The 72,089-nt window shown below is 32.6% G+C and overlaps 5 protein-coding genes across 10 annotated transcripts in view; 2 read left to right on the top strand and 3 right to left on the bottom strand.

The window, feature by feature from the left end:
* LOC146939377 (uncharacterized) overlaps positions 1-3,524 on the top strand; it is a 4,379-nt gene extending 855 nt beyond the window's left edge. For 2 of the 5 annotated variants that reach the window (XM_085757465.1, XM_085757468.1), the window contains exons 3-11: positions 69-331; positions 421-517; positions 605-732; positions 1,351-1,471; positions 1,571-1,747; positions 1,840-2,031; positions 2,311-2,787; positions 2,900-3,088; positions 3,229-3,524. In XM_085757465.1, coding sequence (XP_085613591.1) covers positions 69-331; positions 421-468 — 311 coding nt within the window. In that variant the 3' untranslated portion in view covers positions 469-517; positions 605-732; positions 1,351-1,471; ... (3 more) ...; positions 2,900-3,088; positions 3,229-3,524. Of the gene's footprint in view, positions 1-68; positions 332-420; positions 518-604; positions 733-892; positions 958-1,350; positions 1,472-1,570; positions 1,748-1,839; positions 2,032-2,310; positions 3,089-3,228 lie in introns of those variants that run through there. The other 3 variants (XM_085757463.1, XM_085757467.1, XM_085757466.1) reach the window with 2 other exon arrangements.
* Positions 3,525-14,719: 11,195 nt separating this feature from the next.
* On the bottom strand, positions 14,720-28,226 carry LOC146939376 (putative LRR receptor-like serine/threonine-protein kinase At1g06840). Its single transcript, XM_085757462.1, has 20 exons — positions 27,943-28,226; positions 26,252-26,402; positions 22,007-22,078; positions 21,753-21,824; positions 21,229-21,372; positions 21,012-21,083; positions 20,733-20,804; positions 20,275-20,349; positions 19,953-20,021; positions 19,756-19,824; positions 19,538-19,609; positions 19,353-19,439; positions 18,490-18,558; positions 17,627-18,111; positions 17,336-17,494; positions 16,571-16,854; positions 16,389-16,440; positions 15,883-16,133; positions 15,502-15,636; positions 14,720-15,169 (listed from the first exon to the last, which is right to left on the bottom strand). Exons 1-20 carry the CDS (start codon positions 28,055-28,057, stop codon positions 14,879-14,881), a joined length of 2,796 nt encoding a protein of 931 aa, XP_085613588.1. The 5' UTR covers positions 28,058-28,226; the 3' UTR covers positions 14,720-14,878.
* An 11,166-nt stretch (positions 28,227-39,392) lies between these two features.
* LOC146939375 (uncharacterized) lies at positions 39,393-39,776 on the bottom strand. The gene has a single exon (XM_085749769.1). The coding sequence runs from the start codon at positions 39,774-39,776 to the stop codon at positions 39,393-39,395; it is 384 nt and encodes a 127-aa protein (XP_085605895.1).
* A 2,553-nt stretch (positions 39,777-42,329) lies between these two features.
* LOC146939374 (putative LRR receptor-like serine/threonine-protein kinase At1g06840) lies at positions 42,330-51,560 on the bottom strand. Of its 2 annotated transcripts, XM_085757461.1 has the most exons (20): positions 51,375-51,560; positions 51,017-51,167; positions 50,079-50,150; positions 49,705-49,776; positions 49,235-49,378; positions 49,019-49,090; positions 48,835-48,906; positions 47,018-47,092; positions 46,696-46,764; positions 46,500-46,568; positions 46,335-46,406; positions 46,153-46,239; positions 45,835-45,903; positions 45,225-45,709; positions 44,985-45,143; positions 44,461-44,744; positions 44,279-44,330; positions 43,767-44,017; positions 43,181-43,315; positions 42,330-42,867 (listed from the first exon to the last, which is right to left on the bottom strand). In XM_085757461.1, the coding sequence occupies exons 1-20, from the start codon at positions 51,487-51,489 to the stop codon at positions 42,601-42,603; spliced, it is 2,772 nt and encodes a 923-aa protein (XP_085613587.1). In that variant the 5' UTR covers positions 51,490-51,560; the 3' UTR covers positions 42,330-42,600. The 2 variants fall into 2 exon arrangements, with proteins under 2 accessions (XP_085613587.1, XP_085613586.1); XM_085757460.1 differs by having other exon boundaries at positions 44,985-45,709.
* Positions 51,561-63,544: 11,984 nt separating this feature from the next.
* LOC146939373 (root phototropism protein 2-like) lies at positions 63,545-65,932 on the top strand. The gene is made up of 4 exons (XM_085757459.1): positions 63,545-63,690; positions 63,789-63,858; positions 64,077-65,180; positions 65,269-65,932. Exons 1-4 carry the CDS (start codon positions 63,638-63,640, stop codon positions 65,746-65,748), a joined length of 1,707 nt encoding a protein of 568 aa, XP_085613585.1. The 5' UTR covers positions 63,545-63,637; the 3' UTR covers positions 65,749-65,932.
* The last annotated feature ends 6,157 nt before the right edge of the window (positions 65,933-72,089 follow it).

Raw genomic sequence — 72,089 nt, 5'->3', positions numbered from 1 at the left:
TTCAGTTTTGTAGATTAGTTCATATTTGTCAAACTGATGTCTTTTTTTTTTTTTTTTTGATTGAGTAGTGTGGTATGATTCATGCAACTATCAGGAAAAACCTCCTGCCAATCTTCAAGGATCAAATAGAAGAGGGTTCGACTTATGTTTGGAGAAATTTATGGTTGCTCAGAATGACCCTACATTCAAAACAACTGCTCATAAGTATGAGTTGAACTTCATGGGAGGAACAAATGTTTTTAAGGTCAATGCTACTGAAATCCCAGAACGACTTTTCAAGTTTTTTCCTTTCTTGGATATCTTGCTACTCACAAGGAGGATCATTTGCTGGGTAAATTTTTTGTATAGCATTCAATGGTTTTAACTTTGATGCACTTTTAGAAAACTCATATTTGTGTTATAAATATTTTGAAACTTCAGATGTTATTGATCATGTGGTTGAAAAAGACACTATCAAAGAAACTGTGAAGGATGGCAAGAGTAACAAGGTCTTGGATGCGAATTTGGTAGATTTAGAGTAAGTTGAATGAAAGTGACGATGAAATGATATTCAGTTTATTATGAATTTTAATCACGTTGATAATTATATTTATGGGGTGTGTAGGGGAAATAGAATTCATTGTACCATGTGGGATGATTATGCCGTGAAAATGCAGCATTGCTTGGATCCGCATGACTCCTCGCTTCCTATGGTTGTTATATTTCAGCTATGCAAGCTTAAGAAGTATTACGGTAAGCCTAATTTGTTGGGTACTATTTCTACTTTTAATTGGTGATAGTGATAGGGTTAGATAATCATTTTTAACGAGTATAAAGCTTTAAGATAATGTTGTAAAGTAATACCTAGCATAATAGTCTAATGAATTCTGGAAAATCAGTTATTAAATTTTAGGTGTCATGGGTATTTCTTATGCATTTTAATGCACGAAAATGATGGGGAATGCTAACATACCTGAAATTTCTGATTACATAGAGGTATGACACATGTGTTTTAAATGTGTAGTTAGTCTCGATATCTTCACTGTTATAAGATGAAGTATTGATTAGATTATTAATGCCATGAAATATGGCAGGATGAATGGTGCAAATGTTGAGCTCACACAAGCTGTTAGTTAGATGACAGGTCCAACTGGAGTATCATTGGCTGATGATTTACTTAAAACTCAGAGGATGACCATTGAGCGTTTGATTGATTCGTCCGAAGTGAACCATGCTATATTTAATTAAAAACAAATTTAAATATGAATTATCTGATTATTGAGATTGAATCTAAATATGAATTATCTGATTATTAATCGAGTTTTATGGATTGAAGTGGAGGTTTTAATCCAGAGTCATTTGTCGTTTCAGGTATAAACTTCATGTTGAAGTGATAGACAACACAGGGTCAACAACATTTGTCAAGTTTGATCGTGTTGTGTCTCAAGTTGTGGGAAGATGGTCACAATCCTTCCTTGATGCCATAAGTGAGGTTAGATTCATGAAACTCAACAGATATGACCTTCAAAATAGCTGTATAATTTTTCTCAAACTATACTTTTTACTTGACAATATGTTATATTTTGTGTAGACAAACACTTCTGCTGAATGTCCTCCTGAGCTCAAAATGTTTGTTGACAAGCGAATGTTGTTCAAAGTTGAAGTGAGCGATGCCAACCTCTATCGTAATAGGCGCAACTATATAGTAAAAAAAATGACCATGGATGACAGTATCATTGAGAGGTTTATATAACTACATGGGACAAGTGTAAAGTTCAACTAACTTTATTTTCTTTTGAACTGTCTGTCAACCAATTCTATATGTCTGAGCTATATTTTTTTTCTTACTTACATATATAGCTTGCTAATGATGAGGAAGATGTTGCATATGTTGTCAGCATACTATATATGCATCCATTCAGAGTTCCTGATGCTCCTTCATCCCTTGCTGTTGCGGGTTCATGGCGCACCAAAATAACATCCAAGCTATGCTTTCATATCAAATGTTGATAGGTGGAATTGATCACTAACTTCATGGTTCATATAGTAGAGGTAAAGAACTAACTTTAAAAAATAGTACTAACGTACTATGTGATTTTTTATATTGAAGGGGATTCTAACTAAATATTTTATATTTTTACATTTGAAGAGTCTATTGAAATCCCTTCATGTGCTTCCAAGTAGAAACCAACATCTAAATATTCTCAAGGATATTAGTGGAATAATAAAGCCTTCAGAGTATCAATACATTTACTGTTCCATTCATTGATTTCTCTATGTACGTTTGGAACAAATATAACTTATTTCAATTTGCTTTTTTTTCTCCTTCAGAATAACGTTGCTTTTGGGACCTCCGAGTTCTGGAAAAATGACACTTCTATTGGCTTTGGCCGGGAAACTTGATCAAAAATTGGAGGTTAGAACATTAATAAGAAGATAAACCCAACTCTTATCTATATTTTCTATTTTATCAAAATCATGGCATTTAATTGGTATACATGGTGGGACTGTTCACCTTTCAACTGACTTCAAATGAACCTGTTGAGTTGGAGCATTAAAAACTGCAGTTATTCATATTTAGTTGGTGCGATCCACTATCCCAATTGGTGGAACAATCAATGCATACATTCTATTGTGCTGTGCTTTTCAATTCACTGATATATTGGTTATCCTAATCACTTAATTTCTTGCATTATTAATCAAAAATAAGAGGGTGAAACACGGTTGCTCATGTCATAATAAGCTCAGGCTCTGTTTTTGATCATTGTTGATCAGAAATGGAATCTACTAAAAGGCGCAGAACCAACGGTATGTAATTTTGATTCATAATTTTAAATAACATGAAGGTAGCGTAGTGATTTTCGTTACTATAAAAGTGACAAGTTGTGTCGCAGTCCTTGATCAATGTTCTTTAATGCAGTTGACACTCCATCAACACATAGAGACAATAGAACTTTTCCATCAGATAAAGCAGGCCTCAAACCGATTGCTCCTGGAAAATACAATATAAGGCATGTGGGAAATGAAGGTAGTGGTCTCAGAATTCAAAACATATGCCCAGAGGACGTCGCACCGGCGATTTCCAATCAATACACTTACGATAATGAAGGTGCTCACATGTACTGAATTATTGCACTGAAGTATAGACTTATAATGAAAAAATATACAAACCCTTTAATGTCCTGTTTTTCTAAAATATTGTCTCACTATTTTGTTAAATTTTGTAAATTTGTCATTTTTTTCCTATAGGAGATGACAAAAATGGAGATTGCATTGATAACACAACCAATGTCGTATACAAGGAGGTGTTTCATAATGTATAAGCTTCTACATGCAAGGAACCAGTTCGTAACTCCACCAACCTTGAACCGTCATTTTAAATTTTTTGGATTCGTAACTCCACCAACCTTGAACCGTCATTTTAAATTTTTTGGATTTGTCATGATGTACTGTATTTTGATTTCTTACTATATGATGCTGGGCTTGGGACTATACTTTTTAAATTAAAGGCTATAAATGCCCGTGCGTTAGCACGGGTAGGAGAACTAGTATATATAAATGTTAAACAGTGCTGATTAACCCTAATCCCGCCACTGTTTAACCTAATCCCGCCTTTTTTGAGGGTTTAAAAAATCTTTATGAAAAAACTCTTTGCAAGGATTCGAACCCACAACATACATTATGGTTCCATGTAAGCACTCCAACCACTAAACCAATAATTGTTTTTGTGATATAATTTTGATTCCACTACCTCATATCCAATACCAAACACCCTCATTAAAAAACAAATTAATCCCTTTTTCTTTCTTTACAGAATTGAACATTGAACGGTTCTGAACCCTTATTCCTTTTATCTCAACCTAGAAGGCAGCGGTTTCCATCCATTTATTCCCTTTTTTCCTTCGATTTATCCTAAAAATTCTGACTGTGATGCATATTTCGTACATACTAACTTATTACTTGTATGATCACTAAAATAATTTTGATATAAATCCTATTTTATTCATTTTGATTTTGTGGATTGTGATTGTGTCAGTTTTGATGAAAGTTGATGCTTGAAATCCTATTATGATTGTATTGATTATATTGATTGTGATTGTGTCAATTTCCTTGGTTGTCAATGCTTTAAATAATAAGACGCTTAAGGCTTTAAGTAATAAAACACTCATGCTTTAAATTGTAATGGTTACTATTGACACTTTCAAATCCAAATCATCCTACTATATGGAGACACTGGAATGGTGTCGTACTAGGACTGCTGCCATGGTTAATGATGAATGTTTCTATGTAGTTTACAAAGAAGTATTTTCGAATGTTTAATAGTTACTTATCTACTCTTTTTAGATTGAATGTAACTTGATTTGTGATATTGAAAATGATTTTAATTTGAATTATTCAATAACATAATTGTAGTATTTATTGAAATCTAATACAAAATACATTTATCTAATTTGATGTTTATATTGTCAAAAAAAATTGAAACAAACAAGAAATACCCGTGCATCGCACGGGTCAGGGTCTAGTTACATTTAAATTTTCTCCATTATTCCTTACCCTAGACAGTCCTTATTTCTTCATTTAAAAATAATGTCGCATAATTTAATTTCTCATTATTTTTTTTTTTGAGAGAATAATTTCTCATTATTATTATATTATAAAATAAATCATCATAATTTCATTGAGATATGATTTATCCAAGCACAAATCTTTGATCTTTCGGAGGATGCTGCTCTAAATCATTTTTTTTAAGGGTCTTGACAACAAGTGTTTGAGGAGGACGTTATAAAGATTCTAAAATAAAAAATAATATTTAAAAAAATTAAATATTTTAATTTTCAAAGATTGATCACACATATTTTTCATAAAAAATTACCATTTTAAACCTTTAATAAGTGCCTTGAAGACACTCGTTTGCATTTTCTTTCTTTTAAAATTTCCTAAGAAATGTGTTAATATTGGTGCTTTGTCTTAGTCTATGGAGAAAGCCAAGTCAATTAGGTTACCTATAGCAAGAAGGGAAGCAAATCTCAAGGTTAAAAAAAATACTTGTATTGTAAGCAACCAAAAAATAATGGTCATTGCATACTAAGTAAAATGGGTTTCGTTTTTTATGATGTAACTTTTGGAGGAAAGTATACAGGTTATTTCAAACATGTGCGATTACCGAATCAAAAGTAAAAAAGTCAACTTCAATTTTTTTAAAGGATTCAACTTGTAGAGGTTAAACTTTATATATAATATAATATCGGACAATTAGATGACTAATTAAATCAAAGCTTGTTTCTAGAAGCCTTTTTGTTCTTAAGTTTGGACTGATTATGGCCTTTTTTTTTCCGATAAGTCAAGCAAACATTTTAAAGTTAAATAAGTTTTTAGTTCTTATAAATATAACAAATTTTGTTTTTAGTCTTCATAAAAAAGTGACATGTTTTGATCTCTATAAAAAAAATTAGCAGATAGTTTTAGTTCGTGTCAAATTAAAATTTGTTTAATTTTACTTAAACTTTTAAATCTTTAAATGATTTTTTTTTTTAATGTTGAGAACATTATAAGAAACTCTTATAGAATATATCATAATTTTTTAACATGTAATGAATGAAATATGAATTTTTTTAAACATCAAAATTTTAAGATAAAAGTAATAAATATTAATCTTTAAATGATTTTTTTTTTTAATGTTGAGAACATTATAAGAAACTCTTATAGAATATATCATAATTTTTTAACATGTAATGAATGAAATATGAATTTTTTTAAACATCAAAATTTTAAGATAAAAGTAATAAATATTTTGACACAAAAATCAAATTTTAAACTCATTTTTTGTGGAAGAACTTTTTATAACTTATAAACAACCCTGTAAAAAATCGTTCAAAAATTTAAAAGGATTAAAAATAAAACTAAAACTAAATCCTGAAAATTTTTATAGAGACCAAAACATGTCACTTTTTTTATAAGGATTAAAAGTAAAATTGACTATATTTATAGTGATAAAAAAAAAGCTTATTTAATCCAACATTTTATTATATAGCTTTCAACATTGGCGTTACAAATGAGCAAACTGTTCACGATTGAAAACCATGACTGAAACATCCAACACTTGAATCAAATCTAACATTAATGCATAATAGATACATGATACCAATACCTCTTGTCAAGTCATTCAGAGATAGGGACTCACAACACAACAATGCACACAAAATAATCTGCAATTCAATTAGTGTTCATATGGATAAAAATCACATTTTTCAGCATCATCCTTGTGTTATTTAGATTGAAATTTAAAATATATATTATATATCAAAGATTAATTACATATGAATCGAAGTATGTTTTTGCTCCTCACACAAATAAACTAGGACACATTAGTCCATGAACCATCATTCATAATTGAATCATCTCTTCATGATTACGTGAAATGATAAATGCACTCTGTGGCATCAACGGTGTTAACTAATAGAAGGAAATCTCTCACAAAATAAGAAGATATCAATTTAGCCCTCACAAGTAGTTTTAGAGCTAGGTGTCCAGACTAATCCGACCCGAATAACCCACTATGCATGAGGAGAAGTTTCCCTTGCTCACTTGTACCTTGAGCTTAACATTAGATCCCATCATAAGACCAAACACTTGACCGAATACTTGACTTTATTGCAAATATAAATAATAATGGATTGCTTGTTTATTCACCTATGTTTGCGGTGCGGTTTGGTTCGGTTTTGAGCAAAAAAGTCATCCAAACCGCGAGATAAAAAAGCATGCGGTTTGGTTTGGTTCGGTTGATTTTTAAAAAGTCATTCAAACCAAACCAAACCAAACCAATGCGGTTTGGATTGGTTCGGTTTGTGCGGTTTATCGCGACATAAAAAAAATATTACATTAACTCTAATATTGCCAACTTGTTACAAAATAAACATAGGACATTTTATTTTGATGTTTATATGATAAAATATTAGGTAAAACTTATATCAAAATAGGTAAAATTAAGAAGAAACATAAGCATGAAACAAATTATTGGGAAGTAAAGAAAACAAATTCATCACCAGAAATGAATTGAAAGAGATGGAAAGGAATTATAATCAAACCTGATGGTGCAACGATGGAAAAATCGAATCAAAAGAGATTATTCTTGAGCTATGTAATTAGGCTAGTACATATTTAAGTAATATTCATTATTCTTGCGGTTTGGTTTGGTTTGGTTTGGTTTCTGAGATGCAAACCGCAAACCGAACCGAACCGCGCGGTTCAGTGCAAAAGTCATCCGAATTCATCCGAACCAAGTGCGGTTTTTTGCGGTTTCGGTTTGGATTGGTTTGATTTGCGGTTTTTCTATTGGGTTGGTTCGGTTTTGAACACCCCTATTGTATACGCATATTTATATGTTGTTGACTTTTCAGGTTTGGGTATTTCAATTTTCAGCACTTCAAAGGAATCGGGGCCCATGATTACTGGGGTGGATATCTGGACGATCGACATCCATGTGTCATGATGTATGTACCGCTAAAGGGTCATTCTACACTAGATCTTACAAGACACTGCATTTGGATCTGGGAGTGTTCACTTGAACCTGTATCGTGATCATCATCAAATATGCATGTTCGAGCCAATCAGTCTTTACTCTAGTTGGCTCAGATACGGACCTCATAAGGTGCGATATCTGTCGGAGCGGGTGATGCGCCAGTTTGGTTATATCCAGACCATCCTCAAGCATCCACGTGTTAGTGCAAGTCCCTAGATAACCTTAGGGGAGATCAGTCACCGCTACGTGTGGTATCTTGATCATGCGCTGACAGATCAAGACTTAAGTCTGCCTGATGTAACTGGTATTGAGGCAGAAACTGATTACGTAAGATGGTTTTATTCCATTTCACATCCACACATCATAACTCCGCCGAAAGTTGTTCATATCCCGAGGCCACTTGAGCACGACGTCATTGATGGGATTGTTGTTTAGCAGGAGGGAGACCATCAATATCTAGACACAATGAGACGGTTATGGCGTATCAGAGACCATGTCTTATATGTCCCGGGGAGTGGTGTGGTGGAGAGTGGAGTGTTGAATGGGAGAGTTTGGAGGCAATTCTGCAAGAGGTTCATGCATGGTGTTTATTGTGGTAGGCCTGTTAGGGGTCCAAGGGCTACCTAGTAGTTTAATGGTATTTTGTATACATTTGAACAAATGTGATGTTTTTAATCTTCTGACTGAATTTGTGTTTAAGGATAATCAGTAACCTATGGGTAATTTATGTTTAATATGTAGAATCTATGTTTAATTTGTGTTAATTCTTACCGTTTCCATTAAATTATTTTCTTATAATTTTAATGAATATTGCATGTTTAAATCAATCTGATATGGAGTTTTATGAAAACATTCAGCCAAAAAAACATTGATGATATCTCTATGCTGATACAGTTTGGATTATATAATCTGAACTGTTTATTAAAAATTTGGGTTATATACTTCGAAATATGTGTATTTGTACGCTACATTTTTCCTTCTAACGTAATGTTCTGGGGTGTTTGATACGTTTCGGGTTATATAAGCCGAAGTATTGTAAGAGTTTTTGGGTTCTATTTTCCGAAATGCAAGTTTTACTGAGACATGTGCAACATGGTGCTTTGTCTTCCTATAGTTTTATTCAATTCAGAATATAAAAGCTGAAACACCGTTCGGATTATATAATCCAAACGAATGGTATTTTTGAAGAAAAAAAATAGGGCACGTGAGAAAACCACAAAATAAAAAAAATAAAAAAGTAATAGCAAGAAAATCAGCCTTCAAACCCAGCAGGCTGCAGGTTAAACCGGTTTAGACTTCAACCATATACACAACTCTTCTTACAAGTGAATAAGCTAATAATAACATCAAGTCTCTAAATTAAGATATAATAACTCATCCTCCCACATTAAAAAGTTATAACTAAGGTATATTCTTCTGAACCAACAAACAACAAATGTTAGTGAGAATTGTATATTATGAGAACTTTTATTTGGTCTCTTAAAAGATATTAATGTTCCCTTCACACAAAAAATATTCAAGTTAGTCCCTCAAAATAAGAAAAATCCACTTTAGTCCCTGTGCAATAAAAGTCAAGAGAAAATACCTGGCTGGTTTGGATGAACATTAGTGATACCAAATCCTTAACCCTTCAAAACATTAGAATCCCATAATCAACCAAAGAAATGTCTAATATGATCATCCTGAATTATTACATGATATTAGGTCAATAATATAACCAATGAGAACATTTAGAGGTCGTTATCATTATATGGATTAGCATAGATAAACAATCACTTATAAAAATATTTTCTATTTTTCATATAAGCTAATAATTAGGTGTCTTATTTAAGAGGAATTATGTGTCGTTATATACACAATTAACTCCCGATGACGTATCCACAAGTCCTAGCTCAACTGACAAAAAATGCCGAAATTGTTAGGTCGGATGCAATGATCGGGGTTCGAACCTCAGTACCTCCACTTATGTGTGAGTTTATAATGGCTTTACCATTTCGCCTATCTACCAAAAAAAAAAAAAAACTCTCGATGATGTAATATATGGATATATCTCCCCTTAAATGGTTTTTATTGTGTAAAAAATAAAAAATTCCTTCTCATATATTTTTTTAATAAGACAAAATGGAATAAGATTAACATGAATCTTTCAGCAAGATGTGCTAGAAGGATTACAATAAGATACAATCAATCAAAGAAAGAATTGAAACAACAACAAAACAGCGAGCAAGAGAAACTAAATTACAAACATCAAACTGCTGATGCACCCTCTAAAATTGGTACTCAAAATCATTTCCTTTGGATGATTAACCTACTCATCATACTTTTTTAAGTTCTATATCCTTAATGGAACAACTCTTAGTCATTAGTTATTTCATTATCGAACTCCGAATTATCATGACCCTCTTCCTTTAAAAAGTGCAATGTTAACGCCAAAAAAATCCTCAAGCTCAACATAAATAAATCACACTATAACATTTGACATTTATTAGTTAATTTATAATCTGTTTTTTAGGCAAATTTATGATATTGTTAATTAGATTCTCTTTATAATATCATCTTCGGGTGAAAGATTTCTGTTTTGTCAAACATGTGCGATAACTGAGACAGTGAAACCTCACCAAATGCCACTCATAGCCAATCTTGAGTAGTCTTTGTCTACCAAAAGTCAGAAGTTCCACTTCGTATGTATATAATTGGTCACGACTTTGTAGACTCAATTGACTTTTAATCCATGTATTTTTTTTTTTAATTTTTTTTTCTATTTTAGACATTAAAAAATATTGTCCTTTTCAATTCCTCAAACGTACTCCGATCACTATTATAAACAAAAGTTCACTTTTTAAATTCATTCAATAAATAATGTATGTAGTCTATATATAGACCACATACATCAATTATGTAATAAATAAAATAAAATAATGTCATATTCTAGATACTAAAATCAATTTCAACGTATTGTGATTAGTCCCAATTAACATTAACTGATCGAGCTAATACTACCAACAACGGATTGATCCAAGTAGTAAGAGACTTAGAGCCCTTAAGCATGTGGTCAAAGGTAAGAGATATGTTGCAAAGAAAATAAAAGAATGGAATAGAATTAAAGGTATAATAGATACATCGGGTATTCGTAAAAATGTATCATGATATAGTTATCTGCTTAATATAGACATAGATAATATTCAGTAAAAAAAGATAAATTACCTACAAAATTTGTTAGTTAATGCAGACTCTAATGCTAACTCACAACTGAAACTTTTTGGCGGTCAAAACTTGTTGAAAACTTTTAGACGGATTTAAAACAAAATTTGAGATATTTATAAGACCAAAAACTTATTTTACCTTAAAAAATATGGTAACTTCAGTTGAAGTTATTTGAAAAAAGTATCAATTCGTTTTAAAATAATATTTGTTCGTTGCGGGCAATTGGTGGGCCTGGAGGAACCGTACTCAACCTGCCTTGGCCACGAAACCATATTCGTCTACCGTCTCACCTTGCCTGCACGATCTATGGTTGTCACGATTCACAATTGTTTGCACAATCCTCAAATGGAACTCTTAATCTTTCCTGCACTGTCATCAATGTCGACGGAAGTTGCCTTGGCAATCCAATTTCGGATGGCTACGGTGGTATCATTTGTCATTCATCATGACTTAACTCTTGCAAAGGCTATGACATCCACGACTCGGTCTGCTATATTGATTCTTCACTATGTATCAATCTCATTGAGTCTTCTCCAAACAAGGTTCGTAAGCATTAGGCATGGCAATGAGGCGGGGTGGGGACGGGTTTTACATTCCCCATCCCCATACCCGATTCTCATATACTTACCTGTTATGTTACCCTACCCATATCCAACGGGGATGAGAAATTGAACCCCATCCCCGTCCCTGACGGGTTCGGGTATCCCCACCCCATCCCCGTCCCCGCATTGATTTTTTTTTTTTAATAAAAAATAGAAGTTTTTTTTGCAACCCCTGGAGAAATGTTGTAATGCATTATCCAGCAATATGTTCACTTTAATATTTGTTAGACCGATTGATTTAGTTGCTCCTTTAAATATCAATGATAGTTTTTATAACATGACAATTATCAAATAAAATAACATGGCATATCAACATAAAGTAGTTTTTTGCATTCGGGACGGGTTTAGGTATGGGTTCGGGGTGGGTACATATATGCCTGTTACCCGTCCCATACCCGTGTTTTGAAATAGGAGAAAACTCAAACCCATACCCAAATCCAGTCAAAACAGGGAAAATCCGTCAAATTAGGTTTGATTCGGGTAGGTAATCACGGATATGGGTTCTGTTGTCATGCCTAGTAAGCATGTTGTGTTGATTTTAGACATTAAAGATATGTTGCGAGAAGATAGTCACTTTATAATCATCCACATTCTTCAATAAGGTAATCAATGTGATGATTTCTTGTACAAGCTTAATGCTTCTTTTGATATTAACCACTTGGTTTACACTTCTCCTCCGTCGGGCCTTCATAATATGCTTGCAATCCTTTTCTTTAATTTTCTTTATTTTATTCTTAGCCTTGTAACAAAAAACAAAAGTATACTCAATTCGAACTTTAATTTTGACGGTTTAATGAATCAAATTTAATATTAGGTCATACTAAAAAATACATTATAAAGGCACTCATTAAATAATCTTTGATATTTCATTTCAATCAAGCCTACTTAAATATAGGAACAAATTAATTCAGTCAAGCTTCTTCCCAATCAAGTATACAGCCGATATTTGAATTATAACCAGATGAATGTGAATGGAGGAGGATACCTAATTGGCATGATACACTAAAAGCCAAAAAGTAGTTGATATGGTTTGAATTTTTTATCGCAAATTCTAGATTACTACTATTTAGTACTTATTTTTTTTAAAAGAATATTTAGAGCCCGTTTGTTATAATTTTTTTAATAAAAAATCACTTTTTTAAACAAATAATCACTTTTAAGAGTTTTGCATCTGTTTGTTATAGATTTTTAAAAAAATCAGAATCTAAAAAAATTCAAAAACAGCTTCAAATGAGAAGCTGTTAAGAGCAACTTCTAAAAAAATAGATTTTTTTTAGAGGAGAGAGAAAATATGATTTAAAAGATTGAACTAATTTTGTAACATAAAAATCCCTTTTATATAGTTGTATCCAAACAAACTAGATTATTTGTTTAAAAAAAGTGATTTTTGTTACGGTAAACAAACGTAAAATAGATTCTGATTTTTCACAAAATCTCTAAAATATAATCTCTAAATTATTTTATGTCAAAATCACTTTTATTTTAATTCGTAACAAACGGGCCCTTAGTACCTAATTTTAGATTACTTCTATTTAGTACTTATTTTTTTTTTTAAAAGAGTATTTAGTACCTAAATCATATCTTAATTGTTGCCATCGCATGCCAACTTGATTCAATAATATAATATCACAATAAGCCACCTTATAATAAACTGGCTGATCCTAAAGACTTGATGGTTTCTCTATATTAACATCAAATCCAATTTAGAACATGGACAGGTATTCTTTATCCTATGTCCCACTGCACAGGCATTTAATAAATATTGCAAAAATGTTTGAGTAAAATTTGTTACATGCTTGCGATTGGTTATTGGTCACAAATCAAAATTAAATTGGGATTTAATTTCAAACTAAGATGCAGCCATATAAGATTGTACAAGCAAATGTATCCAATTAATTTCTTTCATGTACTTGAACATTTTTTGTAGGGATTCGTATACTTAAACATAGTGGTCCCTCTCAACCGTGCCATAAAAATGATATGGGTATTGTGTTGTTAATTAATTAATCACTTGTAGAATTCTTTCACGGGTTGCTTTCCCACGATCTCATGATTAGCCTGGAAAAATCTGTTAATGATGTGATATTTATTGTTTCAAATACTAAAATGAAGAAAAGTCTCCATACCTCCACAATGTTCATAAAATTCAAGTTTTACACCCTCTATATTTTTCACAGTAAACATTTGAGACAAAAACTATATTATGATGATTTCAAAAATTTGAAATTCTATATTGTTTTTTTTATAAAGTTAGAAGATAAATGAATTTTCACATTTATTTAAGAAAAGTTAGTGTGGTTCATACGCGACGCTAAATCAGAAACTAGTTCCAACAATGAGTACCAGCAAACAATATTATGATGCTTTTACGTGTAGCATTGGTCATGGTTGACACTAACTTTATTATGATGTTATGAATTTTTAAAATGTGAAAAATCCAAAATTTTTGATTATTTGAAATTCCAAAATTTTTAGAGAAAATTAAATTCTTGTTAAAATAGTTGAATGATTTTTTTTTTCTCGTAACTTTAATGAGTTTGTTCCACAAGTCTTGCCTCAACTAGCAAAAATGTTGGAATTGTTAGGCTGAATGACATAACTGGCGTTCCAACTCCGACCCTTTCACTTGTGTTTGTGAATTCAATGGCTATTTTCCATTTCGTCTATCTAAAAAAAAAAACAGTTTGAAAGAGTATAGGAACTATGCGTGGGGGTACCAATAAAGTTTTAGATATCAAAATGTTTTGGGAATGGGCCTTGTTGTCATCTTCATCCTCAACAAAGCCCATCGCCAAGTCCCATGGAAGAAACTCTTGAGAAATTCTGTTTAGGCCCCCATATTGCTAATCGGAAGAACATTGTTTGAGTAGGTTTTTAGCGTAAAAATTGTGTTATTATTGGAAGATAGCTTGTGATAGATGGGGGTGTCTGCAGCAATTTGGGGGGCGGGTAGAGCCTCACTCAAACTTTTCAACCATAACACATATGTAAATGTACACATAGAAAATCTCCCGATATTATGTCATTTTAGAGTGCACTTTCAGACTATAATTTTGTAGAAAAGCAATTCAAAAAACGTGAAATTTTTAGCAACGAGAATGGGTGAAAAGTAGCGTCCAATCTCACGGGGTGTTAATTTGGTTTGGGATTTCAATGTGAATGGATTATAGTGTGTAAAATTGACTCGTAGGTCCACTATTCATAGTCATTCAAAATTTGTAGTTAAGTTTAATCGACAACAAGCAAATGAAGTTGCCATTGTTCATACCTTAACTAAGGCGACCATGTCCAGGGCCAAAAACCATGTATTGGACATATTAGCATCTTGTATTGATCCGTTGGTTATTCATGAATTACTTACTTATAAAATGATGTCGAGTTGGATAAATTATTTATCCGAACCCTTTTCATAAGATTTATACCAACTAACCAAATCATTTAGTCATTTGCAATCATGTATCAAATGTACAAAGTTATATTTATTCAACCATTATAAACATGCAATCTTCCAAACATATATTTTGGAAATCTCTCAAAGAAACTAATGTATTTACATATGATCTCGCCATTTCATTTACAGAGTAGTATGTATGGTTGAGGATGAAGAATTTGTACTGCTTACAAAGCTGACTGTTTTGCTACCACTGCTTGTAGATGTATCTCTCATGGTATCTGAATCTAACATCACAGAACAAATATTTTCAAGTTCTCTAACCACTTCCGCCATTTTAGGACGCGGCTCTGGCTTATCTTCACAACACGTTAGGGCCAGATTTAAAAACTTCTTTGCATGCTCAAATGGATAAGACCCCATGCTTTCATCAACAAACGAAGATATCTCACCTGTTTCATATGCAACATTAACCTGAAAAGGATTTAGAGAAGTGTTAGAAACAAACACTATATTATTAACCTGAATTCCCTAAAATGAAAAGAAGCATGCTATCAAGGAATCTCGACCACTGAATAAAGATTAAACAAGTCATATCTGATTACACCAAATTAGCTCTATAAAACAACTCAAAATATAAGACATATGATATCTATCCTATGGTCGAGATATGTGACTGCCTAACTGCACAATTGCAGAGAATCCAATCCCGCTATTATTTTGACATTTCAAGAGATAAGAAGTCAATACTATTTACATGAGAAAAAGAATGTTGAGGGAAACTAAGTCTAGTGGTAAGCAAATACCTCTCTAACAATATTTTTTCCATGCGTGATAGGATGCATCCCAGTCAAAAGTTCCAGAAACACAACACCGAGACTATACACATCACTCTTGTCGGTCAATGTGTGAGTTAAGAAGTATTCTGGATCAAGGTAACCCTGCATGTTTCAAACAGTGTGAGTTAAGAAGTAATACACATCTATTATCTATCTGATCAAATCTTATTTGAGCCTCTTTTCACCTTTCACTCCATTTCCCATCTAACGTTACATTTTAGAGGACGTTAGGGAACTATTGTTGGTTAATTCTAACCATGTAATTTCTAATACGAGATTACTAAACTTTGTACCTAATATCAAACATGCACAACTTAGAGAAGTCAAGTACAATTATGAAAGCCTTACCGGTGTCCCCTTTACCATAGTAGATAAATGACCAGGAACAATTCCTTCCATATCTGGGACTGGTGCAAGTCGTGAAAGTCCAAAATCTGCCACTTTTGCAGTGAACTTAGAGTCCAACAATATGTTGCTGGACTTAACATCTCGGTGAAATATTGGAGGATCAGCTTCTGTGTGTAGATACACGAGACCTTTAGCTGACTCTAATGCTATCTTCAATCTCATAGCAAAAGTCAAAGATTTGTTTGATGTAACTGTAGTAAAGAATTAAGGACATAATGAGAAGCAACAAAGAAATAAAAATATCCAAATATTACTATTCATGTCTAAAGTGAAAAAAGGTTTTGTCTGATAGGATGTGTTAGACATAAAATAAAATCATGATGTGTATTTTGGGAAAGCTAGTTGATGACACAAACTATGTTGTTACTAATCAATAAAATGCAATGGAAATCAAAAAATTTATTAGAAAAATTTCATAAAGTAGGAAATTGGAGCACAAGATGTACCAGAAAGGTGATCCCTTAATGTGCCATTCGTCATAAATTCATAAACCAGCATCTGCAAGTCAAAGGAATTTGTGGATGTTTAAACTGGCAAAATTTATATCAAATATCCAATTCAATGATACAAAATACTAAAATGAAATCTTGCAAGTGATCAAATTTCTGAATTTTTAAACAAATGTTACCTGTTCACCCTCTTCATCACAATATCCAATCAGAGACACAAGGTTCCGGTGATGTATCCTTGATAGTATTGATATTTCTGTAAGAAACTCCTTCTCACCTTGCAGTGATCCTTGTTGTGCACGTTTTATAGCAACCACGGTCCCATTAGAAAGAATACCTTTATAAACCTTCCCATAACCTCCTTGTCCAATTTGAGCATTGTTGTCAAAATTTCTTGTAGCAGCAGACAACTCTTCATATGTAAAGGCTCTTGTGCCATCAATTTGTATTGATATCTTAGATTCTGTGAATAAAAATCTATATTAATATACTGTGTCATAAACTTGAAACATTAAATTCATGGACTCCGTTAGTATCATTGATAAGCTATGAAACACTGACACATACACAGATTTGACACTAACAATTATACATAGATAGAAGTATTATACACCAGACACATCTTCAATCTAAAGTGTCAGTGCTTAAAGCCAGACTAAAGATATAAAGGGAAAAGTTTTCATTCAGGAAAAAAATAACAAAAGAACGTAAATTAGTGAATGCAATCATTTTAGCATGATAATATACCAAATGATACTATTAAAGGTTAATGTGAAAACATTAACTAAGATTACTTGAATAATGATAAAAGATAATTAGTTTTCAAATTTGGTCTAGTAAAAGACAAAGTAGCACATAACTGATGACATCGAGATTTTTTATGATGACAAAAGCCTCACTTGAGGAAAGTGAAGGATGTTGATTCATGGTAAGGAGAAACTTACGATGACGTGGTTTGGAAACTGCATCATGACGTCTTAATCTTGGTCTTAATATTAAAAGAATAAAAATTGCAGACAACGAAGTTACACACGCAATTGAGCCTAAGATTATGCCAACCAATGCACCGGTGCTTATGCCTGAATTCGACGAGGGTTCAGTCTCTGCAACAATATTGAGAGATATGAGGACAATCATATGAGAATTTCAAATATAACATTCATTGTTCAATTTATTGTTAAGTATATGGCACAAGGAAAAAGCTTCCATGAAAACCGAAAGTTTCTGAAACTTACCATAATTATAAGGAAACAACCCCATAAGGTCATAAGGCCCAAACAAATTATGGTTAGAAATGTTCCATCCGGTGAACATGTTTTTGATTCTTTGGACCTCACTTGTATTGAAAGTATCAGAACTATTTTCATCAACATATTCAGGATAAAACTTCAAGTTCATTCGTATTTGAGGTCCTACTTGTAATTCGAAGGTATAGCTTATTTGATTGGGATGTATTGTAAGATTAGAAGATAAGTATTCTACAAAAATATTGTGATATGGGAGGAAATATGAAAAACCAGGACTTCTCAGTCGATAATCAAAAATCAATGGAGCTACACAGGAACAATTCACATAGTATTCATGAGGATGTGAACATTTTTTAGTGGGACAAGGGTCGCTGAAGATTGTTGGAGATGTGCCATTCGTGTCAGTAGTAGCTCCTGGAACTTTACATAACTGATTCAGTGTGTTATTTGAGCATAGGGGATTCCCATCAAGCCTGAAATACAATCATTTTCATAAGAGTAATGTTATTTGGACATTGAAAAATTGAAATTGTATTCCAAGATGTATAGAATTACACCTGTGACTGGAAGTGAGCGAAAAAAGTAATAAGAAAAGCAACTGTTTCTAGACTGTTAAATACGGTGTTCGACAACATTTATGTTTTCCAAATAACATTTCTCTTTTCATAGACCAACGTGGGAAGCTACTTTATGAGCAACATACGTGCTAAATCTAATGTTAAATTATTTACTGTCACGAAATGACTATGATCTTTGAACATGCATAAAAATAAGGCAAAAAAATGTGAAAATATATAGTCTTCACTACTATGATTTAAGTACAAACTCCACAAAAATTTAGAGAATCTTACAAGAGTGTGACATTTGGAGGGAGATTAGTATTGCCCGATATGGTTACAAATTGGTTGTTTTGTAACTCTCTGCAAGATTAGAAACTAAGCATTATGTAAGATTTGTATAATTGTTGTGTTTTAAATTATTAAAAATAAAAAACGCAAAACTAATACTGTCTAGCATCCACGAAAAGGGAAATACAAACAAATCAAATCTATTGACAAGAAAAACATCCAAAATATTCCTTAACAAATATATTGGGACTATATCTACTGCAAAATTATGCAGAAATGCCCGAGAGAGAGTTAATATTGTGACTATTATAATATAAGAGATTCACATTCATGTTTAATACATAAAATATGTTACTTGCATTGCAAGCTATTACTAATGCATATGATTCTCTACTATCTAGACTTCAATAGTTAGTATGAGGACTCTTCCTTGTATAAATAGACGATGTATACTCCTTATTCATTAATAGAATCATAATATTTTAATTCAATTCTTTCTCTCATAATAGCGACTATATCTATTACACAACTATGCAGAAAACTTAGAATAACAAGAAGAGTATTTGGATAAAATAATTCTCTGATTTTAATCAAATGACCTTTCTGATTTTACTCACTTGTATAACATTAACTCATAAGTCATAGTGAGCTATGGAATACTCTAGAAAGCATTAACTCATAAGTCATAGTGATGAACTCACATTAGTTTAGATACATGCAATTATTTAGCTGCATAAACACCAATATCAAGGTTGCACCTATGTACTACACATTCCTCAACAAAAACGAATACACATAAACGTGCTAAAATCATACACATCTAGCTAGAAGAGAAACATTGTAGAACTTATAATTTCAGATCTTACAATTGCAATCTTTCAGCAGCATTTGAAACCTTGTTCTGCCAAATATCAGAAGGAACACTTCCACTCAATGAATTGTTTGCAAGCGACCTAACACAAAGAACGATATTAGTAAAAAAAAATCTTATGTTAATGATATCTTAATAATTAGTAGTAATAAAACAAAGAATAAATCAAAGACAACTAACAATTTCTGAAGACGTGGAAGATCAGACAAATAGGACGGAATAGTTCCAGTAAGATTGTTGTTTGATAAAATACTGCAAATAACAATAGGGGTCAAAAATTAAAAGAAGATTTATCTTGAATAACAAACACCTATGTGCAGAATATTGACATGATATCCATATATAATACAATGCAAAAATAATAGATAAAAAATGATTAAAATGATAGAGATTCTTACACAGTTGTGATATTTTCACCAAGCTTATTAGAAGGAATTGATTCACTCAATTGATTGAAGCTGAGATCACTGAAATATGGACCATGATTAGTGGTTGATAAATGCAATTAGAGTTTACTGTAGACACTATTTAAAAATAAATAAATTAAAATTTGCACTTATATTGAAACAATCACTTCTGTTAATGCATAACTTACATATAAAGCAGATGTGGTATCTTGCTAAAATCAGGAATGGGTCCTTGCAAGTTGCAATTTCTAAGGCTCCTAGTAGTGCCAAGAAACAAAGTAACAAACAACATTGAGATAGTCAAAACTTGGCTCTAAAACTATCTCTATTTTGCATAATTGTCATTGTTATATAGTATGAGAAATTAATCACAAAGATTTTAGTATCATCAATTGGTACTTCACACAATTTTTTTTTATGAATAAAGCTCTAGAACTTCAAATCCATTCCTTCAACTTGCAAAAGCATGCAAAACCTACTTATAGACAAAGGGTTAAAAAAGTGACTTACAACTTAACCAATTTCGACATGTTAGCGTAAGAATCTGGAATACTATTTCCTCTGAAGTTATTGTTGTCAAGTTGACTACAAGAAAAAGAAAGTCCAAAACAACACTTTAAAGATCTAACTATACTACCAGAACTACTTATCAAAGCAGTTATTTATAACTATATCTCTAGGAATGATTATGATTGAGGGAAACATTGGCAAAGAATTTACTCCTTTGTTTTCCATCACTTGCCCTAGTAATTTCACTTCTCACAACCAAGAAGATTCAAATGGGATTGCAACAAAAAAAATATGGCTTTGAGGGATAAATTTAATACTTCAAATTTATTTCTCACTATCACATAACAGACACTCTTTGTTTGACCTTAGAGGAAAAAAAGCCTTTGTTTGATGCATGCCTATATAGAATCATACATGATTTTTGTCACACACACATTAGATAAAATAAGAAACCATACAGTATAGTCAAGTTTGGCATATTGGATAGTTCTGGGGGAAGAATTCCTGATAAGTTATTGTTGTGAAGAAGGCTGCAAATCAAGATTAACATTTTGTGAACAAAATAGTATAATGTACGCATGATAAATAAAATTTGAATCCTCACAACAAAAAATTAAACCTGAACGAAGGAGAAAAAAAATAAGATAACAACTAATTACTACATTTGTCATTCAAAAAAATAAAATAATTATAAATAAAATAAAATAAATGTTAACAATATCCAATCATCAACTTACAAGTGAATAAGGCTTGGTAGTTTGGAAAGTTCTGGTGGGATTTGACCACTAAGAGAGTTATTGTTCATGTGACTTCTCCAATGGAAAAAACAATTAACATTAATTATTTTATTTTATTTTCATTTTTTGGTAATAAAAACAAAGAGAAATATAAATAGTAAGAGAGGTCTCTTGAATTAAGTTTTTAATTGGAAAAAAATTATAAAAAAAAACCTACAAGTGCTTTGTCTTGGTCAAATTTGCAAATGATGAAGGTATAGGTCCTGATAATTTGTTTTCATCAATTTGCATTATACGTAGATTTGGAAGAAAGCCAAGTTCATCTGGCACTTGTCCTGTTAATTCATTTCCACTTAGGAACCTGCACAAAATAAAATAGTATTTAATGATGTTTCCTTCAAAAAAAATAAAAGTATTTAATGATGTTGTTTAATCCTTTTTTTTTTTTGTAAGTAATCTGATTCTTAAAGAAATGGGACCATACGTTCGGCCGAGAGATAATAAAAGTACCACTCTTTTATTTATTTATGCAAACTTTTGAATTTGTTATTAATATCTTCCATTTTAAATCGTTATTTATATTCAATCAATTTATTAGAAGATACATTTCTAAATTCAGACTATAACAAGGATGTATATGATATGTACTTGTTTAAATTACTATGTCTACAACAATAAGTGAGAATTTACAATGGTAATAAAACAAATGTTATGCTATAGGGAATCAAAGGCTCAACTTACAAGAGTTCCAAAGATTTGATATTGCCAATTTGCACAGGAATTGTCCCACTTATGTTGTTCCACATGAAATCCCTTTAGAATAATCAGAAAATATATAGTATTATGTATATCAAAGGAAAAATGAAATTAAAAGTTGCAGATTGGCTGAAACATTCAAATGAGTAAAATTTATACTCCTCAAGCAAGAGAGGCTTATAGCAATTGCTAAATGGAAATTTTTCACTTTAAAATCTTGAGTTCTGAACCAGCCTTACAATATTTTCAAATAAGTTAAGTTGCCGATTTCTGGTGCCAATTTTCCGGACAAGTTCAATTTTAGTAGTTCCCTACAATCAACAAAAACAAACTTAATATCGATAGCTTGTCAAACATATGGTAGAATAAATTATTTTTTTAAATTGACTTAAATAATATTAACATGTTACGTTTTTTACTCTACGCGTTACTATTGTGCTCTATTTTTTTTTTTCTTTCTCAAAATACCTTTTGTTCTGATTATAGTATCTAAATCCGAACCATGTTTCGGTTTCTATAATTTGAAATGTATCTATTTTCGTTTTGGATCTAAAAGATTGGAAAATATAGTGTTCGGATTATAGAATTCAAATGATCTTGAAGGAGGGGAAAATTTGGATTCTTGAATCCGGAACCTCCCTATGTAGGTTTGTCCAAGGCCTGATAGAAGTCCAATGCCTTTTTCACCAAAGACTCCTTAAACCTCTAAAAACACACCATTTTGGGCAAAAATGTGATTTGAAGTATCAATTTTGTCATCAAGTGGAGTCATACACATTATTTTCGTCTGAACACAAATGTAATGTGGCTATAAAACCTTCCTCGTTCGATTTCTATGCAATTTCCTTTCGATCACGTCACCATAGTTGTATTGGATGAGTTTGGATTCTACAATATGAGCTATTAACAATATGGTTCAGATGATATAATTTGAACTATGATAGTATAGATACTATGCAATTTTCCTGACTATGTTTTTGTAGTGTTTCAGTTATGGATGCTCCCATTGAGGCCCCCCTCCTTAGGCACCATAAAAAACATCTTACTTTGTTGTTGACCGTTTCACCTCAAGTTTTGGATGATTTTGGCAACATCAAATCCGATGTACCCCCACCTCTAATTGATATTCCTTTTGGTCATGCAAAAGTGGAGGATGCTCCTCCAATTGATGTACCTCCAAGTAATGTACCACCAGTTGTTGCACCTCTACTTGTTTCTATTTATCATTGGGAACCATTTATCACTAAGAGAAAGTTTCCAACATGGAATGAGTTGTTGGAGTAGGTTCGAGAAGAAGCAAGGAAGCCAGGATTTATCATTGTTATCGGAAAATCAGATAATTGTGGAAATGGCTAAAATGTGTTTGTTACATTAATATGTGAAAGAAGGGGATCCTATTCTGAGTACAAGAAGTTGGCCAAGCGTAATATATATAGTTCAGTGAAATGTGAGTGTTTGTTCGGTGTGAAGGTTATTTGTTGATTACCAGTGATTAGAGACTTAAAGTTGGTAATGGAACACACAAATGTGAGAGGACACTTTAGTTGAAAGGTCATAAAACTGCCAGACATCTAAACCCAAATGAGAGTAAATTTCTTCTTGACTTGACAGACTCAATAGTTCCTCTAAGACATATTCTTAACAATTTAAGGAATAGAATGGTCGAGCTGCAAATACTATCAAGCATATTTATAAGGGTTAATAGGTTTTACCTACCTGTAATATAGGTCATTTCCGGTTTTACACCCTGTAAAAAAAATTTGATTTACCCCCTTGTAAAAAAAAAATTGTTTTGATTTACCCCCCAAATAGGCTAAACAAAAACGAAAATTTCTTGAAAAAAAAAATAAAATTGGTTTTTGTTTGGCCTATTAGGGGGTAAAAAAAATTATTGGGGTGTGAATAAAAAAAAAATTTACAGGGGAAAACCGGAAATGACCTATATTATAGGGGAGTAAAGACCTATTAACCCTATTTATAATGCATGTCACATGTATAGGTAGTCTATTAGGAGTCCAAGATCAGAAATGCAGCATTTGATGAAATCATTGGTTGAGAATAAGTATTTGTGTCATTAAAGGAATTATGTTGATTTCGATGATATCAGAGATATTTTCTGGAGTCCATCAAGTTGTTTAACACATTATCTATTGTGATTGTGTTGGATTCCACTTATAAGACCAACAAATATCATCTTTCGTAGCTTGAGTTTGTTAGTGTCACTTCTACCGAGTTTATCTATTGATTTTTCTTATATGATATCTGAGAAGGAAGATGATGTCACTTAGGCTCTAGAGAGGTTATGTGATATGTTGAAATTCAGAGATATTTCACCCAAAGTCGTTGTCACCGACTGCCACAATTCTTTGTTGAATGTTGTTGATATTGTTTTTCCATAGGCTACTACTTTGTTGTATGAGTATTACATTGGAAAAAAAAATGTTAGATCAAAATGTAAGATAGATTGCAAAGTTAAGGATGAAAAATAGATTAAATTAAGAGAAGTACTGAATATGGTAATAGATGTTTGGAGGCTATTATGAATTCAGATACACAACAGGCATATACTAATAATTTCAACCGATATATTCAAAATTGTATGCAATACATTTCCTAAGTTTTTGGAATATGTTGAAACTACAGTTTGGGCTTGGTTAGGGAGAAAGTTGTGAGGTTTTGGACCAACCTAGTCATGCATATGGAAAATACAATAAAAAATAGAGCTAAATTTATGCATTGTCGTTTGAAAAAGTATCTAATAGATTGTATGGATGATTTATGTACAAACTGGAAATTCGTTCACAACATGGTAAATTCACAGCATACTCAGATATATGTGTCGTTCAAGACGAGTATGATCATGCTTGAACATAGGTTCTAAGGAAATATGATGTGGTCTAAGTTGGTTAGAAACATATCAAGGAACGCTTTGTATTTTTCGCAAACGAGGTTGATCGAGAAGTTGGGTGGGGCAAAAATAAATATAAATGTGGTTGTTTAATTTTCATCACATACAGATTGTCGTGTGCATGTACGATTACCAAGAAGATCAAGAACAGCACCCCCTGCATTTGGATGAAATTCACACTCTCTAGAAGAGGTTGTGGTTCGAGTGTGAAAGCGATCCTATAGATAGATAGGCATATATATCTCTTCTACCATAATGGGATTTGCTTCAGGTCTAATATTTTGAACTCTTCTTGTTTGTGAATTCTAATTTCTTCAGCAACATGTTTGACATTGGCATGGTTTCTCTTCGGTTGATCCTTCAAATATTTCAGATCATTTTTATGAAGTTTGGTCTTGTATCAGGTGGTTCAAAAGTTTGACGATATTTTATGTATGTTATTTGGTGTTCTTGTGTTTGGGAGATTGGGAAAGAGCGGAATGATAGGATATTTAGCCAAAAGGAAGACTCTATATTCACTATCTATAGGATAAAGTCAAGTTACTATCATATTGTCGGCTGAAAGCAAAATATCTTTATTTAGCTTTCGGTCATCATGGTTGGTGGCTTAGCCATTTCTCTTGTTTGGGCATTAGCTAACAACCCTCTTTCCTTTTTTCATCTTTTTGGTCTATTTTGCTCCTTTTTTAAGACCCTGGTGTTTCTCTTTAGTACTTCTTGTGTTATGTGGAACCCTTTTTGCTGTTAATATAATCTATTTTTACTTGTTAAAAAAAACATCATAGAAATCACATATTTTTTTCAAAAAGGTATCTCTCAAAACTAAGTTTTATGAGAAGCTATTATTTTAGGCATTTTTTGAAATTTTATTATCCAAAAAAGTCACACGAAATGAATGAGATACTTAAATGAGATACTTAAAATGACATTTTATGATAAACTACTCAAATCAATTTCTCATTTCAATCTTTCTTTAAAAAATCTTCATTAAAGAAGTTATCGCAAAAATATGATACACTATAAAAATCATTTATACAAAAAAAAAAAACTATAACAAACACTCATTAGAGTCATTTTGTTTCAACCTTATTTAAAAAAAAAAAATCACTTTTTAAACAAAATAAATTTTAAAAGTTTTAATATTTTTTTAGGGGAAGTTTTAATATGTTTTTTTGCATATTCTTGAAATATATAATTATATGAAAATATCTAAAAACTATTTCATATGATAAGCTGTTTTCAATAGTTTCTAAAAAAATACTTTTGATAACTGTTTTTTATTTCAAATACAAAACAACTTATGTCTTTATTTATTTAAAATATTGAATGTCAAAGTTACCTTTTTTATAATCTGTAAAAGACGAATCCTTATATTCTTCTTTTTTTTTTTCTTTTTTTTTTATTTTATCAATTTTAGTTTGCTACTTTTTAGCATAAAAATTGAAAATGTTTTCGGTATCAAATTTTAAATGTTAATATATATGCTAACAGAAAAAAGAAAAAAAAAACATAATAAAATATTTTTTTATGGGAGAACAAAATATAATATGTCATGTGGAAGATATAGAAGTCATACAATTCTGTAACATGTAGAATGTTTTCCTCTATTGTTTCATTACACACTACTCCTGTCCAGCGAGACAAGCACGGGTCTCCTCCATCATTCCAATTGCTTAAATGTCCATTTGGATCATTCAAATTTGCATATATGCTCCTCAATGCTTGCACTGCGTACACCAAATCAAATTATATATCATATCATCAATAGAATCAGCATTAAACATTATATGAGCAGTTAATGGTTTCTAGCTAGTGATAGATCTCTGGCAAGTGCACCAAATACTATCGAAGTAGTAAAAATATCGTTCCCACGAGGACTGTTTTTAACTTCAATAATTCAATTGCGTAATAAAAAATAGGATGTATAAAATTTATTTTATTTTGCCACTAGGCAGTAGATTTGGTTTGATTTTAATTAAATCAAGTAACAGAAAATAAAGATTTGGTTAAGAAAATATGGGAGAGATGAGATCAGATCCGTCGAATCCTCTAAGTTCCCCTAATTGGTCTACTGCACCTATTTGTTATGAACCCTCTTCTAGTTTACGATGATTAACAAATTAGCCCTAATCAATCCCTTGAGTTAGGACCCTCTTCTTAAACTACAGCCCCTAATTCCTTAGGTGGTCTAATAATTCTTGAAGGTTTTACCGAACGTTAACCTATTATCACTAACAAACGATTATCTATTCCTAGACTAACCCTGTTTATTAGAACAATTCAATTAGGTCTAAGTTGAGAGCCATGGTCAGTGGTCATTCATTCTCACGAAATCAAGTTATATGTGATCAAGATATAAAAAGCATTAAGAACAATTGAATTGAATAAACTAGAATTGAATTCATAAACAAAATAGAGTTTCACAGCAACATGTGTCAATTAGGGTTACAAAGATTCATCTCGGATCTAATCTCTAAGAGATTTAGCTACTCATAATCGAGTTTACAAATAGCATAATCAATGAAATAATTAAAACATACATGAATTGGTAAAAGGTTGAAGAAATCGCCCTTCTAGCCGTCTCCGATGTCTCAAAATCGCACTTTGCTCTCCAAAATCGTAACCCTTGTTCTTCAGATTGAGTGCAGTATTTATAGAAGTCATGGGCCTGACCCATCAAAATCGCGCCGCGCCTTGTATAATGGCGTGCCGCGATTTCCTCTTTACAGGAAGTGTGTAATTTTGCTTCAAAAATCGCAGCACGGCTTGAAATTGGCGTGGCGCGATTTCCTTCGAACAGACTTCAAATTTTAAGCTTTTTGCACTCCAGAACAGTATAAATTGCATGAGAACTCTATCAAAATGTCACAATAAGTCCCTAATATTACGTAATGACAGGATGTCATCAGCTAGTACTATTTTTAATTCAATAGTGAATCTTTGTTATTATTGAACTATAATTTTTCAAATGCATAGGTTTTTGAGGTCTAGAGGATGTGCTAGTTAATCAATATAGTATTTAGGTGTTATGCTGTATATACTTTAGATTAACGCAAGGTTGTTAGTTAGTATTTGAGAAGTTACGTGTTATGCAAGTAACTATATGAGTTTGTTGGATATTATTATGCCTATGTATTATATAGAAAGCTCGTCTAAATGAAAAAGTGCACACTTGCTAACTTGTGCACGCTTCTGAATCGACGGTCACAAATATAAACGAAACAACCATTCAACACCAAAAAAACTAAAATAGACACACATACAGACCTTCAGTAGGGTCAGTGACATTGATAACTTGCGCAGCAGCCGGTATCAAACAGCAGCAGAACCATAAGATGATGAAGATAACCCCATGCTTGCAACAACCCTTTGAAAGACTCATTCCTAGGGAAGTAGAAGAACACCAAAACTCTTATCTTTGAAGCAAAAACTTATTATAACATAATAATGAACAAAGTAAGCTAAAGCTTAGGGTTATGAGATAGAGTACCAAAGAGATTATACGTGAAAATGTAAGAACTATAGTGGATATTAATATTAGTCTCTCTTTTAATGGGTCACCAAAACAATGTAGCAGAAAATACGAGGTAAGTAAACCATCCCTTTCAAAATTTCAACTTTGTACTAGACTAGATACATTAAAAAAACTTGATAAAAACAAATATTGAGGATTATGTGGAGAGGTATGACATAAGTCAAGTGTGGAAAATAACATAGTTTTAATCTTTATAAATGTTTTATATTTGAAGCACCTTTTCAAAATCGTATAAATGTCTCAGAAATTCTAACATAAATTATAAGTCGGTATCTATTAAAATTTTGAAAGGAAATAACATAATGTTTTGTATGACATCATGGAGTACTTTTAAAAATCGCATAAATTTTAATACTTGTTTTTAAATAGCCGGCTTAAAAGTGATATCTTTTAATATCTATTTCCCACTTATTAAAAAAAATTATCATTAATGTGTTGAAATAGTCTGGTTTATACTCATTCTGAAATTCTTTATTTTGAACTTGACTATACGTATAAGATGCAATATAGTAGTGAATCTTTACGATATCGTGGAGCTTGGATAAACAAGTACGAGTATCAATCTTTGCAATGACAAAGAAATAAGTTATAGGACCTATTAATTAATTTAGAGATAAAGACTTCCTTCTTAATAATGTAACTGTAACACCCATACTAGACGTATCTAGAAAGTCTAGCACGCGCGTTGACTTTAGTATTGGATACATTAAAATATACAACATAAAAACTTCGAATGAATTTATATACAACAAAACACGTTCGTACAATAACAATACATCACATATTATCTTATCTAAAATAAATACATCCTTGAGATCCATATTCTTCACGCTTCGGGTACGAACGTGCTCTTGCTGAAAATCCATTCGGCTATTAGCTTGCCATCCATCCTGATAATCTGAAACAAATAAGGATTGGGATGAGACATAATGTCTCAGTGAGTTCCCCTAAATCCTAGGCTATAGGCAACCTCAAGGGAAAACCTACGGTCACCACGTGTCTACATTACAACCTGACGGTTGATTATACGTGTGTTGGGACTTGCATACTTAGACGGTCGTGCATACTAGAGCCGTCCTAGTTTCATCTTACATGTTATAGGTTCCACATCCTATACGTGTCATGGCGGTCGAGGGGAACCTAGAACCGCATTACCAAGAATACGATCTACGTATCAAGGCCTAAACATAACATATCATGACACGACCCTAAACCGGACGATTAGGGGAAACCTAAGATCGTCAACGGTATCATGTTCTTTACTTGCTCTAATCCATGCCTTGTACTTATCATGTAGCATCTAGTGCTCTTGTTCTATAACATAACGTGCATGGAATCATTCTTACATAATCATACATGGACTCTTCACGAGCATAACATCATCATACATATATACATACTCATAACATACATGTCGTACATAAGTTCATTTATTATGTTAGCGTTGAACAAACATTATCATCTTGGTTCATTTTACGGAAAGTCCCGGGTGGAGTAACCCCGAGAGCAATCCCATCATAACCGATGTACGTACATCGGACTCCCTCAGTGTCGTGCGATCCCCTTACGGAGCCTTCCCCGTTCCCATCATGAGAACCCCTTGAATCCATACCTTCATGGATTGCAAGAGACACGAACACCTACATCCTTAATTACTCAGTACCATGTGATCCCCTTACGGAGCCTTCCCCAATCTCATCATGAGAACCCCTTGAATCCATACCTTTATGGATTGCAAGAGACATGGCACCTACATATTCATTAATCATAGTCTTGACGTTCATTTAGGTTAAACCTAATCATTCATTCATGTTTACCTAGGATCCTTGAATCGATCCGATTAATGGTAAATGTTCACACTTGTTCATGCTTGCACATTCTTAAACATGGTGGAGTGATTAACTAATCAACCCACACTTATCATGCTTACTAACTTATTCCTGTTCATGTGCGAACATATAATTCGCATCCTATCATTCTAGGAATTCATACTAACTTGCTAGTTCTCGACGACTATGTCGAGGCTCTAATTCTCCCCTTGCTTATGGATTATCTTGCTACCCCAGTTCGCATCGTACATACATATCATCCTCTCATATACCGAGCATCACTAAACATGTTTAATACTTGCTTCATTCATAAGAAAACTCTTTTAGAAATTCATCATATAGGACCTTGGTTTGAGGGGTTTGTTTTTATAAAAGGTTGCACGGGTAACACCAGCTCGAAAGATGACAACAGGGCCTGAGGTGAGCAAGTTGTGCTCTGATGCACAAACTCACTCGCGAGGCGAGTAGCTCACTCGCCATGGCGAGTTGCTCTGCTCGCGAGGCGAGCTCAGGGCGAGCAACACCCCCCACTCGACTTTCATACTCGCCGTGGCGACCAGCTTGCTCGCTAGGCGAGTTATGACAGTCCAGCACCTGCATAATTGGTGTTTTTGACCCAAAAACCTCAAAACCAACCATCCATATGCATAACATGACACTAGAGGCCATAGAAAACTTGTAAAACATATATATTGCAAGTGTAAAACATGTTTAGCATGCATGGCATAAAAAGGGGTAATCAATTCATTCATAACCCTAGAATTGTCATATTATCCTACAAGACATAAACATAAACCCAAAGGGTAGGATAGCTACCTATGGAACTCACCTAAACATAATCTTGAAGCAACTCCAAGCTCCAAGCTCAAACATGCCCAAAACCTTAGTTTTGCTCCCTTTGCTTCCTTGCTCAAACCATACTTCAACATTACCCTCACAACACATATTCAAAACATCATGTCAAAAGGAATTCTTGGTGAGGAAGGATAGAGATATTTATCCATTCAAACTTATTATTATTACCTTGTTCATGTGGAGACCATACCTTGCACCAATTAGGATTCACCTTCACCATATACCAAACCCTAGATTTCCAATCACTTCAAAAGAGGAGAATAGAAGAAAATCAAACATAATCCAAACTTCCTTAATCTTAAATGATCATAAGAGAACAAGTTTGGAAACTTACCAAAAGAGGATGAAGTTTCATTAAGATTGGTGAAGAGAAGAAGTTGTGAGATCACCCAAGTTTCTAATTGTTCTTGAGAGAGAGAGGAAGAAGAAAACCATGGTGAAAGATCCATCTCCAACCCTAGAATCCAAGAAGGAGGAAGTTTGTAAGCTTGAAGGAGGGTGGAAGGAGAAGGAATGGCGTGGGAGAAGAGAAGAGAGAAGGAGAAGAATTCTTTTCCCACTTAGAGAGAGAAAGAAATGAGAATTATGAGATATTTTGGTCCAAAATCATTTAAATATCCATTCCACGCGAATTTACCATTTTACCCTTGGCTCAAGCGTGTTAAAAACAACTCTGATACTTTTCCTGTAAAAAGCTGACATGTCATAAAATATTTCCAATAATTTACTTTCTATGAATTAAATTCATCTGACACGGTCAACGGGTAATATACCGATACTGTCAGGTGGGATATTACATTCTACCCCCCTTAAAAAAATTTCGTCCTCGAAATTTAGAGACCGACTACCAATCATCATGACTAAAACTTACCATATATGATCTGAGCAACACATTTTCTACTCATACATATCCAAGAAGTTCATCATTGCTTGTGTTTCGTCTGGTTTCTCGATTCACATACATAAGCATATAGCTTTCTTGGTCTTAATATCACTTAAACTTGAAGTTATCTTAGTATATCATGACTTGGAACTTACCTTGCTACACATAGACGTATTGTCTCGGACTCGAATCTTACCCGCTTAGCATAAACCATTCATAAATGTATCTTATCATAAACTTGAACAATCAGGATTTGCCTTTTAACTGGAGTCCTACCGGAAACCAGGTTTGCCCTGCAGTGCTTACTTGTAACTTTGAATCATCTTTCCATGCATACATAATCCTATCGGGTAAACGTATATTTCCTACATCAGTTTACTTACTGTACTTCTAGACACATGCTTCTTACTTGTATTACTCATGTAAACGATTTCATGAATCTTTTATCTCTTTTCAGAACCTTAGGAAATCTTTCAACTTCATTGCAATCTCATTGCATTCTTATCGCATCCAAACTAATGGGTAACTCATATTGCCTGACCTGAAAAGTGAAATCAACTAGCCACTTCATCTGACAATCTAATAACCAACGTTGCTGTTCACATGCTTCTGAAACTTTCTAACATATCCATTTGCACATACATCGTATACTCTTAATACACTTCTGTGTATCCTACATGATATTGACTTCATACGAATATTGTCGTTCCAATAGCATGGGCATTCTTTCAAGTGACGTCTCTTGTTAAATGATAACGATACGTGTTCTAAAATCTTTCTTAAAGAAATTTTTCTTAAACTTTGGTATTCGGGTTCTTGGAACGAATGTACACATGACTAAAAAGGTTTTATCATTTCCAAAACTGATTGTGTAATGGTACCACAGAACCACCAGACGAGTTTCTATATTTTAAAAAAGATTTAACAACTCGCCCCAAACTTGTCCACGACAAGTTGGTTCTGAAGCTTGTACGTCTTAAGTGAGATTACTTACGACGTATCTTATCAGTTTTGAAAATGTAAAATTTCATAAGTTTAAAAAAATAAGTATCGTTCCCAAGTTCCTAAATACTAATCTTAGCTTTAAAAGTTATAAAATCATGGCTTGAAATGTCTTAACAAGTATCGTTTTCACTCAACAAGTATTTCATACAAGAGTATGAATCTCATTGCACATCACTTAAAAGTTGCTTCTCTCTCATGATAACTTGCTTACATATCCGTAGGAAATCCTTGAACCTCTTGACATTAACATTGTTCCTCTTCTTCGGAACACTAAACTTGATTATTTACTTGAGTCGCAAGTCAAACCTTCTGAATCTTACAAGTTTTCCATATTTCATGATTACCGATTAACCTTCATGGCGCTACTCTGATTCCCACCAGTTGGCCTTAACCAATACTCTAATTCATTAAGACAACCGAACTTTACATATAAACATCATCTTCTTGAACTATTGTCAAGACCTTTCGTGTGGCATTCAATGCCATAAACTTGCACTTCACAATTCCTTACAAAATTGAATCTCACGGTAGACTTGTCGAATTACCATATCATTTTACTTGAGGATAGACCTTACTTTCTCACTGGTTGAGTTTACCTTATGACATATACTTATCATACTTAACTTGTTTCCGAATACATCTCGAATTCCCATAGGGGACTCATCATAAATTCATACATACTTTTCTTGATCATACTCTATTGTATTCTTGTATTCTCACTTACTATGTTTTGCGTAATCAAACTAATGCTTGCTCGTTAATTTCTTTCTTTAAAGAAAACTTCATAAAATAGCGCATGACGTTGATGATTTTCTACTTTATAAATATATATCAAGTTTAGGCCCCGACCATTGCTTCGGGAATCATAGAACGAGTTGATAACACATACGTGTCACCAAACCTAGACTCTAATGAGTCTAGCCCGCTCTACAAGTGTCGTAGCAACCCGGTTCCTAGAAAATTTCCTATGAATTTTTCAAATGTCAACTTCAATCACCCATAGACACAAATCTTTCTAAAATTATTTAAACTTTATATTTCAACATCATATCGAGCCTTAGCAAGTCTATTAAGCAAAACATAGATTCGAGAGATACGTCATAATTCTGAGAACCTTGTGTTTTCCATAACTTGCACCGCTTTAACTTCTTTCTTCATACCTTCACATCTATGACTTCCGTATCAATACCGGAACTTCCAATCTCTTGATCTGAGCTCCTTCTTGACTCTTGACACATTAACTTCCAAAGCTACCCTAAACCATATCGATTCCGTTGATCGTTGCCCATGCCTTTTTCCTTGAAAATCTTAGGAGATGATATGCATTCGTTACTTGATGTCATAAAAGATTTTCATCACATAAAAGATTATTGTGAGGACATATCACCAATAGTCATTGCAAACCTTTGGAACGAACGGGTAAATTTCATAAAAACGGAAAATTTCGTTCCAAGTTCGCTATGGATGAGTTTCTCCAACTATATTTTTTTTTTCTCAAGTAACCAATGCACATCATTCATTCCTAGCATCGTAAAACATTCTATAACATTTGCATGGCAACATCAACCTTTTCGATACAATTCTTGGCACGTCGGAAATCAATGCCTTAATCCTGATAACATAAAACTTTCTCTTGAATCCTTAATTTCCTCCACTACGAATAGCTTACTTCTTTACGTTGCCACTTACGCAACTTGACAAACCTTCATGTCCTTAACTTCATTTACATATTGCTATTCCCGAGAGCCTGCTGACTCCGTCAACATATGTCGACCTCTTACTACCTTGTAGCCTTGTACTAACAGTTCAAAATATCATAAACCCGTTCCAACAACAACTCTTACCGAAACTTCCGGTCATGGTTAGATACATATATCCAACTTCTTCTCTTTCGGGTACATGGAGTATTACTATCATCTTACCCGACATTGTCGGAACATCCCTTCTTAACATGCCTTACATTCCCAGAGGATTCACACTTCCCCTTGATTAGTTCACCGGCCACCTTTTGGCACAATCAACTACTTCATCCCATACTTCGTTCCTCCTGGGTCCTATTCAGCTCTCAGGCATCCATTCTAATCGTTGAATGCTAATTTGAGTTGATCAGACTCAACTAACAACAACAACTAGAACATTTACCCGGAACCCAATGGTCCCACTACCTTAGTTGTAATTTAATGACCCAAGGCACGGTCTGAATCGACCTGCTCTGATACCAATTGTAACACCCATACTAGACGTATCTAGAAAGTCTAGCACGCGCGTTGACTTTAGTATTGGATACATTAAAATATACAACATAAAAACTTCGAATGAATTTATATACAACAAAACACGTTCGTACAATAACAATACATCACATATTATCTTATCTAAAATAAATACATCCTTGAGATCCATATTCTTCACGCTTCGGGTACGAACGTGCTCTTGCTGAAAATCCATTCGGCTACTAGCTTGCCATCCATCCTGATAATCTGAAACAAATAAGGATTGGGATGAGACATAATGTCTCAGTGAGTTCCCCTAAATCCTAGGCTATAGGCAACCTCAAGGGAAAACCTACGGTCACCACGTGTCTACATTACAACCTGACGGTTGATTATACGTGTGTGGGGACTTGCATACTTAGACGGTCGTGCATACTAGAGCCGTCCTAGTTTCATCTTACATGTTATAGGTTCCACATCCTATACGTGTCATGGCGGTCGAGGGGAACCTAGAACCGCATTACCAAGAATACGATCTACGTATCAAGGCCTAAACATAACATATCATGACACGACCCTAAACCGGACGATTAGGGGAAACCTAAGATCGTCAACGGTATCATGTTCTTTACTTGCTCTAATCCATGCCTTGTACTTATCATGTAGCATCTAGTGCTCTTGTTCTATAACATAACGTGCATGGAATCATTCTTACATAATCATACATGGACTCTTCACGAGCATAACATCATCATACATATATACATACTCATAACATACATGTCGTACATAAGTTCATTTATTATGTTAGCGTTGAACAAACATTATCATCTTGGTTCATTTTACGGAAAGTCCCGGGTGGAGTAACCCCGAGAGCAATCCCATCATAACCGATGTACGTACATCGGACTCCCTCAGTGTCGTGCGATCCCCTTACGGAGCCTTCCCCGTTCCCATCATGAGAACCCCTTGAATCCATACCTTCATGGATTGCAAGAGACACGAACACCTACATCCTTAATTACTCAGTACCATGTGATCCCCTTACGGAGCCTTCCCCGTTCTCATCATGAGAACCCCTTGAATCCATACCTTTATGGATTGCAAGAGACATGGCACCTACATATTCATTAATCATAGTCTTGACGTTCATTTAGGTTAAACCTAATCATTCATTCATGTTTACCTAGGATCCTTGAATCGATCCGATTAATGGTAAATGTTCACACTTGTTCATGCTTGCACATTCTTAAACATGGTGGAGTGATTAACTAATCAACCCACACTTATCATGCTTACTAACTTATTCCTGTTCATGTGCGAACATATAATTCGCATCCTATCATTCTAGGAATTCATACTAACTTGCTAGTTCTCGACGACTATGTCGAGGCTCTAATTCTCCCCTTGCTTATGGATTATCTTGCTACCCCAGTTCGCATCGTACATACATATCATCCTCTCATATACCGAGCATCACTAAACATGTTTAATACTTGCTTCATTCATAAGAAAACTCTTTTAGAAATTCATCATATAGGACCTTGGTTTGAGGGGTTTGTTTTTATAAAAGGTTGCACGGGTAACACCAGCTCGAAAGATGACAACAGGGCCTGAGGTGAGCAAGTTGTGCTCTGATGCACAAACTCACTCGCGAGGCGAGTAGCTCACTCGCCATGGCGAGTTGCTCTGCTCGCGAGGCGAGCTCAGGGCGAGCAACACCCCCCACTCGACTTTCATACTCGCCGTGGCGACCAGCTTGCTCGCTAGGCGAGTTATGACAGTCCAGCACCTGCATAATTGGTGTTTTTGACCCAAAAACCTCAAAACCAACCATCCATATGCATAACATGACACTAGAGGCCATAGAAAACTTGTAAAACATATATATAGCAAGTGTAAAACATGTTTAGCATGCATGGCATAAAAAGGGGTAATCAATTCATTCATAACCCTAAAATTGTCATATTATCCTACAAGACATAAACATAAACCCAAAGGGTAGGATAGCTACCTATGGAACTCACCTAAACATAATCTTGAAGCAACTCCAAGCTCCAAGCTCCAAGCTCAAACATGCCCAAAACCTTAGTTTTGCTCCCTTTGCTTCCTTGCTCAAACCATACTTCAACATTACCCTCACAACACATATTCAAAACATCATGTCAAAAGGAATTCTTGGTGAGGAAGGATAGAGATATTTATCCATTCAAACTTATTATTATTACCTTGTTCATGTGGAGACCATACCTTGCACCAATTAGGATTCACCTTCACCATATACCAAACCCTAGATTTCCAATCACTTCAAAAGAGGAGAATAGAAGAAAATCAAACATAATCTATACTTCCTTAATCTTAAATGATCATAAGAGAACAAGTTTGGAAACTTACCAAAAGAGGATGAAGTTTCATTAAGATTGGTGAAGAGAAGAAGTTGTGAGATCACCCAAGTTTCTAATTGTTCTTGAGAGAGAGAGGAAGAAGAAAACCATGGTGAAAGATCCATCTCCAACCCTAGAATCCAAGAAGGAGGAAGTTTGTAAGCTTGAAGGAGGGTGGAAGGAGAAGGAATGGCGTGGGAGAAGAGAAGAGAGAAGGAGAAGAATTCTTTTCCCACTTAGAGAGAGAAAGAAATGAGAATTATGAGATATTTTGGTCCAAAATCATTTAAATATCCATTCCACGCGAATTTACCATTTTACCCTTGGCTCAAGCGTGTTAAAAACAACTCTGATACTTTTCCTGTAAAAAGCTGACATGTCATAAAATATTTCCAATAATTTACTTTCTATGAATTAAATTCATCTGACACGGTCAACGGGTAATATACCGATACTGTCAGGTGGGATATTACAGTAACTTACCAATATACATAGGAAATTGCTCTTTAAACTTCAAAAATTGCTCTCCCACATCTCAAAATGGCCTAAATACCTCCTACGACAGTTAACTACCGCTGTCATCCAACGACATTTAACTGCCATTGTGTTCTAGTAAGCAGACAAACAACATTTAGTATGTCAACCAGGACACAAATCAACATGTCTCACCACATGTAACTCATAACCACAATTCAATGAGCATAACAACCAATTCACCAACAATACTCGAACATAACCAATATCATTACATAATCATTCATAATTCAATAACATTACACCAATTCGACATTACATTAACAATACACGGATGATTGGAATTCAACAAAAGTGCAACATGACAAGTTTTTTACAACATATTATGCAACAATTAATACAGAAAATAACATTAAATATTTACTCACAATATGGGCAGTCACAGTTTGAACTAACACAAAGATAGAACTTATTATTTTCAACCATCGATTAAACATGGATGCTACATCACTATCATTATGAAAATCTGAGGATAATAAACAGCTTTCCAGAGGTCTTCATATCTTTATCCGTCCTCAAATTTACGTATGGTACCTGTACAAATATATGAGACGTAGTTTGATTTTCACCAAGATGGACAAAGTATTTGTTAAGTTGTGTTTTCAACTCATCCAACTTGTCGGTGTGGGGTTAAAAAAACCTTAATGGTCCTCTTGAAAGCAGAGTATCGGACATGAGCTTCAACTTTCACATCTTAAGACATGTTTCACTTGACATAAGTAAATGGAATAGAAAATATCAGAATAAAATGAAATGAAAGGTAAAGTAAATTGTTGATCAAACAGAGACATATATTTATATAAAATGTGGTGCAATAATAACCATATAACCAGCCAGTGCTTTGTCCACCACACAAAATTCATATATTTATATAATTTATATAAAGTTAGTTATATATTGGCCACAAAAAAAATGATGTTACATTATCGACCACAAAATATGTCGGTGTTTTATCGACCAAAAAAAGGATGAACACCAACAAAAAAAAATGTCATAGTCTATTTAGTGAAACTGAATCATCTTCATCTTCTTCAATAACTTCAAATTCTTCTTTTGCTTTATCAGGAGTATCACACAAAATTGGATTGATCATTCATTTGATTTTTTTTTCGGTGGTTTCTCTCCTTTTTCAATATCCATGAGGTCTCAAAACCAAGTTTGCCTATCCAAAAAAAAACATCTTCCCATGTCTTAGCCTCTTCGCTCTTGTGTAGCTACCACTTCATAGAAGAGAGAGGTATTAGACAACCATCTTTTAAAAAATAAATGTTGGAAGAATAAGCCAAGACACATGATGTGGGTATTTGGGTTAAGTGATGAGCTAACTCTAATTCGAAACAAAGTCTTTGAAATACCGATTTCATTATTTGTTAACTCAACTACAACCCGATTGTAACAAGTTGTGACAATGTGACCAATGTCCAGTAGCTTCAACCACTTATCTTCGTATGCAAGTCAACTACTATTTTGAGGAGCGTATTAACCATTCAAGATGTAGTTAAAAAACTTCTCACTCCCAAATGCCCGCATATAATAACACATATGATATTTCACCTCTTGAATAAGTGTTATGCGAATCATAGGATGACTTTCTTCAATCAAATCCATGTGCTCAGCTATAGCCTGAAATCCACAATTTTTATCACCTTTAACATCCACAATTTTTTCAATAAGTGGTTTCATGAACTTTGGAACCCGAGTAAGCGTTGAAACCGGAGAATGTGATGGATTGCCAATACAAGTATCTTTTCTTTTAGACAATGACGACTTTGTTGGTGACAATTGACTGCCGAGAAATTGGGAATCAACACACTCCCACAAATATGGAATTTGATTAGTCGATGCCTCTTTTGGTGTAGACATAGTTTTAAAAACTGGACCGGTCATCGATTCGGTAAGGTCATTGGGTCACTGGTTCATTGATCAAACCACTGGGTCACTGGTTGAACCGCATCACTAAATCGGATTAAATCGGATGGCTCGGTAGTGTTTTTTTATTATTATTATTATTATTATTATTATTATTATTATTATTATTATTATTATTACTATTACTATTATTATTATTATTATTATTATTATTATTATTATTATTATTATTATTGTTTTTGTTTTTGAAAGAATTTTTTTTGTACAAATTTTTTGAGAAAATATTATTATTATTATTATTATTATTATTATTATTATTATTATTATTATTATTATTATTATTATTATTATTATTATTATTATTATTATTATTATTATTATTATTATTATTAGTATATTTTAGTTTTTTTTTTTGACAAAGGGATTATATGTTAGTGGCACGTGAATATAATACAAAGAACAAAATTCATATATGTGTGCGCGCGCGCCACACACACACAATGTGCCTGGTTGTCATCATCATGCTCAACAAAGTCTGACAGCAAGTCCCATGGAATTCTATTTAGGCCCCTATATTTCTAAAAGCTGGGGGAAAATTCTAACCTAGGAACATTGTTTCTGTAGGTTTTTATGTGATGATTGAGTTGAAAATCAGCATAAAATAATATAGATATTTTTTTTGTGTTCAGGGCTGCCAATTTGCGCCCATGCATGGCAGTTTTGCGCCCAGACGCATGGGTTTGTTGCTGCCAATTTGTGCCCGGAATGGAAATTTGCGGCCAGGCGTGGATTTTGCACCCAAGCGCAGCGGGACAACAATATATATAAAAGGGTTAAATATGTTTTTGGTCCCTATAAAATTGAGAACTTCTAAGTTTAGTTCTGACTTAATTTTAATAGTTTTTTTAGTCCCTACAAAAAAATTACTTCTAATTTTAGTCCCTGCTAAAAGAAAGTTTGTTTAATTATTCTTAAACTCTGAAATTTTTTAACGATCTTTTTGAGACAAGTTTAGAACACTATGAAAGGTTCATTTACTAAAATTTAGAATTTTTTAACATGAAACAAATTAAATATGAATTTTTTAAAACGACTAAACTTAAAGATAAAAGTAATAAAAACTGGACGTAGAAATCAAATTTTGCTATAATTTTTTGTGGATGAACTTTTAGTAATGTTCTTAACACGTCTACAAAAAATTGTTCAAAAACTTAAGAGTTTAAGCATAAATTAAACAGATTTGAATTGAACGGAGACTAATATTGAGTGCATAATTTTTTCGTAGGGACTAAAAAAACTATTAAAATTAAGTAAGGACTAAACTTAAAAAGCCTCAATTTTATAGGGACTAAAAACATATTTAACCCTATATAAAAATATGATTTTTCTATTTTTAAAAAGGGAAAAAACAAGGGAATTTGCTTCTAACACTAAAACTAAGGTAAAGAGATATTTCTTAGGATTTCTCTTAGTAAGATCTCTAGGGTTGGGAGAATCATCTTTGGATTCACCTTCTAGGATACTGAATCATAGAGTCTCTTGGTCGCAAAAAGAGATTTATGAAATGGTAGAATTATGTTTGAATACTAATTCTTGTAATTATTTTTGCAATCTTTGTGTAACAGAGAGAGCTGCTCTCTCCCACAGCGTAGGTCATTATAGGACCGAACTTGGTAAACAAATATTGAGTGTTTTTCTTCTTCTCCTTCCTCCTTCATATTATTGTTTACTTTGCTTCAAGATTATTATTGCATTAATTCTTTTGGTTTTGGTTGCCATTTATTTGCTCCACACATCAAGTATTGGTGTGACTTTGTTCGAATTCACAACATTTTAGAGTAAAAATTGTTATCGGAAGATAGCTTCCAATAGGTGAGGGGTATTTGCAGCAATTTGGAAGGTGGATAGAGCCTCACTTACAAACTTTTTACCCACACATAAATTTAAATGTACACGTAGAAAATTCTCCGATATTGTGTCAATTCGAAGTGCACTTTAAGACTATGCCTTTGAGAAGTGGTATTCCAAAAACATGATATTTTTAGCAACTAGAATAGGTGAAAATTAGCACCTAATCCCATGGGGTTTAATTTGGTTTGGGATTTTAATGTGAGTGGATTATATCGTGTAAAATTGATTTGTATGATTTTGTTTTGATACAAAGTTATTTTGCATGAAATAATTAAATACTTTTGAAAAGGATATATGAAATATGCGTGTGTGAGAGAAATATATATCTCAAAATAATGTTTATCGGAGTTTTTATCTATTATTGATCATCGTACGTAGGTCCACTATTCGTAGTCCCTCAAACTTTTTATTCAGCAACAAGCAAATGAAGTTGCTACTGTTCATACCTTAACTAAGGCGGTCATACCAAGATCTAATCACCATGTTTTTGACATTATCATCTTGTATCGTTGCATTAGTTATTCATGAATTAGCCACTTATAAAATTATGTTGAGTTCGATAAATTATTTATGATCTGAACCCCTTCAAGAAGGTTTATTCCAACTGACCAAGTCATTTTGTCATTTGCAATCATGTATCAAATGTACAAAGTTATATTTATTCAACCACTATAAACATGCAAGCTTCTAAACATATATTTTGGAAATCTCTCAAAGAAACTAATGCATTTACATATGATCTCACTATTTAATTTGCAGGGTAATAACAAACCACACACTAAATCAAACATTATTGCTAAAGCTAATAGTATTCAACTTTTGTAGTTCTATATGGGATTGACGTTTAGTATTACTCTATTGAAAAGGTACATTATACATTTCTTGATACAAAAGTAGTCTTTATGGCTTAGGATGAAGTTGTACTGCTAACAAAGCTGACTGTTTTGCCACCACTGCTTGTAGATGTATCTCTCATGGTATCTGAATCTGACATCACAGAACAAATGTTTTCAAGTTCTCTAACCACTTCCGCCATTTTAGGACGCGGCTCTGGCTCATCTTCGCAACACTTTAAGGCTAAATTTAAAAACTTCTCTGCATGCTCAAATGGATAAGACCCCATGCTTTCATCAACAAAGGAAGATATCTCGCTAGACTCGTATGCAACATTAACCTGAAAAAAGATTTAAAAATGTGGTAGCGACAAACACTCTTTTATTAACCGGAAAGCAAGCAGTCAAGTGATCTTAACCACTGAATAAGGATTAAACGACTCATATATGACTTCGCCAAATTAGGTCTAAAAGACAAATCAAAATATAAGACATCTGATCATCATCCTACACTCAAGATTTATGACTCTGCATAATAGCGTGTTCAGTGAATCCAATTCCGCTATTATTTTGACATCTCAAGAGATTAGAGGTCAATAAAGGAATATTTACATGACATAAGAAATGTTGAGGGAGACTAGTGTAAGCAAATACCTCTCTAACAATATTTTTTCCATGTGTGATCGGTTGCATCCCAGTCAAAAGCTCGAGAAATACAACACCGAGACTATAAACATCACTTTTGTCGGTCAATGTGTGAGTTAAGAAATACTCCGGATCAAGATAACCCTGCATATTTAAAACAATGAGAGAACAATAAAGACAAAAATTTCTCAAATAAATCTTCGATGGAATACACTTTTTTTTGGATTTTTCATTGTTCTGACTTTTGTGAAACGATTTGTTGAACTCCATCTTAACTAGACAAGCAGACTAAAGCAAGGCTGAACATGGCCTACAAAGCTAGCCCATGTTGTTCACTTGATCAATATCAGTAGTATAGACTGGTTTTAGTGTTTTATATAATAATACGACCCTATCATATCTATCTGATCAAATCTTATTTCAGCCTCTCTTCACCTTTCACTCCATATTCCATCTAACCTTACATTTTAGACGGGTAGTGGACTAGTGTTGGTTTAATCTAACCATGTAACTCCTAATATGAGGTTGCTAAATTTTGTACCTAATATAAAACATGCACTGTTTAGAAAGCCAAGTCCAATTATGAAAACCTTACCGGTGTCCCCTTTACTACTGTAGATACATGACCAGGCACAATTCCTTCCATATCTGGAACTGGTGCAAGCCGTGAAAGTCCAAAATCTGCCACTTTTGCAGTGAACTTAGAGTCCAATAATATGTTGCTAGACTTAACATCTCGGTGAAATATTGGAGGATCGGCTTCTGTGTGTAGATACATGAGACCTTTAGCTGACTCTAGTGCTATCTTCAACCTCATAGCAAAAGTCAAAGGTTTTTTTGATGTAACTGTAGTAACAAATTAAGGATACTATGAGAGGCAACAAAAAAAAATAACATTATCCAAATATCATTGTCGATGTCCCAAATGTAAAAAGGTCTTGTGTGAGAAGGTGTGTTAGAGATATAAAATAAAACCATTCATGTGTATTTTGGGAAAGATAGTTGATGACACAAACTTTGTTGTTACTAATAAGTAAAATCTAATGGAAACCAAAAAAGTTTAATAGACAAATTCAGTATATTAGAAAACTGGAGCATATTATGTACCAGAAAGGTGGTCTCTTAGTGTGCCATTCGGCATAAATTCATAAACCAGCATCTGCAAGTCAACGGAATTTGTGAATGTTAAAACTCCAAAATTTACATTAAGAATCCAACACAATGATACAAAATACTAAAATGAAATCTAGCTAGTGTTGGAGTTTCTTAATTTTGAAACAAAATGTTACCTGTTCACCTTCTTCATCACAATATCCAATCAGAGACACGAGGTTACGGTGATGTATCCTTGATAGCATTGATATTTCTGTAAGAAACTCCTTCTCGCCTTGCAGTGATCCTTGTTGTGCACGTTTTATGGCAACCACAGTCCCATTTGAAAGAATACCTTTATATACCTTCCCATAACCTCCTTGTCCAATTTGAGCATTGTTGTCAAAATTCCTTGTAGCAGCGGACAACTCTTCATAAGTAAAGGCTCTTGTGCCATCAATTTGAATTGATATCTTAGATGCTGTGAATAAAAATCTGTATTAATAAACTCTGTAATAATATACCAAATGACATTGCCAAAGGTTAATGTGAAAACATTAACTAAGACTACTTGAATAATGATAAAAGTTAAATAGTTTTCAAATCTGGTTTAGTATAAGATAGAGTAGCACATAATTAATAACATCAAGATATTTTATCATGACAAGGGCCTCACTTGAGGCAAGTGAAAGAAGTTGATTCATAGTAAGGAGAAACTCACAATGACTTCGTTTGGAAACTGCATCATGACGTCTTAATCTTACTCTTAAGATTAAAAGAGTAAATATTGCAGACAGCGAAATTACACATGCAATTGAGCCTAAGATTATACCAACCAATGCACCCGTGCTTATGCCTGATTTTGAAGAGGTGTCAGTCCCTGCAACAACATTAAGAAGTATGAGGACAAACATACGAGAAAAAGCTTCCATGAAAACTAAAAGCAGTTTCTGAAACTTACCATTATTATAAGGAACAGGATCCATAAGGTCATAAGGCCCGAACAAATCACGGTTAGGAATGGTCCATCCGGTGAACATGTTTCTGATCCGTTGGACCTCACTTGTATTGAAAGTATGAGAACTATTGTCATCAACATATTCAGGATAAAGCTTCAAGATCATTAGGATTCGAGGTCCTACTTGCCACTCAAATGTATAGCTTATTTGATTGGGATGTATCTTAAGATTAGAAGACAAGTATTCCTCAAAAGTATTGAAATATGGGGGGAAATAAGAAAAGCCAGGACTTCTCAGTCGATAACCAAAAATCAATGGAGCCACACAGAAACAATTTACAGAATATTCATAAGGAGGTGGACATTTTTTAGTCGGACAAGGGTCGCTGAAGATAGTTGGAGATGTGCCGTTTGTGTCAATAGTAGCTCCTTCAACTTTACAGAACTGATTCACTGTGTTATCTGAGCATATGGGATTCCCATCAAGCCTGAAATTCAGTAATCTAATGCTCAAATCTTTGCCTTCACAAAGTAAGACAAAAGACTGTGAAAGTTTCTACTCTCACTACTATGATTTTAGCATGAACTTCACAAAAAGTTTAGAGAAACTTACAAGAGTGTGACATTTGGAGGAAGATTAGTACTGCCTGATATGTTTACAAATTGGTTATTTTGCAACTCTCTGCAAGATTAGAAACCAAGGATCAGAAAAATAAAAGCTAATACTCACTAGAAACTATAAAGGGGAATAAAAATAAAGCAACTATACTGGTAATCTTTCAGCCTTGTATCATGAACATCAATATAAGGATGTGTTTATGCTACTGCACATTCCTCAGCAAAACCAAACACTCATTACTCGTACGCACGCTGAAATCTATGCATCTAGGTAGAGGAGAAATATTGTAGAATTTATAATTTCACGTCTTACAATAGCAATATTTCAGCAGCATTTGAAATCTTGTTCTGCCAAATGTTGGAAGGAACACTTCCACTTAATAAATTGTTTGCAAGTGACCTAACACAAAGAATGATATTAGTAAATAAAAAATTAAATCCATATAACATGATTTTACGTAGAAGAAGAAAGAATAAAACAGAAAAACAACTTACAATTTCTGGAGACGTGGAAGATTAGAAAAATAGGATGGAATAGTTCCATTAAGATTGTTGTTTGATAAAATACTGCACATAACCCCAATGGTCACAAATTAGAAGTGCATTTATCTTGAACAATAAACAATAGAGAAAAATGACTAAAATGATAGAGATTATTACATGGTTGTGATATTTTCACCAAGCTTATTAGGAGGAATTGATTCACTCAACTGATTGAAGCTGAGGTCACTGAAATATGGAAAATAATTAGTGTTTGATAAATGCAATTAGAGTTTACATTAGACTTTATTTCAAAAATATACATCAAAATATTCACTTTGATTGGAACAATCACTTCTTTTAATGCATAACTTACATATAAAGGAGGTGTGGTATCTTGCTAAAATCAGGAATTGGTCCTTGCAAGTTGCAATTCCTAAGGGTCCTAATACCAATAAACAAAGTAACAAACAACATTAAGATAGTCAAAACTTGGCTCTAATACTATCTCTATTTTGTATAATTGTCATTTTCTATAGTATGAGAAATTAATCACAAAGATTTAGTATCTCAAATTGATACTTCACACAAAAAAAAAATAGAATAAAGCTCTAGAACTAGACCTTCAAATCCATTCCTTCAACTTGCAAAAGCATGCAAAACTTACTTATAAACAAGGGATTACAAAATTGACTTACAACTTCACCAATTTTGACATGTTGGCATAAGAATCTGGAATGCTATTTCCTCCAAAGTTATTGTTGTCAAGTTGGCTGCAAAGAAAATAATCCAATACAACACTAAGAATCAGGTTATACTACAAGAATTACATAGCAAAGCAATTATTTATAAGCATGTTTCCATTGGCAAATAATTAATCCTTTGTTTTCCATCACATCTCTTGGCAATTTCACTTCTCACAACCAAATAATTTAAGGACGGGTCATAAGCTATTTTTATAAACTTCCTCTGATAGTCTCACTAGTTCTTATGTGAGTAAATAAGCTCAAATCAACTTATTATAACATGCCACTCTCTTTCAATTTCTCATGGGGCAGTGAAATACAAGTGTATGTTTAGAATCACAATGAGCTTGAAAAAATCATTGGACCGCCGTAAATTTATCCAAGCTCTAAAGTATAACTTTTGCAAAATCACAGCCCTTCGCCGAGATTTTGTCAAATTCACCATGAATCAAACATACCACTAAAGCGTGACACGAAATCAACACTAATGGACGATGTTGCGTTCGTTGACGCCTCTTCCCACTTGGGTCTTTTTTTTTTTTTTTAGTAATCTAGGGGTTAGAATTGAATAAGTGAAGAATTCAGTGTTAGAACCTCGACCTTATATATAATACAACAATGTCCCCATCAATTTTATTTTAATTTTCTAAAAGATGTTTATTTTTTTACTGAAAAAAGATGTATTTGATTTGTCGATAACACTATTGTATTACCAATATTTTACCCTTATATTTGTTTTAATTTATGTAATTAAGATCGTCACTCCAAAGTATTTTGCACTTAATCTTTAAAGTTTTCTCCACCCTAATCAGCCATTATACTCTTCTTACATAAACTTTCCTTTATACAAAAATATTATTAGATGACTTCATATTTTAATATTATTTGTTCACGGTAAAATTTACTCCCTCCGTCCCGGTATATCTGAGCCACCAATATTTTACCCTTATATTTGTTTTAATTTATGTAATTAAGATCGTCACTCCAAAGTATTTTGCACTTAATCTTTAAAGTTTTCTCCACCCTAATCAGCCATTATACTCTTCTTACATAAACTTTCCTTTATACAAAAATATTATTAGATGACTTCATATTTTAATATTATTTGTTCACGGTAAAATTTACTCCCTCCGTCCCGGTATATCTGAGCCAGTTTGGTTTTTCACACAGATTAAGAAAAATGTATAAATAAAGGGGAAAGTGGAATATATTGAATTGGGAATGATGAAAGTAGTATTAATTAGAGTTATATTATATTGGGAATGATGAAAGTTGTATTGAAAATTGAAATGACTCAGTTATTTTGGGACACTTTTTTTTAGTAAATGGGTCAGATATTCCGGGACGGAGGGAGTAGTAACTTACTCCCTCCATTCCTTTTCTTTTGATGTTTTAGGTGATTGCACAAATATTAAGGAATCATTAAATTATAGGAATAATTGTATGGTTTATACTAAAATACCCTTACTTACTCCTTGATTTTTTTTTTCTCAAAATTCTAATCTCCTTAATTATTGAAACTCACCAAACAAATTGCATTTATTATTTAAACTTCCAATTTTCAAAGTGTGTTTTTCAACAAAGGTAAAATTGGATAAAAAGTATTAAATATTCTAAAACATCAAAAGTTTTGGAATAAAGTTTAAGCTCTAAAACATCAAAAGAAAAGGAATGGAGGGAGTATTAAAAACTTATGTTTCATGCATGTCTATTAGAATCATATATATTCTATGTCACAAAAACATTATACACAGAATAAGAAACCATACAGTATAGACAAGTTTTTCATCTCGGATAACTCATGTGGAAGAATTCCTGATAAATTATTGTTGTCAAGAAGGCTGCAAATCAAGATAAACATTGTGTGAACAAAATAATATAATGTAAGCATGTAATTAAAATTTAAATGTTAATGATTGCAATCATGTTAAAAATATCCAAATACCAACTTACAGGTGAATAAGGCTTGGTAATTTGGAAAGTTCTGGTGGAATTTGACCACTAAGGGAGTTATTGTTCATGTGACTGCTCCAATATTAAGGGAAAAAATATAATAATAGTAAAACATTAATTATTTTCATTCTCATTTTTTGGCAATAATAAAAAGATAGAGAAATAGAAATAAATAGAGACGTTTCTTAAACTAAAACATTAAGAAAAAAAACTTACAAATGCTTTGTCTTGTTCAAATTTGCAAATGATGAAGGTATAGGTCCTGATAATTTGTTTTCATCAATTTGCATTATACGTAGATTTGGAAGAAAGCCAAGTTCATCTGGCACTGGTCCTGTTAATTCATTTCCACTTAGGAACCTGCATAAAATAAAACAGTATTTAACGATGTTGTTTAATCTTTTTTGTTGTTAGTCTTCTGATTCTTAAAAGAATGAAACTTTAGTAATCTGACGTTCGATCGGAAGTAATAAAAACACCATTCTTTTATTTATTTATATAACCATTCAAATTTGTTAATAATATCATCTAACTTGAACCATTCAATCAATTTATTTAAAAGATACAATTCTAAATTCAGACTATGACAAAGATGTTTGTGATATATTACTATGCTTACAAAGAGTGAGGATTACAATGTTAATAAAACAAATGTTATGTTATAGGGAATTGAAGGCTCAACTTACAAGAGTTCCAAAGATTTGATATTGCCAATTTCTACAGGAATTGTCCCACTTATATTGTTCCACATGAAATCCCTTTAAAACAAACAGAAAAGTATATTATTATTATTATTATTATTATTATTATTATTATTATTATTATTATTATTATTATTATTATTATTATTATTATTATTATTATTATTATCATCATCATCATCATCATCATCATCATCATCATCATCATCAAAGGAAAAATGAAATTAAAAGTTGCAAATCGGTGTAAAGTGGAAACACTCAAATGAGTAAAATCTATACTCCTCAAATAAAAGAGGCTTGTAGCAATTGCTAAATGGAAAATATTCACTTTAATATCTTGAATTCAGAGTCAGTCTTACAATATTTTCAAATAACCTAAGTTGCCAATTTCTGGTGCCAATTTTCCAGACAAGTTCAATTTCAGTAGTTCCCTACAATCAACAAAAACAAACTTAATATAGAGTCATGAATATGAATATTGATAGCTTGTCAAAACTATGGTACAATAATATTTTTTTAAAAAGCATAATGAAAGCTCTAATTTTACAAGTACATATGATAGTAATTGAAGCAAACACATTGTCATATGTACTTGTACAAAGTATTATGACAAGGATGTTTATGATATGTACTTGTATAAAATATTATGTCTAAACTGATATGGTACAATAATATTTGGATTGTACAAATGATACTTTAATCCAAATACTTCTTGACAGAGTCCATCCGAGACAATTATAATTATTTAATGTTGTTTGTTATCTTGGTACATATGAAAGCTCTAAACATGTTAGTTTGTGTTTAGATCTAGACTATGCTATTAAGAGTTATTTGTTGCAATTTTTTTCGTGAAAAAAAAAAACCATTTATCAAACAAAATAACATTTAGAAGTTTTAATCCGTTTGGTGATTGTAACATTAAAAAAATGATAACATAAAAATATCTAAAAACTCATTCAAATGAGAAACTTTTTAAGTAGTCTCTTGAAAAATCATTTTTGATACCCGATTTAAAAAAAAAAATTAAAAATTACCATCAAAGTAAATATATGCAAAATAACCTTCTTTAATCTCTATAATATTAAAATTTCAAAATTATTTTGTTTATCATTCTTTTTTTTGTTTTTATCAATTTGATGAGCAATTAAAAAAAATTTAGTTCCCCTTCAAAAAAAAAAATATTTTGCTAATTTTTGGTTTAAAAATTGAAAATGTTTTCGGTATCAAATTTTAAATGTTAATATATGTCAACAAAACAGAAATATAATATGTCATGTGGAAGATATAGAAGTCATACAATTCTGTAACATGTAGAAAGTTTTCTTCTATTGTTTCATTAGAGCACACAACTCCTGTCCAGCTAGATAAGCATGGGTCGCCATCGTTCCAATTCTTCAAATGTCCATTTGGATCCTTCAAACTTTCATATATGCTCCTCAATGCTAACACTGCGCATACCAATTCAAATTAAAACATTTTAGTGTATGTTTGGAATTATGTTGGATCTGAAATATCAAAATCCACGACGATGGTTTATCACAATTCTATCAAACTCACCGTGAATCTAAACATTCACTTAGATACGTACCTGTCCCAAGTAGAAACCAAACAACCATGAAATACCTACAAAAGAAAAATAGTTCAAACATACAAACCTTCAGTAGGGTCAGTGACATTGATAACTTGTGCCGCTGCCGGTATCAAACAGAAGCAGAACCATAAGATGATGAAGATAACCCCATGCTTGCAGCAACCTTTTGAAAGATGCATCCCGGCAAAGTAGAAATCACTAGCACTCTTAACTTTGCAGCTAATATTGTAATATTAGTACCAAAGGGAATAGAGGTGAAAATGAAAGAACTAACGGTATTTATATTAGTCTCTCTTTTAATGGGTCGCCAAAACAATGTAGCAGAAAATATTAGTGTGGTTGACAAGGTAAACCATCCCTTTCAATGCTGCAACTTTGTACTTGATACATTGAAAAAACTTGATAAAACAAATATTGAGGAGTTGTTGATCACAAATGGTGTGAGCGACTTTGACTTTGTGTGAAGATGTACGACATAAGTTAAGAATAACATAATTTTTTATTTTTCGGTTACCATGAATATATTGGTACGAAATTTTCACACTTGTTTAGCGTTGATTAATCTCTGCGGAAGAACACATAAAATGAGTTCTTCCCTCTCAATCGATTGAGAGGGAATTTTTTTCATACATATGAGCCAAAAATTGTACCTCTACCGAAATAATATAATTTTTAATCTCTGTAAATGTTTTATATGTGAAGTACCTTTTAAAAATCATATAAATTCATGTCTTGGAATTTCTAACATGATTATAAGTCAGTATCTTTTAAAACTTTAAAAGGAAATAACATAATTCTTTAAAAAAAAAAAAAAGAAGAAGAAGGAAATAACATAATATTTTGCATGACATCATGGAGTACCTTTTTTTTTTTAAATAATCGTGGAGTACCTTTTAAAAATCGTATAAATGTTTCATACTTGTTTTTTTTAGGAAGTTTTATACTTGTTTTCATATATAACCGGCTTAAAAGTGATTTCTTTTTAATAACTCATGTCAAAATTATATTGTTAACAGGGGCGGATGCTTTCATACTCAAGGGGTGGCTATGGCTACCCCAAAGAGAAAAAAAATCATTGAATAAGTAGGTATATTTGTATACTTAGCTACCCCTAATAATACATAGTTGGCTACCCCAAATTTTATTATAGCTAAAAGATAAGTAATTAGTAAATTATAACCTTTTATATTTCATTCTTGTTGCTTTAAGTGTATTTTATGAAGTACATTTTATATAAGTAATAGTTGTTGTGATTTAATTTTTGTATTATTGGTAAAATTTACTATTAATTTTAAAAAATATTTTATTTTGCTTTATATGTGGCCACCTCAAAAAAAAATTGCTAGCTTCGCCGCTGATTGTTAACCGTGTTGAAATAGTCACTCTGAAATTCTTTATTTTGAACTTGACTATACATAAAAGACGCAATATACTACTATAGTGAATCTTTACAATATCGTATACAATAGCAAAGAAAAAAGCCATACGACCTATTATTAATTAATTTAGAGGTAAAGACTTCCTTTTTTTTTTTTTTGAAAGACTTCCTTGTTAATAAAGTAACTTACCAATATGTATATTTGTATAATTTAGAGGTAAAGACTTCCTTGTTAGTAAAGTTTGTTTGAACAAAATAACATTTTTTTCCTAGAAGAAATATAGTTTATTTTTTTAATCTATGCGAAAAAGTCTAATGGTTGGAGTAATAATTTTTTATATTAGTCTATCTAATACATATTTACAAAATTGATATGTAAATTTGTAAAGTGATAAATATAAAAACTTTTTATTTTAACAAAACGAGTGTCGTACTTTATTAAATAATTTCATATTATATCTTTTTAATCATGAGATTTAACTTTTTATACCTATATGTTCTTCATGACTAACACTATTTATAAGCTTGTAACTTCAAATAGACTCTAGTAGCATAGTAGATTATCATATTAGACCTAATTAATATATCCATACAACAATTTATAATATCCCTTAAAAAAACAATTTGCAATAAAATAGAGTGTCACTTTTTATATGTTTTTTTACAATGTAAAAGACTTAGTTTTAATAGTTGATAATTTCCCACATTTTTTCGTGGCATGCATCCAATAGAAATTATTAATCATAAATTCCAGATCAGTATACCTCGTCAAAGAGAAATTATATCTTATCTATGTCTATCACATATCAACTTGAATATTCAGAATAACCGGTAAGTCTGCTCATAGCAGGTTAATCCAAACGATTGAGTGTATGAATAATGCTACTTGCATGTGTTTAATCTAATAAGAAATATTGAATGATGCTACTTGAAAGGAAAAAAAATGCACCCGGTCCTCCATGGGTGACATGTCACAATTAAACTACTAATATGTCAACGTTTGAATTTCAATAAAGAAAAAGGCTTTTAAATTAGTATATGAATAATGTTAATTTCATATGAACATGAGATGCAGCCGTGTACACAACTACTCCTGTCCAATTTTGTTATCACATGCACGGTTGTGTACTTGTGTTAGGTCTTGATATTCTAGTTATATTTTTTTTATTTTGAACAAAATTAACAGATTGTACTTACCAAAAAATAAATTAACAGAGCGGGTTGGATGCCTGAGATTGGTTTGGACATGTTGATATGCCTACAAGTGCATGGTTTTATTGCTGTAATAAAAATAATGATCTACAAGGGCTTGTGAATACCAATGTTATTTTTTCTTAGTCTTTTGCTAGAATGTTTTCAAATATTTGCGAGTTTTGATGTTTGATTTGGTTTAAAATATGCAATTTAATAATAATGTCTTGGAATTGTTGGAGTTCATCACAACAATGAACAACCCAAATCCCAATATTTTCTAATATTATGGGAGATCAAGTCCTAAGGGTGAGGTAACTCTAAAGTAACCATTGTCCTCTTTCAAGAAACAAAGATGAGTCTTACCAACATAGCCTCTTATTTTCATGGTTATGTTGCTAAGACCCATTAAGTCCTATTATCCATTTTACCCCAAAGATCTTTAGATTATTATCATGTTTCAAAACCTTTGTCTAACCTCGTAATTTCATCAACATCCTTATCTTTCAACATAAGATGTTGCCTAGATTTTTCATAAAAAAATAAATAAATAAATAAATAAATAAAGGTAGATTAGGTTTTGAAATCCCACAACAATAAAAAAGATTGGAATTATGAAAACTTCATCCGTAGACTACTTTCCATAATTCCAAAACAAAGAAAAATCTACTCAAACATCATAATGATGGGCATGCTACTGAATTAAGATGAAAACAAGAAATAAAAGAAAGAATTTTTATTGAAATTGCAAGATACAAGTATAATTGCTAGAAGTAGACATCATTTGCCACAAAGAAGAGGTGATTGAGATCAAAGATAAATTGTCCCCAATTAGGGAAGAAAGCCAATCCCATATAGTCTCTAGGCATATACACGCTTCAGGTAAAGGTGATGAGAGCTCTCATAGTCATTACCTCAAAGAAAGCCAATCCTATATATAGAAACCATGATGCAACATGCAGATATTCATTACTGGGAAGTCTATCATGAAGAAGTCTACCATCCAGGGTGATCGGTTATAAATAATGTTTAGAATCTACATAGAACTATCCTGAATAAACTCATTTATAGAGAAAGATAATTCTTTTAAGAAGATGAGACGGGATATCATTCCAAAAATTAATATTATCACATTATTCACATGTTCCAACAATCCACATAACATCATGCTTAACCTCCTCTAAGTTTTGTTAATGTCATTCCCAATTTGAAGACGTAATATGATAAGCATTTGGAAGACCATTCCTCAAACATCCCACAAATTAAAGTTTCGGAAGTTTTTCATTTTTGGTGGTGAACAAAGCATCGGAAGTTAAGAACTCACAACAAGCCTTCACCATTGCATCATCAATTATTTATGGATTAAATATGTTTTGGTTCTTATAAAATTTAGACAATTTAAGTATAATCCTTACTTAATTTTAATAGTTCTTTTTAGTCTCTGTAAAAAAAATATCTGCACTCAATTTTAGTCCCTTTTAAATTCAAATTTGTTTAATTATGCTTAAACTCTTGAGTATTTGAACAATTTTTTCCAAACATGTTAAAAACAATACTTAAAGTTCCTCCATAAAAAAAAAAATTGTGCAAAATTTGATTTCTACGTCTAGATTTTTGTTACTTTTATCTTGAACTTTTGTCGTTTAAAAAAGTTCATATTTAAAATCTTAAAAAAAAAAAAATTTTTGTAAATAAACCTTTTATAATGTTCTAAAGGTGTCTCCAAAAAATCGCTCAAAAATTTAAAAGTTTAAGGATAATTAAATAAATTTAGTTTTAGTAGGGACTAAAATTACATATAAATTTTTTTATAGGACTAAAACAGCAATTAAAATTAAGTAAGGACTAAAATCATAATTAACCCATTATCTATTTGTCTAATTGCATGAAGACCAAGACCTCCTTCATCTAACAGGGTGCAACAAGGTTGGCACCTCTAAAAAAGGAAAAAGAAAATACAAAGAGTGGGTTGTGTCGTACCCAAGACAAAAGAAATTAAAGAAAAACATAAAAAGAGTTAACGGAATCGGGAATTGAAAAATTCTAGTCGATCCCTAGAAAATACATCTCTTAAAAATAAAGGAATTTCCTCATCTGTCGAATTTTTTAAACCAAAACATCCTCAATCGGAGAAGAAGGAATGATACTACAACACATGCTCCAAAAGAGAAACTTCATGATTAATATAATAGAACAATATAACCCATTTAAGTTGGCCTGGTGGTATTGGCTTGGAACTTAGGAGTGTGCTCCTCCTCAAGGTCTCAGGTTCGATTTAGGTGGGCTAATTTAGCTTCTTCAAAAATATAATAGAACAATATATTCTTGAAGATAAAAACTATGCATTTCATTGATCAATCATGTAGAAAATAACACCATATACAAACCACCAGCTAAATGTTGAAGAAACAATTCTCTGCAACATCAATGACAAGAATTAAAATTGATCAATCGGCAAAAGATGAAAACAATTGATCAAACTTTGGACAAATAATCGAATTATTGCTTGCCAGATACTATTTGTCTTGTAATTTTTCCTGGAAACTTGTGGGCATGAGCGATTTCAAGGTGTTGATGTTATCATATTATTTTTCATGTGTTTCCTCAATACAAGTGCTCCGAATCACAAACCACTAAAGATGTCTTTTCAGAAAATTGGAATGTCTCCTAACATGAAGGTGAAGTTTATTAGACGACAAGCGAACATGCATGGTTGCTCATTTTCTAGCTAGAGCATCCACTTATTGGGTTAGTCACTAAGTTTTTGAGATTTCTCCTTTTTGTATTGAACATTTTTTAATTAATGACAAAAGTTAAGTTTGTTTTTGTTAAAAAAAATAAAAATTGGATTGTCTACGGTGAATATTATCCCTCGGTTGTGAAGTTTGTGGTTGTCCAATCTCGACCTCACATTCCCAAAAGGTATAGATTTTATTTTTATTTTATAATTCAAAATACTGAGTTTAAATTTAGAACGTTTGATCTTGATTGAACAATCAGTGACGTGTGACTGTGTAAATTTGCTTACTACAACAGATTCAAGTTTGTGTTTTAAGGGAGGCGAGAACTAGTTTTCCTTTTTTTAATTAAGAAATCTAAAGAAAAATATTTCTAAAAATATACCAAGAGTGATTAAAATGTTTATGATAATTTGTTTGTGCGTTAGGTGTGAACTAGAAGTCTCGCATTGAATGAAAACGTAGAAGTTGAGCATATATAAATGAGTTAACCTATAAATCGATTTTAAAGCTTTAGATGAAGATGTAGTATACAATGCACTTTTTTGGTTTCTCAAAGTCTAATGTGATCATCCTCCAAAGATCGAAGTCTCCTCATGATCCAATCACTATCACAACAAATGGTTAGACTAAAGGTGTTTGGTTCCTTGTATTGAAAATCTTCTTGATAGATGGTGGTTAGGCGGCATGTCCTATTAATGTTAAATGCAAGTGGTGTAAATGTATGTGGGTGAAAAAAAATTGTGCTATAGGGGAAACATACTCAAATGAATGCACAGACTCGCACTTGAGAGAGAAATTGTCAATGCATGAAGTGATGAATTAGAAGTCTCACATTAAATGGGGAAGTAGATATTGATCATCATATAAGTGAGAAGACTCATATACCCAATGTCACTCACACTTGAGAGAGATTGTTGGTGTGTTAAGTGTAAGTTAGAATTCATATATTAGATGGAAAAGTATATGTTGAGCACCAAATAAGTGAGAAGACTCATATGTCTGATGTTTTAAGTCTTAGGGTGAAGATGTAGTATTCAGTTATCTGATTGTTCAAAGTTCAATGTGAAGATCTCTCGGGCTCCCACAATCTTCCATGACCCAACATATCTATCATGTTATTTTTTCAAAAATTTTAAATTTCGAATATATACCAAAATATAGATTTAATCCTCTAAAATCTTTCAATGCCAAAATCTTTTAAAACCCACAATCCAAACATACATTAAGTAAGTATTTAATTTCAAATAAATTAATTTTGTAATAATTTTTTAGTTAGTTTCACAAGGGTTCTTTTTACCGAAGGTAATCTTATAGTCAAAGCACTATCGGGCACTAAATATACACATTTCTCCCTATCATGATTTAAACTTCGATTCTATGTTGTAAGAGTTTAGCCTAGTCTACTAATTGTGATTCAAGTTTTAATTTAATTAATATATGTTTGGTTTCACTTTTAGAAAAGGTAATTGTGATTCTATAAGCATATATTTTGAATCTAGAATATATTGATTCTCGCTTAAACGTAGAATTTTGGGTTCGCCTTCAAACATGATTTTAACTTCAAACTTAGTTCAACCTCAATTTTACTTAAACATGTCTAAAGATAAATCAATTTATATTCAACTCAATTTCATTATTCAAATCAAATAAAGTTGGCAAAACATGTAAAAGTTTATTTTGAAGATCACTTTTAGATATCGAATTGTAAAGTTCAATTCATTTGCCACTTCTTGTGGGCTCACTCCAATGCTAGACCACAACCACATAACATACTAATAATTTTCCCAAACAATTTATTCAACACATAGGTTATGAAGTTTCTGTAACTATCACTATCATTTTTGCTAGTATTAAAGAGCAAGCAAAGCAAGGCTGTATTGGTAGTGTCAATTCAAATGATGCCGGCTTGACCAGAAAAATGGCGTATTGTGTTTGGAAGCATATGGAATGAAATTAGGTTAAGTCTGTCTCCAGCAATTTAGGCCACAAAACTATCCCCCCAACTTGGAAGTGGGAACAAGGGCAGGACCATTGTGGCTAGGGAACAATCTGTTTCTACTTAGGTTTTGGACATTAGCCCATGAACAAACATTTAACATTACTTTGTCTTCCACGCACAAAACAACGTGTTCTCAATTTGGATTGATTTTCAATCATAAAGACATTCATATCTAAAGTTAGAAACAAATTGTGATCAAGTTTGAATTAGATTGATTGCTATACTTTTTTCTAATAAGCAGATTGATTACATGTTACATTCAAACCAGTGAAATATAATTAGTCGTTTGGAGTAAAATAGATATTGTTTCCTTTTATACAGAAAAATAAATTGGTTAAATACTTTTAATTCTTACTTTCTTAAAATAAATTCTTAAATATGTTTTTAATTCTATTTTTCGCTATGTTTTTCATTGATGCAAGAGCCTGGATTTTCGTTGTTGAGAGTCACTTTGTATCGCATTTTGTTACGTTCTTTATCGATGCAAAAGCCTAGATATCGGTTGCCGAGAGTCATTATGTATCACATTTCGCTGCATTCTTCATTGATGCAAGAGTATAGATATTTGTTGTTGAAAATCATTATGTACTGCATTTTGCTAGTACTGCATTTTGCTATGTTCTTAGTTCTTATTAAACCACGCTATTGTAAGTTTAGTCACTACTTAAATTTTATTCTTTTTTTTTTCTTTTGCAGAAACTATATTTTTAGTCGTAATTCTTAGTACATTACATGTAGCTAAAGTTTGGTTTATTTCCTTTTTTGCCGTTGTCCGTTAGTTATGTGAACCTAAGATGAAGTTGTCCCGTTATTGATATGAACCTAAGATGAATGTTCAAGAAGAAATGATATTTCCATGATTGAATTTAATTTTTCAAGCAATTTTTAAGAGTTATTCTAGAAATACAAATCAATAACCAAGAACCCTTTGAGGAAATTATCTACTTCACACACAAGTATGAAAACTTATAAACTCTATCAACACGTAAAACTAGTTACAGAAGTGTAAACACCCCATCCTCCATATTAGTAAAAATAACCTATGTGCTCAAATTACACAATAAGCTTTTAAAGAAGCTCAATGAACATCTAAAAGGTATATAAAGCTATGTTTCAATAAATTTATTACCTTCAAGAAGACTTCTAATTTAAAACAAGCATCACTTAGAATGATTTATCTTCATTTGACTGTCCAACAAGTTTCAACACATGAAAGTAGCAATTTTACCTTCCATCTTCATTCACATAGTGTGGATATCGCCTTAACAAGCTTCACTCATGGTTTCTAATTTGTTGTTTTTAGGATTTTAGTTCATTTTGTTCACAAATGGAAAACTATGTAAAGAAGTTACTCCTTCCGTTCCTTTATAACTGTCACTTTTACAAAAAAAAATTGTTTCTAATTAACTGTCACTTTCAAAGTTCAATGTAACATTAAATGTTGTTTTTCCTATAATGCCCTTAGTAATTTATTGCAGAGAGAAATATATGAAATATGATATTAAATAATTAAGGATATTATAGACAAAGCATAAGTTATTGTATCAAAAGTAGCGAAATACATTTAGTGTTTTGGTTTATGTAAAAAGTCAAAATATGACAATTAAAAAGGAACGGATGGAGTATTTGACTAGCTCACATATATTTGATATTTAGGGTGTGCTCAATTGTACATTTTGTCTGTTTAGATTTTTCAAAATAGTTAGGAACAATTGATTTTTGTTTTGTCCAGTAATCTAGTGGCAGGAGCTCATACATTTAAATGTGGAGAAGTAAGGTGTTTGAGGTTCGAATTCCAGCTATGTATAAATTATGCAACGTACCTACCAATTCCTTATAAAATCAACCTTGTTTTTTTATGAAAAAAATTGTGATGTTATTTTTCTTGCAGCAAATATTTTATTCTTATATAGTTGTTACCAGATAATTAAAATAATAAAGAACTTTTTTTTTGGGGGCGATTAATAAATAAAGACCATTGTACCTAAAAACAAATATAAAGACCTTTACCCACACAAAAAGCTAAAAATTAAATATCCAATTGATTCTTTCATAATTTGGCTCTCAACTCAACCAAGTCATTTTATAAAAATGAGTATCGCTAACTTGTGTCCTAAAGACATAAGATAAGAAACTAAATGGAGAAATTTAGTCTTGGAAGTTGTGCATTCATAATTTTAAAAGCTTAAACTTATCTTTTCAATGCAATATTTATTTTTTAATTCTATTTTTAGATTCTTATCTTGTGTCCTAAGGGCACTAGTTAGCATTTTCCATAAAATTAAAGGGTCATGTTAACTAATGGCCTTGAAACATTAATTAAAGGGAAAAAAAATTACATTAAAAATATTATTTTTACACTGTTAAAACTTTGACGGCATAAGTTTTGGTATATGTATACTATATTAGTTTCTTTAACTACTGTCTTATAGACATTAGTTAGCATTTTCCCAGAACAAATAATGTTGTTGATAATTGTCTCAAAATTGATGATTGAAATTCGACAAAAATCGTGGCACGATTTGTAAAATCAGGACACGATTTTGGGTTCAGAATTAGGACTTTTGGTTCGACAAAAATCGGGCCATGATTTGTAGAAATCGGGGCATGGTTTAATGGATAACGTTAAGTTGTATATTTAGTACGAGTTGGAAAGTCGTGGCACGATTTTCTCAAAATCTGAGCACTGTATAAGATTTCATTCTTCATGTTTTGAGTAGAGCTTCAAGAGAGAGAAACTTAGGAAATCAAATGAGGTAACTTTATGGTTGAGGGTCTTTGGTGATGGTTCTCTTTAGGGGTTCTCTTGGGTTGGAAAACAATTGTAAACAATTTGGATTAGTGAATTCATTGAGTCTCTTATTCTTTGGAAGAGATTAGGAAAATGGTAGAAATTAGGGTTTGTTCTTTGTGAGCTGATTTCTTGTAACCTTTTTGTATCTCTTTGTAAAGAACTCATTGACAATAGATTGGAGAGATCAATCTCTCCCCCAAAATAGGTCATTGTTTTTGTTGGGCCGAACAATGTGAACATTTTTTGGTGTGTTTGTTTCTCTTCTCTCTTTATCTTTTGTTTGTGATTTTGTATTTTACACCTGATTTCTAGATTTGATCTAAGTTTATTCTTATTGTTGCCTGAAATTACTTTGATATTAGTTACTACTTCTTTTTTCCTACACATCTAAACTTATTATGTGAGATTTAAGTTCGAATTCACGACAAATACCATATTCATATTTTATATTTTCATATGGGGATACATTATGGATGATCTAATGTCATTAATTTAAATATTATTGTTGAGTTACGACTAAATTAAGACGCAAGCAAACTATGAGGATGAACTTGGATTCTAGTCAAAATTAAAATGGGGAAGAAGCAAATGTGGGGCCACCGAAAGCTACTTTTATCTATGGATAGGATATCTATTCTTTGAACGTGTAAAGATATAATTGGCTCATGGCAGATTCAAGATATTCATCTTGCTACGGTGTGGTAGAACCCACAGCTTAGAATGTGTGGTATAAGGTGGAGAATCATCGACATAGTTAAGCTTGTGATGGTGAGGTGTGGGTGGTGCCCAACTCACTGTTGAATGCCTCTTAGCCACTCACTCTATGACCTTCACGGGATTGCACTTGTGTGATATAATGTCATGTGATATTGTTCAATTCAACTATGATATATGACAATACAATTTTTTAAATATAAAAACATGTGAAAAATAAAAAGAAAATTGTTGAATTAGCTTACGTGTCACAATTGGATTGATCAATGAAGTTTCGGACTTTGGAGAAAATCTCTCACCCAATCAAATGAATTCCATATGCTTCACGTCCAATCTCGATCTCCCCCATTAAGTCATGTCCTTAGCATTAAACTTGCTCATTTAATCAGATATTTGATAAGGAGAATTGTCAGATACATGCCACACGGTCTTAGACCCATATAAGTAAAGATGGTGACCGATACCATAACATGAAAATTAGATTAATGTGATGACAAATGATTGGATATTAGGTATATTTTAATCATTTAGTTTGAGTCAAAAAAACATTTAGTAAAAATATATTCATTTAATTAATTTGAAGTGATTGCAATTTTGAATTAAAAATATATTCATTTAATTAATTTGAAGTGATTGCAATTTTGAATTAATTTGAATGTCGGTACATCTACCTTTTTTGGGTGACAGAACTTCCAAATTCTAATCAATCATATCATAGTTTGTTTACATTATGTGATTATATACTCACAATTTATTCCGCCCTTCACACATGAAGGCAAGTAATTTGGGACACACATGAAGTATTTCAAGTGATATATCTTCAATCTTCAAATAATGGATATGTTTGTCACACTGATAATTAACGGAAAAAATACCTCCCCATAACAGGCATAAACATACATGTATTTGTTTTGTATCTCTTACGAATATTACGGTTTGTCCAAAATGCCACATCAAATAGTATGTGATACTCAATGGAGCCTGCTTTTAAGGGAGAATTCTGTAAATGCTTGGATACTTATCAATTATGAAGATAATGTCTCACTCAAACGAAGAAGGAAAAAAGTTAGAATTTAGGTACATTTGATAAAACCCACATCATTCTGCCGGATGAAACTGAAATCTAGTAGAGCCCGTAGACTAATCTTGTCTGCACTATTACCAGCAGATTAAAAAAGACATGCACCCGAAGGGAAAATGACTTGAAACATTACCTTAAAAGTAAAACTACCCACTTTACAAGAAAGATAACATAAGATAGATAACAGACCAGTTAACATCAAAAAACTTGGACCACAAACACAAAGTTCAATGTTCAATCTATGCAGATTAAATCATCATATCATAATAATAACAATGTGAATCTACAGTATCCAAAATGTCCTTATATATTAACCCACCCACCACCATGCAATTCATTGTCCAGCTAACTCAGTCATAAATTTCATTCTCTTTGCTTAACTTCTCTTTCAATTCCAAGTCCACATACCAAAACCAACCATAGAAGTTCATGGCGGCTAATCCTAATAGACTTTCTCTTGCCATGGAGAGAACTGGCCAATGGTACACAACACACTAAACTCTATTCCATTTTCAAATCCATGCATGCATCATACACATGCTTAACCATTTTCTATTTTGTACTTTGATTATTATTCCAGGGTTTTCTCTCAAGAAGTTCCAACTGATGTTATAGTTGAAGTAGGAGAAGCTCGTTTCTGCCTCCACAAGGTATCCAAAAAATGACCCATGTGAATTATATTGTTCATAGATTAATGTGTTTACTTGCGCCGCCTGTGATCGAAGGCTTGTCTGGTGTTCGACATGTGTTAGTGTCCAACATCAATAAATGTGATCACATGTGTCGGTATTAGTTTGATAGCTTGTTTAGTTGTTTTAGTTCATATGATTATTGTGAAATTGTATTGAAGTTTTGAATATGATTGCAGTTCATGTTGGTGGCAAAGAGCAACTACATCAGAAAACTAATAATGGAATCAGATGAGACTCATCTCACAAGAATAGATCTATCTGACATACCAGGAGGTCCTGGAATCTTTGAGAAAGCAGCTAAATTCTGTTACGGCGTCAACTTCGAGATAACGGTCCATAATGTCGCAGTTTTACGATGTGCAGCAGAGTTTCTCCAAATGACAGATCAGTATTGTGACAACAACCTTGCTGGCCGGACCGATGAATTTCTCTCTAAAGTCGCCTTCTTCACTCTCACCGGCTCCGTTACAGTCCTCAAGTCTTGCCACCACCTTCTTCCCTATGCCGATGACCTAAACATCGTGAAACGCTGTGTTGAAGCTGCAAGCGCCAAGGCCTGCAGCGAGGCGAATTTCCCTAGCCGCTCACCCGCGAATTGGTGGACCGAAGAACTAGCTGTTCTTGATATCGATTTCTTCAGTAGAGTGATCACATGTATGAAACAGCGCGGGGCTAAGCCTCCAACCATTGCAGCCGCGCTGATTACATACTCAGAGCGATCCCTCCAGGAGCTAGTTCGAAACCACTCCGGTAACGGAATCCAGTCATCAGATTACAGTGATTCAGACATAAGATCAAAACAAAGAAGCCTTCTAGAATCAATTATCAATCTCTTCCCGCCAGAGAAAGCTGCTTTTCCGATCAACTTCCTCTGCTGCCTCCTCCGTTGCGCAATCCACCTCCGCGCCTCCACAGTCTGCAAAAATGAACTCGAAAAACGAATCTCAGCAATCCTCGAACACGTTACCGTCGACGATCTCCTCGTGATGTCATTCTCCTACGACGGAGACAAACTCTTCGATCTAGAAAGCGTTCGCAGAATCATCTCAGTCTTTGTTGAAAAGGAGAAAAACGCTGCAGTTTTCACACCGGGAGAACTCAAAGAATCATTCTCCGTCGCTATGCTGCGTGTGGTGAAAACCGTCGACATGTACCTCGCTGAAATCGCCGCGTACGGTGAAGTCAGCATCTCAAAATTCAACGGAATCGCTGTTCTTATTCCTAAACACGCGCGTAAAATCGACGATGATCTTTACCGCGCCGTTGATATCTATCTCAAGGTAAGAACAAAAACACATTAACACAATTGAATTTGAATTTCGTTGATGAAAAACGACGCCGTTTAAACGAGTTAGTTTATTTTTGCAGGTTCATCCAAAGCTAGATGAAATCGAAAGAGAAAAAGTATGCAGCATAATGGATCCATTGAAACTATCCTACGAAGCGCGTGTTCACGCGTCACAGAACAAACGGTTACCGGTGCAGATAGTTTTACACGCGCTATACTACGATCAGTTGAAGTTGAGGAGTGGATCAGACGACGGCGAATGCGACGGAGCTGCGACGGAGAGGAATCGTTTAGCCACGGATGTGTCGTTGGTGAGGGAGAATGAGGAGTTACGATCGGAATTGACGAAGATGAAGATGTACATTACGGATATGCAGCACCAGAAGAACGTTACGCCGGGAACGACGTCGTTGAGTTCGAGTAAGAAGACGACGTTTTTTTCTTCCGTGTCGAAAAAACTGGGAAAGTTGTTCAAAAATGGGGCTAAGGATACGGCCCATTTAGAAGATGGGCCTGTGGATTTGACTAAGCCCAGGAGAAGAAGGTTCTCTATTTCTTAAATGCACCTCTCAAAGTTTGCATACTAGTTGCTTTATGCTTGGTTTTGTTTGGGTCGGGTTTTCTTTGTTAGTTTGATGATGTGATTTTGTAATTTATGTTGTAAAATATTTGCAGATTTTATATAGATCATGGTTTATGACAATGTTTGTGGAAGTTATGCAATGTTTGTTGTAGTTCTGATTATTGCAAAGTCCTTTGATTGTGTAATGTTTAATATACTACTGCAAATAAACATTTTTATATATGTATCGGGGTGGGATTTAGTATGGGAAAGGGTACTTTTTTCCCACCATGGGAAAGTCTTTTTTTAACCATTTGATTGAGTAGTCCCACCATTGTTATTATAGTCTATCCACACTATATATTTTTCAATCCATCCCTGACCTTAACAACTCAGTTATCTTCATCGGTGAAAATCACATCTCTCAATTTATTTTTCCCTACAAAAATATTCTTGAAACAAAATAGAGAGAATGGAGAGAAAAGAATCTAATTTGAAACCCAACTATTCATTTTCATTCATTCATTTATATGTTATCATTCATCTTCACCAATCTTTTCTTCCTAAAATTTGAGATCCGGAACATCACAACAACAAGAACAGACAAGAAGAAAAATAAAATCGTATAGGATAATTATCTTATAAGTTTGTTTCAATAGCTGGAACAGAACAAACACAGTTGTTGGGTGTTTGTGTTGTGTGGTTCCTACAGTACGAGCTGGGAGCAAAAAAGAAGAGCACTGTCATAGATTAATTATAGTATTTATGTATATACTGAGATTTTGTTTTAAACATATAAGATAAGATTGTAACTTGATAATCATAACTAGCAAAATTGAACAAAATTAATTCCCTAATTTAGTTGATGATCAAAGAAGAAGAAAAAAAGGAACAAGATAAGAGTCCAAGAAATTTCCAGTGAAAGGGTGTTCCATTGAAAAGATATGGAAGAAAGAAGATAGTGGGTGAGAGAGTGGTTGGAGAAGTTGGTAAAATAAAAATCTAGTGGTGAGAGACTATGATAAAATTGTATTCCTTATTTAATCCAATGGTCAAAAAAATCTTTCCCATGATGGGAAAGAACTCTCCTTTCCCATACTAAATTCCACCATGTATCGGTATCGGCCATGTATTGATCCCTAGACTAAATAGTTAAGAAATCTAAATATATATCATTTATGTATTTGTCGAAAATCACGAGCTTGCTTTAGTGAAAGCTATAGCTTGTGACTTTCGTTATTTTGTTCCTTCATTAGAATAAGTATAATTGATATTTTAATTGTTTTTTCTTTAGTGCAACTATTTTGGAATGGTTCAAGAGCTAAATACACATACACCAAAGCACGCTAAATCCATCCCAACGAACTTCAGATCCTCCTCACCTTAAGTCATGTATTCTATGATCCAATAACGTTCCAACCATTGTTATAAAAAACACGACTTAAGTCCCAAAATCCTGGTTTTTGCGACTTTCCGTAGCTTCAACGATTCATATTCATAGCAAAGTCTCAAAAACAGGTAAAATCCTATCAAAATTGCACAAAATCGTGAAATCCATTCAAAATCGCAGGATTTTGAAGGATTTTGTTCATTTTTTGGTAAAGGTCAATTTTTGACCCGGTTCGTAAATTGATCCGATTTGAATCCATGACCCGTTCTATAAATATCCAAAAGGCCAAAAAATTTCATTCTTTCACTGCCCCCACATTTATTTATACCTATTTTGTGGACTTTGAACTTTAGTCATTTATGACTATATGCAATTTATAACATATATTTAACATTATTTTTGTTTTGGTAGAGTCCTCGATTTTGATTGCGATTTTACAAGTCCTGACTGTGCTATCCTACATCGATTCTACAAAAGTCCTTGAGTAAAATCCTTCGATTTTGATTGCGTTTTTACGAGCCCCGATTTTGCTACCTCCTTTCGACTTGAAGTAAACTTCCGATTTTGATAACCTTGGTTCCAACATCTCCTAAGAACACCAAAAACCTTCTTTGATGGAGCGTTGATCATAACGAGCGCTCATGAATTCTCCAACACCTCTGCGTCTATACCTATAAAAAACACGTTCACCATCGTCATGAGTTACACAATGTTTCTCCTTTCAATGTCTCTCACTCTTTCCTCTCATAATAACCTGAGAGTTAAAGTGTTTGCAGATATTCTTTAACACACATGCACACTTTGCATCTTGACGGATTGTTGTTCAACAGAGGTCATCTTTATGATCACTCCATATCAATAACTATACTTTTTTCCCAAATAATAAAACTATGCTTGTTATTGACATTGTTTATGGAGGTTATGCAAGAGAGGACAGAAGACCTAATATCTGAGAATGTGGTGTTAGAATTTCTTCTAATATTTTGTGGGCTGCAATCAATTGTTGGTTTTAATAAAAACGGACTGATGTTGTGATCTATTTGATGATGCTTATGCCCTAATAAAAGTGATCAATAAATAATGGGATTTTGGGCACTTAATCTGATTTGTGTGGAAACATAGTGTAGGCCCAAACACTAGGCCCATAATGGGTGGTGTCTAGGGTTGCACGGTTATAAATAGAGAGGCTAGGTCCCCTTTGCCATCACTCTGATTATTCTGCTCATTAGTGGTTTGCCCCATTGAAAACCCTAAGTTTGGAGCATGTGAAAGGCAAAGGAAGAGTTTGTCTTCAATCTCGGCGAATCCGGTTACCGTGGTTTCCAAGTAAGCGTGTTCTAATTTCATATAATAACTCGATCTTGATGATTTAATTTTTACATGTGGTATCAGAGCCAATATTATATGATTTAGAACCCTAATATTCGGTGTTTGATTTTATACGATTCACGAGATACAAATAAATGTATGTGATAGTATTTGATTTTCGGTGATTGAATTTATTTTCTTAAAATTCCCTTACGGTTTCGATTAGCAATTTAATATGTGATATTGTGCAATGTTCATCGCAAGTCAAATTCCACGTGAATTAAGGTAGGTTTGTTTTCACTACTTTTGAGCAGTGCATATGATTTATTTATTTATTATTAATTTTAGATCGATTATCATTATTTATATTGAAACAACTTGTTTTGTTTGGTTGTGGCTTCTTTTCCAAATAATTCTTGCTTAGATTTTGGATCATGTTGAAGCCTTGCATCGGTATTGTTTATTTTATTTGCATGAATTTTGTGATATCTGTTATATTTTATGGTTATCTGTGTATGCGACTGCCTCTTGCTCTCCTCTCAACTCTACATGAATGATGTATCACTACAAGAAACATTACATTTTGTCAGGGGCAAAACCCTTGTCAAAAGGCCAGAATCCCTGGGAAAAGGGACGTTTGTGAGGGAATTTCCCAGGGGCGAAAGCAATGGCAAAAGCGCTCGTCGCAAACATTTTGCCAGGGGTTATACCCCTGGGACAAAAACGAGGGGCTCAACCCCTGGTATATGACCTGGTTTTTTTCCCTGTTATAACCCCTGGCAAAATCCCTCACTTTTTTCTGCAATCGACTGACACTTTGAATGACTAACTGACGGCACTGACCTCTGACGCACCTGATGGAATGTCAAATCTGTTTCGCAAAAAACCAGGGACTAGTGAGGGGTTTAACCCCTGGCAAAGTGCATATTATTTTAAAAAAAAATGTTTTATTTATTAAACCAAATATTTATTTAATTAATTAAATATTATACAAATATTTTTAATTAATAAACTGTATTTTAATTAATTAAAAAAATCAAATTTTTTGCTTAAATTTATTTTTGAAATACAATTAAATGTTTCAAAAATCATTTCAATTAATAAAATATATTTTAAACAAAATTTAAAATTAAATTTATAACACAATTAAATGCATATAAATAAAACAATATCACACATAATAATATTAAGTCATTAATTAATAGGCATGAAAAATAAATTGTACTTAATAATTATAACATAGCTTTAATTTAAATATAAAAACATATTTTTAAATATAAAAATAGATTTAATTTATTAAAAATATAAATTTAATTATTTTTTTGAGAGGATAAAAATATAAATTTAATATGGTTTTAACTTAACAAAAATATATTTATAAAAACCAGTTTTTAAAATTTTTGAAAAAAGTTTATTTTTAATAACAGATTTATTTTAACAAATGGTTTTACTTTTAAAAAATATCAGATTTTTGAATACACAAATTAATTTTTTCTTTTTTGAAAAACAGTACCGAAATGTTCTTAGAAAAAATAAACTGGTCCTATTTTTCTTAAGAAACAGCTCCTATTTTTCTTTAAAAAAATTACAGTTTATTATTAAGAAAAAAACAGAATATACTATAACATGCATATATTTCATTTAATCACAAAAAAACAACATGCATATATTTCATTTTATCACAAAAAAAAACTTGCATATATTTCATAATAATTTAAATATTCAACAACATGCATATATTCCTTCAAAAAAAAAAAACAACATGCATATATATTCCATAAATAATTTGAAATATCATCTACATAGCATCCAACATATATCATCAACATATATCATTTCATATAACATTTATATATTTAAATTTCGAATAAAAAAAGGAAAAAAATTCGAAATTTATTTTAAGAGTATTATTTTTTTACGAAATAATACTGTATTATTTTTTTTGAAAATTAACAGTATTATTTTGTTTCTTTAATAATACATTAAAGTAATTTTCGAAATTTATTTTAACAAATTAAAAATAGATCTAATTGCAAATCCAAAGAAGAACACATTTACTAACTTGTTGAAGCTTGAAATGAGAGAAGAACAAATCCAGCAGAGAGCAAGTTAAGCAAGGATCCACAGGAGGAGACAATACTTGAACACTGATGCAAGAAATATTTATGTTAGTAAGTAGTAAAAAAATCAAAACACAAATAAATAATAAGTTAAGAGAGTTTTACCAAAATTTGAGAAGTTTAGTGATGTTGAAGAGTAGAGTGTATGAGAATTGAAATGTTAAAAAATTTCTAAGTGTTGAAGTGGGAGGATAGAACACGGTTGAGGATTATATAGACTGGGAAAAAACCCAGGGAAAAAACGAGGGGCAAGCCCTGGCATGGCATGCACACAGCTACGTTCAGACTAGGCGCAGAATAGCATCAGAATAGCATCAGAATGGGCAGCAAAAAGCCACGGATTCCAGCAATATCCGAGGGGATATGCCCCTGGCATGCCTGCACCGGTGAGCTTTTGCAGGCCCTTGTCAAGTCTGCTCGAATACAGCAGAGATTCCTTGACTTTTTGCCCGTCCGACTGCCTTTCCTTGGCATATTCCGTCGGTTTTTTACTGACACAACATTGATTCCTTCAGCTTTTCGAATATCATTCTGGCGCCAACAATATACGATGGATTTTTACAATATCCGACAGCCAAATCCCTGGGTTTTATGCCAGCAGTTCTCCTTGGCATTTTCCCTGGCAAATTTGCCAGGGGTTTCAAACCCTTGTCAAAATCCCTGGCAAAAGGTATTATTTCTTGTAGTGTATATAGGTCTTTTGTTTACTCATGGTTTGCGATACATAAACCTTTTTTTTTATCAAGAGGCAAAGAATATATATAAAATATAGATTTATTAAGCACAAGACTTGAATGCTATGTTCTGAAAAACTGCAAGCTGTGTTATGGAGCCTTGCAACTTTAGTCATAATATTTTGTTGAGTAACCCTTGATTTTAATATAAGACAGTTTGTATTTTGAGATAGTTGATTCAAGCAACGTGTTACTATAAGGGATATCTTTTGCAGATATTGATTTATTTCATATATGTATGGACAGTAAGTTCCTAAAGTGGATATGGATATCGATTAATTTTGAGTAATTTGTTTATGAAGATTTAGAATTAAATCTTTTCATTTTGCTCAATTTTTTTTTAATATCGTTGCCATATCTTGGAATTTGATATTCTTTTCACCTTGGTATTTTTGGGCTGGTATATTTATATATATGGTCTGTACTTCATGGTGAATTTGCATATTGGTTTAAAAGATACAACTTTGTTTCCAAGAATTTGTTCTTATCTTGAGCATAGAGTTTGAAGCTTTGAATTAAAAGATTTTGTTTGTTGATGTTCAATTTGAATCATTGAAATTGTTTTAATTTTCAAAATCACATGGCTGATAGAGAAATAAAATATTTCCTATTGTTGTATGTGCTCGGTCTTTGAATATGTGGCAAACAATTTTCATTGAAATTACTTGAACAAGAGTTTTGATTGTTTTCTTTGTGGAATTTTGGAAAATTTTCTTGATCAATATGAAAGATGGTTTGAGTTTAATAATTGTTTGCTCAATTATTATTATTTTTATATGTGTCAAAG

Source organism: Medicago sativa, chromosome 3 (genome assembly GCF_051527215.1).
Source record: "Medicago sativa cultivar Bolivia chromosome 3, Bolivia_mono, whole genome shotgun sequence".
NCBI lineage: Eukaryota > Viridiplantae > Streptophyta > Magnoliopsida > Fabales > Fabaceae > Medicago > Medicago sativa.
Note: the sequence above shows the minus strand (reverse complement) of the source record. Positions and strands in the feature narration are given on the sequence as shown.

What these genes read in the sequence shown, in the direction of transcription:
- LOC146939375 (XM_085749769.1), bottom strand. Translation starts at nt 39,776, where the DNA reads ATGTCTACACCAAAAGAGGCATCGACTAATCAAATTCCATATTTGTGG.
- LOC146939374 (XM_085757460.1), bottom strand. Translation starts at nt 51,489, where the DNA reads ATGCATCTTTCAAAAGGTTGCTGCAAGCATGGGGTTATCTTCATCATC. An exon ending in TTGAACAAGACAAAGCATTT is followed by an intron (nt 49,091 to 49,234) that starts GTAAGTTTTTTT and finishes ATATTGGAGCAG; the next exon opens with TCACATGAACAATAACTCCC. An exon ending in CCTCCAAATGTCACACTCTT is followed by an intron (nt 45,710 to 45,834) that starts GTAAGTTTCTCT and finishes ACTGAATTTCAG; the next exon opens with GCTTGATGGGAATCCCATAT.
- LOC146939376 (XM_085757462.1), bottom strand. Translation starts at nt 28,057, where the DNA reads ATGAGTCTTTCAAAGGGTTGTTGCAAGCATGGGGTTATCTTCATCATC. An exon ending in AGTTTCCAAACCACGTCATC is followed by an intron (nt 16,855 to 17,335) that starts GTAAGTTTCTCC and finishes TTTTATTCACAG; the next exon opens with AATCTAAGATATCAATACAA. An exon ending in ATTAAGGGATCACCTTTCTG is followed by an intron (nt 16,134 to 16,388) that starts GTACATCTTGTG and finishes TCTTTACTACAG; the next exon opens with TTACATCAAACAAATCTTTG.
- LOC146939373 (XM_085757459.1), top strand. Translation starts at nt 63,638, where the DNA reads ATGGCGGCTAATCCTAATAGACTTTCTCTTGCCATGGAGAGAACTGGC. An exon ending in CTCGTTTCTGCCTCCACAAG is followed by an intron (nt 63,859 to 64,076) that starts GTATCCAAAAAA and finishes ATATGATTGCAG; the next exon opens with TTCATGTTGGTGGCAAAGAG. An exon ending in CCGTTGATATCTATCTCAAG is followed by an intron (nt 65,181 to 65,268) that starts GTAAGAACAAAA and finishes TTATTTTTGCAG; the next exon opens with GTTCATCCAAAGCTAGATGA.